The sequence below is a fragment of the Mixophyes fleayi genome, chromosome 5 (assembly GCF_038048845.1).
Source record: "Mixophyes fleayi isolate aMixFle1 chromosome 5, aMixFle1.hap1, whole genome shotgun sequence".
NCBI lineage: Eukaryota > Metazoa > Chordata > Amphibia > Anura > Limnodynastidae > Mixophyes > Mixophyes fleayi.
Window position 1 is genome coordinate 112,604,912 of NC_134406.1, and position 72,089 is coordinate 112,677,000.

The 72,089-nt window shown below is 39.6% G+C and overlaps 1 protein-coding gene across 1 annotated transcript; it reads right to left on the reverse strand.

Annotated features, from left to right (window-relative positions):
- Positions 1–5,223: 5,223 nt before the first annotated feature.
- Positions 5,224–54,768, reverse strand: ERP44 (endoplasmic reticulum protein 44). The gene is made up of 12 exons (XM_075212706.1): positions 54,586–54,768; positions 29,041–29,113; positions 26,622–26,661; positions 24,486–24,601; positions 21,423–21,607; positions 19,011–19,126; positions 18,819–18,876; positions 14,828–14,944; positions 13,731–13,842; positions 10,015–10,156; positions 7,818–7,920; positions 5,224–5,649 (listed from the first exon to the last, which is right to left on the reverse strand). Exons 1-12 carry the CDS (start codon positions 54,649–54,651, stop codon positions 5,545–5,547), a joined length of 1,233 nt encoding a protein of 410 aa, XP_075068807.1. The 5' UTR covers positions 54,652–54,768; the 3' UTR covers positions 5,224–5,544.
- Positions 54,769–72,089: the final 17,321 nt, after the last annotated feature.

Consider the following 72,089-nt stretch of genomic DNA (forward strand, 5'->3'; position numbering starts at 1 on the left):
AGGCAGAACGGAGTGCGAGGTCGCACTTTTTGTCTGTAGGGTCCCTAAGAGACACCCGATCCTGGATAGGGATGGCTGAGGAAGAGGATAAATGGGCAACAGGGGTGTCAACCCTGTGGACCGCCTCCCATTTAATAGCATCTTCTGCCGGAATGGGATAAAGGGTCTTAAACCTGCCCGATGTAACAAATTGTTTACACGCTTTAAGCCAAGCGTCGGCCACCATCTGCGGAGATGGTGGGAAGGTCGCCACCTGTGCTTTAGTCCTTTTGAACAGGGAGAAACCGGAAGGGGCCGTGGGTTCAGGGTCTGGAAAACCTAAGGTATGTCTGATACCCAAGATAAGACTGTCCACGTTATTGGACGAGACAGACTCTAATGTGCTAACTGGGTCCTCTTCCTGCGTATCCAGCTCAAATTCCCTCTCCTCATCTGAGGAGTGGTCTGATTCTGGGTTGCGACCCTGATAAGCATTCAGAATGGCCCTTTTGGCCCTTTGTGTGACCGAGAGCGGACACTCTTCGCTCTGAGCTAATGGGATCTGGGAGGATGTGCCTGCATCCCCTGTGGCGTTCAGGCCCAGGGCCTCTGTAACTGTGGCCTGCTGTTCTGCTAAATGAGTTATGCTGGCTGCTTGTGTGTATGCCGTAGTGTGTTCACGTACCTCAGTGGCCCGCAACATCACATTAGTGAGCTTCTCCATGGCGGAGGCTAGGGACTTGATCCAGAGCGGCTCTTCCATGGCTGTTGGTTGCTGTGCTGGGGCTGGCTGCTCCTGTGATCCGGCCTCACATGCGGTGCAAAGGGCATTCTTGTCATGCTGTCCAACAGGAGGCTTAGTTGTACACCTGGCACAGGCAAAGTACATCGCAGACACCCCAGAGGATCCCTTACTGTTAGTGGTAGAGGTCTCCTTATTAGACATAATTGCACAGTATTACAGTAGCAAGCAACTGAGAACACAATTCACAAATATACTTGTCTGAATAGTACAGTCTCTAGTCAGCACAGTAAGATTTGTACACCAAGTCTATATACTAGGTTACAAACTTGTAACAGCACTCCAATCTCTATGCAATGTTATATAATCTGCCAGTGAATGCTTGTAATAGGCTTTCAATGCAAAAACAGAAGGACATTTAACATATAGGAACGATACCAGTCGCTAGAGAGGGAGGAGAGAGGAGAGGAGCAGCGTGCAGCTGGACGATGAATGAATCCAATATGGCGATCACCCTGCAGGAAACAGGAAGCAAGTCCCTCCTCCGGATCCGCCCCCTAAATGGCTGCTTCTCTTTGTCCCGATCAGCGCATATTTAATGTATGGCTGTCGGCTATTTCCGTTACACACACTGTATTTACAGTGCCCAGGCAGCGTGTGTGCTGTCCCCCTCGGGTAGCGCTGTCTCCTCGTGGAGAGTGGAGCGCACTATACTCCCGATGCTCGTTGTCTAGGGGGAGGGGGAGCTTGCCATCTGGTCCGTCAGCAGGGGGATATGGATCCCTGCATCTCCCCCGCGCGACATTTAACGCTGTGCCCCGGTCCTATTTAAAAGGACAAATCTATGTGGGGCACCTAAAGCTCTAATGGCAAAATGCTTTAGAGCTATCCTGCCTAAATGCTTGTCTCTAGGGGATGGACCGCTGGCAAGAGGTGGAAGGCAAGTAGGCAGCAGCAGCTCCTTACCTTTCGCAGGGACCCAGAGTGAAGAAAGCCGCCGGGCTGTTCACCCCTCTGGGTCCTAGGATCAATCCCTGCGAGGCACCTTAAGGAAAAAAGTAAAAATGTAAAATAAAAACATGGAATTATCTTAACTAAACTAGGTATAGGCAGGAGCCTATACCCAAGTGACCTAACTGCTAAGGCACTTAAAAAAAAAAAACTGAGTTACCCACAGCAGAGGAGGGGAGTAGAGATCAAAGAAGTTGATAAGTGCCTAAACTCCACACCCACTACTATACCCCATTGTATCGCAGTGTCCCCCAATGGCAGGAAAGAGAAAGGATTAATACATACATACAACTTTTTTTTTGCATAGGACACAAGGTCGACACTTACAGATGGAACAAAATAGATTTAATTTCCAAATAAGAGAGTGGATCTTCACCGTAAAAGTAATGTAAATATGGAAAACACTACCACCAAAAGAAATGGCATAATAAAGCAGACATTTTTCCAGAATACAGACAACTACAGCCATTAAAAACACATATGTGTTTATTGTAGAGGTTGTCCAATTTCCATCGACTCTGGAAGCATTATTTTCCCATTTTAGGACAAACTGGTCTATGCGTTATTAGGTTGTTTTTTTTATTTCTTTGAATAAACGAACGAACGAACGAACGAACAAGATAGATATGTCTTATCAACCTAGCACAATAATTATTACTACAGCATATAATAAATATGCATTTATTCAGATTATTGACAAACTGTTATTGAAAGAATTCCAAGTGAATGGGGTATTTTCGGATTAATGCATCCTAAAAACCCCCAAAACAAAACATTCTGAACTCAACTGCGTACATGGGACCCAGGACACTACGTTTCCAAAGAAGAAAACTGCAGAGGGGCAGCGTGTTTTACTTTGCGAGAATATTTGTCTGCAAGGAGCAGACACTGGTGTACACCCCCATTGAACATTTTGCAGGGTGGTCTATGTTTGGAATGTGCATATCAACAAATTTCACCCCAAAACACTCCCTACTATCAACCCCTCCCTCATTATTAGTTTGTTTGCACCTTCTCTTTTCAATTATTGCTTGCATACACCTTAATTTACATCTTGATTACTAAAAATGAAGGGGATGCGAGTTTCCCTATTGAAATGGGTTTGCCAATGGCCAATTATCAATACATCAGAGTACATATAACAATCAGGTAGTTTTGTAGTTAACAGCATTTGCTAGATATAGTAATCTTGTCCCAGGTATCACAGTGGGTATACATAATAGATACTTTTTGCAGTATAATTTACTTCTATTTATTTCAAAAGCAGATAAAAATGAACCTCCAATACTGAATTTAGAGTTCTTTCAGTTCCTTTCCACGGAACAATCTTAAATAACGAGGCTAATTGCATTCATTTGCAATGTGATACCCTATCCCTTTTTAGGGATTCTTTGAGGGTTTTCCTTTTATTAAGGTATATGTTTTGGTCAAATAGAAAAGTTATATAAAGTTAAACCATGTTAAAAAAGATTAATAATCTGGCTTGTTAAATTCTCAGGGACAGGGCACATCTCAAACTTCATCCTAATATGACTGAGTGATTTGGGAACCACGTATCTTCACAGTTACATTAGACACGGTATTAGAGGAAAAATAGAAGGATGATTTATTCTGCAGAACAGGATTAAATACAGCACGGCCCCTTAACGATAGCAGGTCCAACAAGTGAGGAAATCAGTTCAAATAAAGATAGGTTCCACAGCACATCTCTAGCAGAGCATCACATCTTGGCCAAAGTCAGTCACATACATGTCCAGCTCCAGGGTAGCATCTTTTATCACCTCATAATCCCATCTTGGAAACTGCCTGCCCAGGGGAGTTGCAAAAGGTCTCGATTGGTGGGCTTCTCATATTATCCAGCCCCCTACCTCCCCAGGTGTCTTCCCTCGGGTGACACCTGCTGGGCCTGGCTCCTGGTTGCCTGTAGAGCTCACTAGTGGACAATAGGGAGCAAACAGAAATAACATTGATAGCTTAATTCACTCAACTCCTGAGTGTTCCCTGTGGAGGTGGAATTTAACCACTGAAGTACTTTTCCAAGGAGATGTTATAGTTCCATCACTGATGCTTCCCGATAACAACATGGCTAAAAAGTACAGTTCAGGTATGGAGTAGATTAAGGGGTTGTAACACCATACCCGTTGCTTTACAGTAACAGTTACATGTTTTTTGTTACAAAGATTCTACTTCAGGTACCGAATAAAATGTACAGTATGTCGTATGTTTCGTGGTATCAAGATGAGCAGGGCTCATGGTGCTAGATCTGGTGTAAAACAAGAGACTTGCTGTTTCCCATAAGATGGATGATTACAATTAATGGATAGATTGGAGACTAGAAAAGGAACATTACCATGTCATCTCCCTAAACAGACTCTCTCTTGAAAACACACTTTTTAATTGGAGATCCTAAAGTCATACATTTTTTTCTGAAGATGAAAATAATCCACACTTTAAAATGGGCCTACTGTTAATTTTTATTTTTCTCTATGGGTAGCATGTGGTCAACAAATTGCTAATCCTTATATGGTTATATTCCATATGGATGAAATGAAACAGAAATTTGAATAGCAAGGAAAAAATAGGTTTCCATGCATGAACAAGGAAGGTGTTATTGTTTTCTTTATTACCTAAAGAATTCGGTCCCTGTGCAGAACAAGCTGTGTCACACTATAGCAGGGGGACCCCACGCTGCAGATTTCCCTGTTATAGTGTGACCAGCCCAGCCAGTCATAGCCTGGTTCTAGCTGCAGCTTTTGTGTGGGATCATCACTATAACGTATTTTTACTGCATGGGCAATTACTGTGCACAGAATGTACTCAAAGCAGATCACATTACAATTTTAGCCATTGGAAAAAGTGGAATTACAATATTCAGAGTGTAATTTCTTACAACAAATTGAAGCCCTTCAAGTCATCTGTTTTAGAAGATTTTTATAGTAGCCTCAATTTCTTAAAACAATAAATGCGTACTGGCAATTAGTTTGTCATCAAATTTTTTTTTTTTATTGTTTAACCCTTATAGACTCATTAGAATATCTCTTCCATGATTCATATTTTGTAGATTTCGGTTTAGAACAAAGATGATAGAGGGGACACAAAAAAAAATAAAAAAACAACTTTAGAATTGTCATGTGGACTGTGTATGTAAGTGGAATTAATGACTGAGGCACATGCTGTATTTTTAAAATCTTAATTGATGAAGGATAATATTTAATTTTCTGAGTCCATTAATCTGTAAAAGTAAAAGGTGTTCTTTTAACATTGGTATAGAACATAGACATCACTTTTTAGTAACCCAAACTAAAATTTCTGAAAAATAGCAAACTTTTCCAATAGTTCAGTTTAGTAAATATCTGGAAAGGCAATACTGATGCAGAACTCTCAGTGCAGAAACCAATTTTGTCAATGTATGGAAAAGCATTTGATGACACACATCTGCATTTTGGCTTCTCTTCTATGCTTAATGAAAAGAAAGACATCAACTTCACAGAAAACATCCAAAAAATCCAATTTAATGAGGGAAGTGCAATTTAACAGCTTATGTATATTTCCAGGACACTTTTGTATGAGTTATGAAACAGGACTGTTCGTTTCAGAATTAAATTTTCTTACTTTTCATTTAAAAGTTTGTACAGAAATCACTAAACAGACATATTTACAAACAGTGGGAGCAAATAAAAATAAACCATTCATTACTGTTTGTTAATCCCAAATAAAAAATACAATTATGAAAATATAGGCTAACTTTTTTTTTTACCATACTGAACTTGATCATAGTATGTTGTTAAGGCTTCCAATGCAGTTCTAATTGATTAAAGCTCATCACGATCCCTTTTCAGTATGGTGTACCTATATTCACTCGGGGCTAATTTCTGAAAAGAGCTCTCTGGAGGACTACTTGCCAAATCTTGAGATTGCTGCAGTAAATGATAAAGAGAATGACAGTCACTAAAAAAAGCAATGTTTTAATCATGATTTGCAAGATATTTATTAAACTGATGTTTTTAACTACATTTCAAAAAATCACAAGAAAGTCTAGACCCATGATCATTCCATTGTGACTTCATAGCATCTACAATGTGTGCTCAATAAAAAGGGAAAACAATCCAATGGCTATAGTTAGACTGAAATATGAAGGGAACCTCCCACATCACTGTGTTGGTCTAGCTAGCAGGTGCCCATAACCAGTTTACCCCTTTTGCAGATAGTATTATCATGGACCCCTATCTCTTGATGTCCCACATTCTTGTAATTTAGCAACATGACCGTTTAACACTTGCATGGGTAGAGTTAAAAAAAAAAAAATAATAAAAAAAAAAATAACTATTCAGAGTTATATTTTCTTTGAAGGACAGATATTGCTTTCCTTTTTGCAACATAGTTGGGTAAATCTCTTTAGTTTAGGGGTTAATACAGGAGAAAAGGGGTGACAATTAAAAAAATATATACTTTTCATGATCCTCTTAAACACTATATAACTTTATGGGATGTTTGGTGTATACTTTGGGATATTGTACAATGCACATATAAAATGCATTTGTCTTTCTTTTTACTTTAACTTTTTTTTTTTTGTGAAGGATGTATTAACCTATGAAAACACAATCTTGGATGTCGGACATCCAATCTATGAAACAGACACATATGCTATTACACTAGGGAGCTGTGGCAGATATGTTCCGTTATACTAGATTATCTCATTAATGCAGGAAACACAGATTATAACCGGGGCATGATTGTGACTCATGGGTATACCAATTTATTAGATGAATTTACACGTGAGCTAGATGCCTCCTAATGGCCACTATGGGGGCCGAGTGACATGTAAAGTAGGCTTTACAGCAATGTATGTCCCACACTTAGCAGGTAAGTCAGACAGCAATGAGAAATATTTAATTACACCTATTTAATTAAAGGCTGTGTTACAATTAGGATTTATAGATGAAAAAAATAAATAACCTTACAGATAGGTGGGAATATTTCCCTTTAATCCTTTACGTATGTGTAAACCACGACTGGAGAGTCGTCTTTAAGATTTTGTGCTGGATAATCTAAGCACTTCTTAATTCACCCAAACAAATCTCATATGGTCTTTGGAACATATAGAATTTTCTTTTGGTAGCATATTAAAATAGATCCATTTTTATTTTACAAATATTAAGGAATAACAGACAAAAATCACAAAAAATACACTTCTCCACAAATTTTCCCATAGTTCCTTTTACTTAGTCTGTGAACACCAAGAAAATAAATCTGAAATATATTTGGTAGTTCTTCAGTTTACAAACAAGGTCTGAGGGAGTTGTTCTCCATTTTCTATTTCTCTTATGTATATAGCATTGAATGCATTATATGAAGGTGCTATTCAGCTTATAGAGCTCATCATTTCAATTACTTGTCTTATTCCCATAATCCCTTTATCTTCACACAGATCTCCTATCAGTCTTATTGAGATGAGAATACTCTCACAGTAAAGGATTGGGCACATGACTATATGACAAGGGATATGTGTAATTACATTGGATGAGGTGAATGGCCTCATTTTGGGCCATAAATAACTATAAAAAGTGACAGAACAAGTAAGACAGCAGATGCAGCCCCTTGAGCTTGCTTGCAGCCGTCACATAGGGTAACAAAGCTATTATGTATGGTATGTTTACCTATGCTAGGCAAAATTAAACAAATCATTTCTTTAGGTTACAGTCCCTTTAAACAAGGACCCAGACCTGGCTATCAGAATCCCTAATGATGTCACTATGGACTTCCCATCACAATGTGGAAGGAACCACACCATCAAAGGACTAGGCTGCTTGCACAGGGTACAAACAGGGTTCAGATGTAAGTGTGGTTTGGCTCCTGACGCCACAACCTGTACAAATGGAACAACTGCCACATGTCCAGGAGTGTGATCATTCCCCCTTCCTTCATTATAACATTTCAAATGTCAATATGTGGTGTGTCACTAACATATGACATTTCAAAACATCATGATGTATAAAGGGAGCAGGGTTAAACAGCAATCCTGCCATTTACTGTATTTCAAAGTATTTTGTTTTACTAAAAGTACTATAATATATAACCAAAATACCTGTCCTGGAGCAACATCAGTTGGGTCAGGTCCATGGTGGAATTCTCTATGCAATTTTCCAGAGTGTAAATCTAAAACAAATTGTTTTAGTCTACCCGGAATTCTAATTAAAAAAAAAAAAAAAAGATTAAAAAAAAAGTACAAAAATAGAAATTTAGATTAGTAAACATTGTACTGCGGCAATAACAAACAACAACAAAAAAAAACCAAACACTGGACCCATGGATAGTCAGTCAATGCAAGGGACATATATTAAAAATTACCAGTCCTTATGAATATTTCGTCAGGTAAAGTAAAACTAAAATAGAACATTTGATAAGGAAAAGTGAAAAAAATTCTATGCAAAAATATCCTACAAAAGTAATAGTTAGATTAATTAAGTGAACATTGAATGTACAAATATGATGGAATGCAGTGCGAGTACATGCCCAAACTTGCAAAGAAAAAAAAAGCAACCAAGAGAGACAAATTATGCAGTGTACCACCGTTGCATAGTTGGGGGTGGTGTACAACATTTCATGCAGTCCTGAAGCACATGGCAAGGCTTGGGATTAGCACACGTGTCTCAAAAGATTCTGTGCTGCTGTAAACATTCTAATGCTCAGATTGTTGCATGTCAGACCCACTAACTTAATTATTCACCTCCTGTATGTTTTTAAGCAGATCGATATTAATTCAGTACATGCTTTGACATAGATATAAGTCAGCAGAGAATCTATGCATTAAATGGGAAATTTAAAAAAAGGAATTTAAGCATTTTAAGAATATACATAAGCTTTTAAGGAAATGAAAGCGCAACCTTGTACGAATAGGTCCAATTCAGGAAAACCACATATGATGCATTCTTGTAGCCGAGTATTAAATGGTTGTTAATTTACACTTTTTCAAACAAGTTTTAATATTAAAAAAAAAAGAAAAGAAACTAGAGATATATATTTTGACAATATTTTTTGGAGGTCCTCTCAAGGATGTCTTTTCTAGTTTTGCAGGCTTAGTGCTACAGGCATTATTACTGCATATATATCCCTGAGGGGTATACTTTCACACAATGCTGCCTAATGCTGTTAAGAGTTTCCCTTAGACTATTACTATCCAATTTCTCAGGTAGAGGAACCACAGTTTTTCAGACCTACAAGACGGGAGTGTCGGAGAGCATGATGCAGCACTACACAATAAACCATATGCACGATATGAAAATAATGAAGAGAACTGCAAAGTGGGCATAGCATGGCAAAAAGTAAATGCTGTTCATAAAAATACCAATTTCCACCATAAACAGCCCTATGCCACTACAGCCCCATGCCCTACAGTTCTATGCCCTCAGAATAACAATCTTGTGCCCACCATACACAGCTTAGTGCCACCATAACATTATGCCCCCCAGTCTGATACCTACAGTACACTGAAAACCCCACATTCAACAGCAGTTGAAAAATATAAAAGGGGGAGATTCAATTAGCCGCGATGTTCCTGAGAACATCACGGCTGCACATTTTTACGGTTAGTAAGGTAAAAATATCTGCTCATTTTTGCTTACAGCACAATAGGGCGCGAGGAAAAACAAGTAAATATTTCACACAAAAATATGCACGAGGTGTCCCCACGGCGTTCCGGAGACACACTGTGCATATTTATTTTGTACTTGAATCCCCCCCGTTTTCATTTTGCAGTCAACGTTGCTAAGAATTGTATACATTAGCATACTAGAAAAGCACAAGAGCAAAATATATCTATTCTCTTAAATCACTTCTACATCATTCATTTTCGGTCTCATCATACAGCATTATACTAGACAAATACAAAGTTATACCAGCAATAGAAGATGAGAAAATCTATCGTCATGATGATCATGCATGGTGATCCAAATACGGACATATATAAAAGCTAAAATACATACTAAACTCCACATACATGGACTGAGGCAACAAGCGACTAAATGTTTGGTCAAGCACATTAATGGCCGAATTGGGCAAAGTGGATGGATGACTACTTACATTGGCAGATTCACTGGATGAAATAATTTGCAGCCAGTCTCTATAGGTAATTTATCAGATTGATCCGAATTTCCGATAGCTTATGGTCTATGAACTCAGTGATTTTGTGTGGGTATCTTAATACCAAGTGAAATAGTATTTAATATGGAATGAGCTTGTTTTATAATATAAAATAACAAATAAGAGTAAAAAAATATACTTACGAAATATCTTTAAAATCTGAAAAGACATACATGTGCCTAAAACTATCAATCGCTATAACAGGGCAATCTCCAGGAGTTTTCTGAATGTGCAAGAGAGGATGTCTAAACTTGTCACAGTCCGCATGCAAAAAATTTATTGTTCCTGTATAAAGAAAATATAAAAAAAAAAATTTTGTTTTATTGAGGAATAAAATCTGAGTTACACTGTACATATATAAGAGGACACAAATTTACATTGCTCTGCAATTCTGTTTTTATTTTTAATCTGTTTTAAAATCAAAGAAACAATGGTTTTCAAAGCTTCCAATTTAAGGGTAACTATTATGAACCTTTCTTCTATTAAGCAAAATGTAGTGTAATGTGGCATATTTAGTTTTTTCTTTCTGTTTGTATCTGTCAACATACAGGCTATAGAGCAGGCCTGGACAACCTGTGGCTCTCCAGATGATGAAACTACAAGTCCTAGCATATTGTGCCAGCTATCGGCTGGTAGAGCTTGCTGGGGCTTGTAGTTCACAACACCTGATAGCCACAGGTTGTCCAGTCCTGCTCCAAGGTGTCTGGCGATAGTTGCAGGTGTTCTCTATATAATACAATATTTTAATAGGAATTGAAAAAACCTAACAGACAAAAACAAAAATATAAGACTCAGTAAACAAAAACAAAACAAATGAACAGTGCAATAATTCTAAAAACAAAAAATAGTCTAAGGCTCTCCATATGATATTACAAACAAGGTACCTGGGCATTACTTAAAATTTTCTTTGTCCATGTAGTTAAAAAACAAAACAAACTAACAGATAAATAAAAACCAACTGCTGTGCAGAACAAGGGGCAGCACAAATAGCATCATTTGGTCTAGTGTAAAGTCATATGTACTTATAATGCTCTGCACAAATACAGATGTACTAATGTGCACAAGTTACTACAGTCAACGCTTGTAATCCAGTGGATTCCAAACTTTTTCAGTTCAAAAGCACCCTTAGGGTCTCCCAAAAATTTTCAAGCCACCACTAAGCCTAAATAAGTACCAAGTAGTCCCCCGATTTGCTTACCACTGGCCCTGGCCGAGGCACCCCTGTGAGATCTCCTAGGCGCACAGTTTGGGAACCACTGCTTGTAATCTTATCTTTTAGTGGAATACAAATTCTTGAGAACAACTAAAGCAGGCAATTTACATGAAAGAATGTCAAGAAGTTAGCAGGATATTCCTAATTATCAGGTCTCAGTGAACCTAAGACATTTGCAACCTCCAGATAATTTTTCCTTTCCTCTCCCTCATCTTCACAAATTTCTTGTATTAGTCCATTCATTGAAAACCATATATGATACTACATGGTAAATATATCAATTGGTGGTTATTTAAAACTGTTGTTTTTGGAGATTTGCTGGGGTTATTTAAAAAAAGCAATGTTATCAAAAGGCAAAAGCACTGTGGGTTAGTCCTTAATAGAACTGCCGTTTTTAATTACCGATGACAAATCGCCGATTTTAGATTACCGCTGATTGATACATTTACCCTTTTGTGTTATTCTCAGGAATTAAATGTAGTTATTCTCAGCAATTGAATGAATTCTCCTTCTGGCAACAGAAGCCGAATATATACAAGATATTCAAAATGCTACAGATATTATTATTATTATTATTAATTTTTATTTATAGGGCGCCACTAGGTGTCTGTAGCGCCGTACAGGGACAAACGAGATTACAATACGAGGTGAGACAGCACAGTACAGTAAACAATAATCACAGTAACTCAGTGATTATTGATAACAGTGATAACAGATATGTACTGAATTATCTAATTTATTGGTTCTCTATATCTTACGTGGACCAATTTAGTATTGATGACAGCCTTGAATAGATAAGGCTGTATCTAATACATAACCCCCCAGTCCTAATAGTCACATGAAACAGCTATATGTCTCCCCTATTTATATAGTACTTTGAACACTGTACAGCAAATGTGAAGCCAGCAACCAAACTCAACAGTTCTTGGCTCCCTCATTAGAACACAATGCTGTTGAAGACATCCAGGATCCACAGATAGCTCTGTTGATTGGAGTGAGTGGCCACCATTTTAAACCCCTTAATGCTATATAACATTTATTAACATTCAATAGAAAAGGAAATCCCACTCTACACCACATCCATCTCCAGACCTAGCGGTCAATGACAGATAGGTTCAGAAGTTGAATTTTTGTTTTGGCTGCTGGCCCTGTAATCTTTTACAAATGTTTTTTTTTAGTATAGAATAGAGGCAAAAAAGTGTCCAGAAGACTTTGAGTAAAGTGCATTTATTTATATCCCTATAAAAAGAAAACTTCACTTGAGTAAACAAAAAATATTTTCCCAGAACAGATGTTTACACTAAGCCAGTGGGTTCCCAAAGTGTGCGCCGCGGCTCCTAGGGGTCCCACTGCCAGGGGACAAAAGACAAAAACAAAAAAAACTTACCAATCCGGTGGTGCCCGGGACCCAGCATCCTCCGCGCTTCTCTCTGAATGTCAGGCGTGACATCATCACGCCCGACATATTCAGTGAGAAGCGGCAGGAGACAGAAGGATGCTGGGTCCCGGGTGCCGCATTGGTAAGAAGATAGAAGAGAAGACATAAAAAATAGAAGAAAGAAGGCCAAGTATGGCAAGTAAAGAAACGGAGGGAAAGGTGAAAGGAAACCGCAATGGAGGGGCAAAAGAATGAAGAGGGGCAGAGCGTGTGTGTGGATGAAGAGGGGCAGAGCGTGTGTGTGGATGAAGAGGGGCAGAGCGTGTGTGTGGATGAAGGGGCACAGTGTGATGATTTTTGTACATGTTATTTTATTGTGTGATCTTATTCCTCTTAATATTAGCTGTAAATAATTCTTGGACAGAAATATAATTGAAAAAAAAATATATAAAAATATTCTTTCCCCTTGGATTTATGTGTATTATTTTTGCAAACAACTTACTAAGTATTTCTGTTCTGACCTAAATACTGAATACGTTATTTTGACTCAAATACTTAAAAAACGGGACTGCCTGGTAATTATTTTGGAAGGGTGCCTTGAAAAAAAATTATGGAGACACTAAGGGTGGCGCAAACTGAAAAAGTTTGGGAACCACTGCACTAAGCCAAGAAAATAGGATAAAGGATTTAATAGTCATCCAGAAACTTCCAATAAGGGATTTCAGTCTCCAGTTAAGTGCTTTTTATAATGCCACTTAATATAATAATAATATGAAAAAGAAAAGAAAGGAAACAAACAATGTTTTCAGGATTTCCTTAATCAATCATTCACATAATTAGCTTGTCCACTAATTATTCTACTAAAGGAAAAACCCTTCACTTATTAATTGTCATTCACCTCAATATTACCATAGCAGCAGCGTGGCTTTAATACTGCGAGACTGATTAAACATTCTAATATTTCAATATTTAAGAATTTAGGATAAAAACAAAACAAACAAAAACAAAACTTTAATTTAAGCCTGTGAATCGGAGATATCTGTGTAAGATAAGGTATTAGCCAAAACAAACATGGGAGTTTTTTTCAATAGCAGTTTTAATGTGGTTTCATGGATATTCCAATAAGGCTGGATTTAAGTTATTTAATGTAAGGACATCTTATTTATTAGGTTTATTGGCTTTAGAGTTTATGTATTATAAATGGATACTGGAAACACATTAAAATAAAATAGAACTTTAAGTAAACATTATGGGGGAAAAAAACATACCCTTTTCAGTAATTAGCTGTCGAGCAACTTCTTGTTGGAATCTCTCTAAGCTTTCAGAATCATCTTTCATATGGAAAAGAATAAGAAATGGAAGGCCTTCTTCGGTCAACTCCTGAAAATGAAAGAAAGTGTATATAAATAAAAGAACAATAAAAAACAAAAAGAAACAAAAAAACAAAAACAATAAAAACCCATATCCTAGAAACAAATTGTCACATACACCACAGATTCAGATGAATTATATAGTAACACAGTTTATAATCCACTACTCCTGACAAACAGATAAATAAATAATAATCTCTGGATTCAGCAGGCAGACACTAAAAGGAAACAAGCAAATAAATAAATAAATAAATAAATAAATAAATCTTTGGATTGCATTGTAGTCCTTTTATAACAGCCTAAATGTCCAGTTTAATACTTATGGCAAAAATATACAGAAATTGTAGTATTACTCAATATCTAAAATGACCACAATTACAGTCTTGAAAGTTCTAGTCACCGCTGTAAGTGAACACTAACTTCATAACATTTCCTGTGGACAGACAGGTTATGTCACACCAAAAGAATCAAATAAAGAAAGGAGATAGAACAACTGTATAAAACACCCCGATTGACCCCAAATTGTATAAATGATCATTTTTTTCAGTTTTCATTTTTACATCACTGAACCGCATATTGAAAATAGACAAAGTTGTATCTTATGTTTCTTTCCGACCCATATAAAAAGGAGACCGTGCAAAATACATTTATTAGGAGGAGTTATAGTGTAGACAAGAGGTAATTTGCTATGTTTCTTGCCATAGAGGTTATTTGGATGCAGTATAGGAATGATGATATTCTACTAGATTTTATAATAAGGGCCAGGATATACAAGTTGTCTAGGGAACAGAGGGACACAAATTGTCTATTTACACTGACACCAGCCATTTTTTCTTTCTTGAAGCAAAATAAACTATAAAATGTTGCAAGAGCACTAGAATATGTGTCAAAGTGTATGGCATGAAACATGTAGAAAAAGGAGTGAGGGGAGGAGAAAGAGGATTACAACTCAGTACAATACAAAAAGACAACACACAAAGCTGGGAACTTCGTACCTCTCCATTTTCAAATGTTATTTCTCGTACAAGAGGCACACATTTATCTTGTGTCCAAGCATAGGCCAGATCAAAGTTGGTTAGCGAACCCAAATACACCATATCTGGAGCGTGTTCCTGCAAACAAATTCATTAGTTCACCTGAATTTTACATCCTTATATACCAAAAGTTGTACTACTTGACAAAAGTACCCTAACAACTGAGAGATAGGAAAATTCTTGACGTATATTTGTCATAACTATCCAATACATTTCTAAGTTATATTTTAATTATTAATGCGAGGATGTATTATCTCCCCTTTAAAATTTCCATGGTGGTGGAGCGAATGTTGGGTGGACTGTGGGTGGTTGCCAGGGTATGATTGGTGGGTCAGTGATAAGTCATAACCCCAAGTGTCCTTTCCCATGGTGACTGGGGACTGTTGACTCCCTGTAAAGAAGGTGCCTAGGAGTCTAGTGAGCCTGATAATTGTTATCCCTGGATTAAACAGGACAGATTTGATAGCATTAAACACGCATACACCAATGGTTTAACCCTTATGTAACCATGTTTCTAATAACATAAATATGCACGGCATACAATAACAAACGCACAAATAAAATACTAATAAACTATAAGGCAGTGAGAAATTTCAAAGTATACAGATAAAGCAATGGATCACGTGTCCCTCTGTTATATTCACTCAAGTCTAAAATATCGCATTGCGTGGTTTCACAAATGGTAAGAATGGGTGCACAAGAAAGTAATGCTGGAAAAATCAACGGTTGCTATGGGTTACAGTGCCTCATTTCTGGGCACCAGCCATCATTCAATATGTTGTTGTTTTTTTATTGTAACCACTCAGAAACAGACACATTTACATTTACTGAAATTATATATATTCATTTACAGTCATGGCCAAAAGTTGAGAATGACACAAATATTTTTCACAAAGACTGCTGCCTCAGTTTTATGATAGCAAGTTACATATACTCCAGAATGTCGTGAAAAGTGCTCAGATGAATTGCAATTATTTTCAAATTCCCTCTTTTCCATGACAATGAAATTTATCCCAAAAACAACATTTACACTGCATTTCAGTCCTGCCACAAGAGAACCAGCTGACAACAGGTCAGTGATTCTCTTGTTAACACAGGTGAGAGTGTTAACGAGGACAAGGCTGGAGATCATTCTGTCATGCTGATTGTGTTAGAACAACAGACTGGAAGCTTTAAAAGGAGGGTGGTGCTTGAAATCGTTGTTCTTCCTCTGTTAACTGCAAGGAAACACGTGCAGTCCTCATTGCTTTGCACAAAAAAGGCTTCATAGGCAAGGATATTGTTGCTAGTAAGATTGCATCCAAATCAACCATTTATCAGATCATCAATAACTTCAAGGAGAGAGGTTCAATAGTTGTGAAGGTGGCTTCAGGGCGCCCAAGAATGTCCAGCAAGCACCATGACAGTCTCCTAAAGTTGATTCAGCTGCAGGATCGGGGCACCACCAGTGCAGAGCTTGCTCAGGAATGGCAGCAGGCAGGTGTGAGTGCATCTACATGCACAGTGAGGAAAAGACTTTTGGAGGATGGCCTAGTGTCAAGAAGGCCAGAAAACCATCAGGGACAGACTGATATTCTGAAAAAGGAGCAGGGATTGGACTGCTGAGGACTGGGGTAAAGTCATTTTCTCTGATGAATCCACCTTCAGATTGTTTGGGGCATCTGGAAAATCGCATAGCTGTAGAAGGAAATGTGATCGCTACCATCAGTCCTGTGTCATGACAACAGTAAAGCATCCTGTCACCATTCATGTGTGGGGTTGCTTCTCAGCCAAGGGAGTGGGCTCACTCACAATTTTGCCTAAGAACACAGCCATGAATTAAGAATTGTACCACAATATCCTCCAAGAGCAACTTCTCCCAACCATCCAAAAACAGTTTGGTGACGAACAATGCCTTTACCAGCATGATGGAGCACCTTGCCATAAGGCAATAGTGATAACTATGTGGCTTAGGTATCAAAACATCAAAATTTTGGGTCCACGAAACTCCCCAGACCTTAATCCCATTGAGAATTTGTGGTCAATCCTCAAAAGGTGGGTGGACAAACAATAACCCACACATTCTGACAAACTCCAAGCAAGTCAGTATGTGGCCCAGAAGTTGATTGACAGTATCCCAGGGCGAATTGCAGAGGTTTTCAAAAAGAAGGGTCAATACTGCAAATATTGACTCATTGCATAAACTTGATATAATTATCAATAAAAGTCTTTGACACTTATGAAATGCTTGTAATTTTACTTCAGTATACCATAGCAACATCTGTCTAAAAACACTGAAGCAGCAAGCTTTGTGAAAACAAATATTTGTGTCATTCTCAAAACTTTTGCCCATGACTGTAGAGAAAGACTTTGAAAGGATCTTACAAAACAATTTGCCAATTAACATTGGCTTCTTCATTTCTTATAGGGAAAAGGACACACAGCCAACTTATTTGCAGTGCCATGCACACTAAATATTTACTTTGTTGCAGAGTTGTGTGTGTAAATACAACCATGGTATTGCAGGGTGCTAATATTTAGACAGCTTTAGGATTTAGACAAATATTAGAAATGACAGCAATTTAGACCGACACCATTTTACATGCTACACTAAAAACAGTCCATTTCATATGGTTCTTACACTAAAAATGTTTTAAATTACACACACACACTGCATGTTTTTATGTTCTTATCAGTTGCTATTGTTCACAGTCAGCTACTGTGCAACCATTAAGAATTTGGTAAGGTAGTTTAGGACCAAATGTCCTTTGCATCAAATAAATAAAACCTTCAGTTAAAAGAAAATAAAATAAAGGATTTTGATACTATTGTCTATATTTCCTTAAATAAGGAAAAAAAAATTATTTTATTTTTGGTTTTGTGAGGTATTGTTTTAGCAGAAATATAGCAGTGGTCTCTTTAAAACAGAAGGTATTTATGCAACTAACAGCTATAGGGACTTGCACACACAGATAGATCTTCAATTGTTTTTAAACTCTATGATCAGTTGGTTTTGTGTTTGCAGTGTTTAGGAGGATGAAAAATGACACCACTTTCACACATTTTTCTTTTAAAGTTCGGTGAAGCGTAAGGTTTAGATGCTGTTTAGTTGCATCGAAGTATATAAATGTCTTTACAACACTTGAGAAAAAACAAACAAACCAAAGACACCTGTGTGGACAAGCACAATTATAGTGAGCACAATTAATTGAAAAGTTACTCTTAGCACAGGCCACTCAATATATTGTGTATATGAATGTGATGTGCTTATATTGGCTTGAAGTGTCATTGTGCACGGTTTTGTTTGACACAAAAAAATGGGATTCACTTATATAATATAATATAAACAAAAACTGTACTAGTAATGGCTTTGAGCATTTTTTTTAAGTCACAATTGGCTTCAGGTTAATTAAAGAATGGTTTGGGAAACAGCCATGTTCAGCCATCACACATTGTGATTTAAGCAAGCATGATACATAACAGCAATAGTTGGTGCTATGCTAAATACTAAAAAGCTATGTTTATTCATTACCTGAGTGTTCCTTTAAGGAGAAGCTACATTACAGTGATAATGGAATAGCTCTCATTTACATTTTAGTTTGGCTGCAGAGCCTGTAATGCTGTTGTAAGAAGACCCCCCCGCCTTAAACACATATGTCAACAGCTGTCATCTTTTGACCTATATTTTCCAACATATTCATCAATGGACATCACACCCTTTTTCAGTCCACAATCGGTGGATATTGCACAAGCTGCCAAATATTGTATGGTACGTTTACAGCCTAGTGAAAATATCTAGACAAAATGAGTATCATAACTAGGGAGACCAGGCTTCTTGTCATGCCAAGATAAAGGTTTTATGGTTTCCCTTAACCAAGTTAAAACTAAATGAAGTCACACTTGGTTTGCTATGTATTTTATAAGTTATGTAAGCAACTATAGTTAAGTGTGTAATAAAACAAAACACACTTACCCCAATGGGCCTGTAGATTACATTATCTCCACTATATCTCTCAGGTTTTGAACTGTCCCTAAAGAAGAGAAGTATAAAAAAGAAAGAAGAAAAACAAAAGAGAAAAAAAGGAAAAAAAACAAAAACACATTATGCATAAGTGTAAATAAATTTAATATAAAAATCAACAAAATTATACCAAATGGCGCTTACCCAACAGCAGTAAGAAAAACACAATCGTCATGCAAAATATTTGCTACTTTCTCAAATGTTCTGTAGTTGTCAGAATCTTTAGTTTCAAAAAAGCCAATTATTGTTCTTTTGCTGCGCTGCAAGGAAGAAAAAAAAAACCAGAAATAAATATTTTAGTTGCCTGTTATTGTTTTCCTGGTTTTTGTTAATTTCTTTGTAAAATTATTAAATTTGATCTTTCGAAAAACTTCACAAAACACAACAAAATGACTACAAACTGCAAAATTCATTTTTACATTTAAATTCACTGTTAATGACAAATGAGATGGATCAATTTTAGATCAATTCTGTGCCTTACTCATAATCATCTAATATATACATATACACACATACTTTTTAGTGCAGAGGAGTATCATCACACCAAGGACAGGGCTGTTTTGAACATCTACTGAATATTAGCTCAGCTGCTGGATCCGCAAGTTCCACTGGCATTGCTGTTGACATCTCCACTTTCCCTTGGTGATCTCCACTGCCTCCTTGGTGACAGATGCTGCCATCAAAAATGATGGGGCCCAGTACAAATGAAACAAGCAGGGCCCCACCACTTCTTGAACATCCCCTTCCTCCTATAAGTTCCCAACCCACACCCTTTCACCATAGAAAAATGTCTACCAGCTCATAGGCAAACCCAGGGGCATTTCCTAGTGCCTGGAACCCTTCCCCCCCACTCCCAGCCTGGGGCACTGTATGCTTGAGGTGGCTGAACCCAGCCCCCAAGACCAGTCACTTTGCAGCTTGTGTGCAAATTGTTTGTCTGCACTATTCACAGCCATCAGTCCCCTGCTGTGTGTCCCCACCCCTCTCTCCCCTGCTGTGTGTTCCCGCCACTTTCTCTCCCACTGCCTGCATGTCTTATGTGTGCAGCAGGAGGACACAAGACACAGCACTAGATGAAGTGAGTAGATGTGTGTGTGTGTGTGTGTGTGTGTGTGTGTGTGTGTGTGTGTAGGGGGGGGGGTCACATGTGCTTTTAATGTAAGTGGGGGGATTTACTGTATACGTACAATAGTTCCTTTGTAAACAGAGGCTTGGAGGGACTTTTAATATAAGTGTGGTGGAGGGGGAAAAAGGGGGTTTAATGTAAGTGTAGGGGGGTATTTTCATGTGATATGGATGTGGTGTGAAATATTAATTTCATGGTAAGTTGAGTGTGGGAGCTTTTAATTTATTGGTCGGTGAAGGTTGGGGATATTTAATTTAATAGTGGGGTTACGGTGGACCTATTAAGGGTGGAATGATAGGACTATTCATGTAATGCTGGGATGGTTTGGGTGCTATGTGTGGCTGAGTGTGGGGAGAATGAGAGCTATTCCTTAAAATTTAATGCTAATTAAGTCTTGTTTTGGAGGAAAATGGTTTATTTATTAAATGTAAATACTATTAATTTAATGTTGGGGTGGTTGTTGGGGGGGGGGTGGATCTTTTTATTAAAGGTGAATGACATTAATATACTGTCCGGGTTGGTTAATGGGCGGCCTAATTATTAAACGTGGCTGCTTTGGGGGTGAGAGTCCTACTGTGTTCACTTATACCTGTCCTATTTCCAAACAGGGACCCAACATTCCAGGATCCAAACAAGCAGCAACTGAGCTTAGGACACGAGCACCAGCAACAAGTATTGAAAGCAGCAAGAACAGGTAGAAGAGAGCAGGACACTCTGCCAACTGTTCTGACACTCTCAGTCAGGACTTTATACTGACTGTAGGGACAGTTGGGAGGCATGTTGCGCTTCACATGGCTTTGCTCCAAAAGGGAGAGCTGCGTGCACCTAACAGTAGTGTACGCAGCATTGCCCGTGTATTTGATAGTGATAGGAAGAGTTGGGAGATCAACCAAGCATGGTGTAAAATTATAGACACGCCCCCATGCATGCTTGTCACGACACTGGCAGCATGGCATGGAAGCCCCCCTCTACAAATCCTGCATTTGCCCCTGCAGCTACAAGAACGACACCACACCAGATCAGAACTTCAAGGACAACTGGTCTGTTCTACATTACACACAGACTAGATACACACTACAAGGATAAGTTACACCTACATAAGAATGATATCTATGTACCTATCGATATCTATGCCAACAGTACCAGACCATATACAGTCAGTTTGTGCAATTAGTGTCCTGCAGTAAAAACACATATAACAATATCCTTTAAAATATACCCTTTAAAATGGATTAACTATTAATCATATTATGGAATTAATTTGGACAATCAAATATATTTTTATTATAATATCATTAAAATTATAGAGTGAGAGTATAATTACAAACTGAAAAAAGCAAGAGTTCAAGAACAATTACAGCCCTCCCAATTCTTTATCGAATACAATAGACGTAAATGTAGGCTATTAAATGCTACTACAAAATACTCACATCAATAGTTTTTAGTTCCTCCAGGTTTTCAACTGCCCGGATTGGATCGCTTTTTTGCTGTCTGATATAGTCTGCAATAGCAGTTACTGAACGTTGACCTCTATACTCTCTCTTCATCATCATTCCATTTCTAAACAGTTTTAATGTGGGATACTTGCTTATCCTATATCTTTGAGCAATATCCGCTGAAAGGAGAGAACATTTTAGGAACATGATACTTAATGTATTGTTGGCTAATAAAAAAAATCAAATATGTTTTTTATTATATAGGCTTTAGAGTAGTCACCATAACAACCTGTAAAGGCTACCAGCTTCACCTTATATAATCTTTTCATTGCTTGGGATAATTTATAATTTTTGCAACCACACCACATTTCACAGATTTGCTATGCAACCGTTAACAGAGCTCTCTCTTTTTTCTATTAAATCGCTATATATATGTATCGTATTAAATTAACACCTGGGATGGGCGAGGAGGGAAGTTTCGTAATCAATAAATTTTGCATTGCTTCTACAGCTACTTTAACATAAATAGTTTTTATTACATTATTACTAGTAGTAAAGGGGGGAGGGGTACAGAAAAAAAGGGAGTAAGGGAAGGGTATAGAGTGGGAAGCAGACATTACAAAGTATACTTGACAACATAATATTCAGTAATGCACATCATAAAAGGATCTCTAGATAGTCAAATGGTCAGATGTTAGTGTAACAGGTAAATCTTGGTTGGCATCTAGGAGTGTAATGGATGTAGTGGAGTTTAGAGAGTTGGACGAATCACTAGGGTGGATAAGTCTAGAGCCCTCACTCTCTGTTGAAAATACATGCCAGGACTTGCACTTAACAATGGGGGAAGACGGAGACATAGAATATTGAGCATCCAAAGTCTCCATACAGAAGCTAAAATGAATTTTCGCAATTATTTTATGGAGTGTAGGAGGAGATAATTTTTTCCAAAATTGAGCTATCGCCGACCTTGTAGCTATTAAAATACGTCACCATACATATCTATAATGTTTAGGCAGCTGATAGGGATATAGGTGTAAAAGGGCCATGGTAAGTGTTGGAGTTAATGTAATGGATGAGACTTTCCGGGCTAAGTCAAATACCTCATGCCAAAAGGGTTGGATAACAGGCATAACCAGAACACATGCAAAAGGTCGCCACAATTACGCCAGCAAAATTTAGAGTGATTAGGCCAGATTTTCTGGAGACGGGCAGGGGAGAGATAAGTTCGGTATAGTAATTTAACTAGCATTTCAACATGATTGGTACATTTTGAGACAAGTTACTGTATATAATACCCCACTGCTTGGGGGAGAGGGAGATGTTAGGATCAGTCTCCCACTTGGTTTGAGAAACATGTTTGGGGACATCTGACAATCCAGTAAGATACTGGCACCAAAAAATAATCCCACCCTTATTGTTACCCTTAGTTAGTTCAGTGTATAAAATGGGCAGGGGTGGGAAAATCAGGTAGCTTTGTTGGCGAAGGTCCTCAATCCAGTATTTAAGGAATCTCTAGGTGCACTTCTGCGTCACATCACTAGGGTCATGAGTTCTCCGTGTTTGCCTGTTTTTTCTCCCAGTGCTCCGCTTTCCTCCCGCACTCCAAATACATACTGGTAGGTTAATTGGCTGCTATTAAATTACCCTTAGACTCTCTCGGTCTGTGTGTGTGTGTATATGTTAGGGGATTTAGATTGTAAGGAGAGAGAGAGAGAGAAAGAGAGAGAGAGAAAGAGAGAGAGAGAGAGAAAGAGAGAGAGAGAGAGAAAGAGAGAGAGAGAGAGAAAGAGAGAGAGAGAGAGAAAGAGAGAGAGAGAGAGAAAGAGAGAGAGAGAGAGAAAGAGAGAGAGATTGAAAGAGAGAGAGATTGAGAGAGAGAGAGATTGAGAGAGAGAGAGATTGAGAGAGAGAGAGAGAGAGATTGAGAGAGAGAGAGAGAGATTGAGAGAGAGAGAGAGATTGAGAGAGAGAGAGAGATTGAGAGAGAAAGAGAGATTGAGAGAGAAAGAGAGAGATTAGAAGGGTCAGAAAATATATAAGGATATTATGCCTCCTCTCAACAAGCATGCAAGTTCTTCTAAGCAACTGACTGAGAACTTCAAAACAACGATAACTCAGAGTTACAAGGCAGAGAAAAGCTATACAAATATAGCGAAATGCTTCCAGTTAGGAATTTACCCTGTCAGAACCATCATTAAGAAGTAGAAGAGGTACTGGTGCTGTTTAAATCAAGGCAAAACCTGGAGACCCAGAAGATGTGATCGAACGGCTTGTAAATCCACATATTGCTGCAATGTTATTAGAGTTTAGAAGATACCAAAGCAGTGCTCCACAATACAGTGTTGCTTAAACAAAAAATTATATCTACAGAACAACCTCATCTGAAAAGTCTTTAGCAGGCAAAATAATACCAAGATAAGCTAGAAAACTTTTGGAACAAAGTGCTGTATGCATATGAAACATTGTCTACAACCAGAAGAGACACAGGGGAAGCATTTGAAGAAAAGAACACCTTGTTATCTATTAAGCATGGGGGGTTAATCTATTATGCTTTGTGGGAGCGTGGCAGCCAGACACAGGAAATATTATCCACGTGGAAGAATGGATTTAAAAGAAGAAGAAAACAATAGGGAGAGAGAAGCTAATTTATCAGAGTCCATGAAGAAACCAATGCCTAACAGATTGGATATTTGGTTTCCATGAAGAAAATAAAACCATTGTAGGAAGATCGTTAAAAAAAAAAAAATACATTGGGTAATAGAAGATCGAAGTATATTTCCTGAGTTAGAAGAGTGAGAAACAATTTCTAAAGCAAAAAAAAGAGAATCTACACTGCTTATAAGAAACATTTGCTGTGATTGGATGGAGTTAAGGAGAAGTGAAATCCTATGCACATACTAAAATCCCTACTACTTTGTTGTAGCAAGGACTTTATATGTAATAAAAGGATTATATTCAGCTAATACACAAACTATGGCATTGATAATGTAAAATTTCTTCGAGACAAAACAACCAAAGAGATCCATGATAGTTTTGAATGAAACAGTTAGAACTTACAATGCTGATCACAATCAACTCTGGCAAAAACAATTTTATTTTTATCAGGATATTCTTCTTTAATTATATTGGAAGCTTCCTCAAATATAGGGTGCAGCATTTGACTGAATCTGCACCTACATGAAAAAAAAAAATTATATTAGATTGACCAACATATACAAAGTTTAAAGCAAACAATATATGTTTTAATGGAGTTACATTTTCACAAAAATAACTAAATGTGTCACGTTTTCAGATGCATAATCAAAAATTTACACTTCCATTTAATAATTTTGCTGCACAATGTACAGTCATGGCCAAAGTTTTGAGAATGACAGAAGTATTGGTTTTCACAATGTTTGCTGCTTCAGTGTTTTTAGACCTTTTTGTCAGATGTTGCTATGGTATACTGAAGTAAAATTACAAGCATTTCATAAGAGTCAAAGGCTTTTGTAGACAACTATATTAAGTTTATGCAAAGAGTCAATATTTGCAGTGTTGACCCTTCTTTTTGAAGACCTCTGCAATTCGTCCTGGCATGCTGTGAATCAACTTCTGGGCCACATACTGACTGCTGGGAGTTTGTCAGAATGTGTGTCTTTTTGTTTGTCCACCCGCCTCTTGAGGATTGACCACAAGTTCTCAATAGGATTAAGGTCTGGGGAGTTTCCTGGCCATGGACCCAACATTTTGATGTTTTGATCCCCGAGCCACTTAGTTATCACTTTTCCCTTACTGCAAGGTGCTCCATCAAGCTGGAAAAGGCATTGTTCGTCACCAAACTGTTCTTGGATGGTTGGGAAAAGTTGCTCTTAGAGGATGGTACCGTTCTTTATTCATGGCTGTATACTTAGGCAAAATTGTGTGTGAGCCCACTCCCTTGGCTGAGAAGCAAACCCACACGTGAATGGTGTCAGGATGCTTTACTATTGGCATGACACAGGACTGATGGTAGCACTCGCCTTTCTTTATTCGGAGAAGCGTTTTTCCAGATGCCCCAAACAAATTTAAAAGGGATTCATCAGAGAAAATGACTTTACCCCAGTCCTCAGCAGTCCAATCCCATCACCTTTTGCAGAATATCAGTCTGTTCCTGATGTTTTTCCTGGAGAGAAGTGGCTTCTTTTCTGGCCTTCTTGACACCAGGCCATACTCCAAACCTTTTCACCTCACTGTCCGTGAAGATGCACTCACACCTGCCTGCTGCCATTCCAGAGCAAGCTCTTCACTTTTAGTGCCCCGCTCCCGCAGCTGGTTCAACTTTAGGAGACGGTTCTGGCACTTGCTGGACGTTCTTGGGCGCCCTGAAGCTTTCTTCACAACTATTGAACCCTTCTCCTTCAAGTTCTTGATGATCCGATAAATGGTTGATTCAGGTGCAATCTTACTAGCAGCAATATCCTTGCCTGTGAAGCCCATTTTGTGCAATGATGACTGCACGTGTTTCCTTGCAGTTAACCATGGTTAACGGAGGAAGAACAATGATTTCAAACACCACCCTCCTTTTAAAGCTTTGAGTCTGTTATTCTAACTTAATCAGCATAACAGAGTGATCTCCAGCCTTGTCCTAATCAACACTCTCACCTGTGTTAACGAAAGAATCACTGACTTGATGTCAGCTGGTCCTATTGTAGCATGGCTGAAATGCAGTGGAAATGTTTTTGGGATAAATTTCATCGTCATGAGGAACTTTGAAATTAATTGCAATTCATCTGATCACTCCATGAGATTCTGGAGTATATGCAAATTGCCATTATAAAAACTGAGGCAGCAGACTTTGTGAAACATAATTTGTGTGTCATTCTCAAAACTTTTGGCCATGACTGTAAATGTAAATAGTCCAAGATGATAAAGCTGGTATCACTTATTTTTTTCTATTTAATTTTAACATTTTACCACAAAGTGTCTGCACAGAACCGAATAGGACACTCTCAATACTTGATCAACAGCAAAAGAGCTAATGGTAGTCAGTGTTACAACCTTTTAAATTCCCACATTTAGTTAGCATTATGCTTGAATCATTTAGGCATTTGTACCTGGCACAAATAAGAGTAGCTGTGCCCTTTTTATATCTGTTTATGAATACCACAACTAAAACATGAGGTTCCTAGGTATGGAAACAACATATAAAAAGATAGAAACAATATAGAAACATACCAGTCCGCATAAAAGTTAACTAAAGCGACATCTGCATTACCTGCAGCAAAAAAAAAAAAGGGGGAAAAAAAAACAAGTGTTTTAGAAATACTGGGGAAAATGTTTACAAACTTTTTTAGAATAGTTTGCATTTTTAACAGGAACATATAGGACATTGTGGTTAGGGACAGCAAAAGTTAAACATACAGAAAAACAATGGTTCAACCCCTTTCCATAATGATCATCTATCTGGAATTAGGAAAAACAATAGAAATTAACATGCGAAGAGATATGACAAGGAGAGGTTTTGGAAATTTTCATGGCAATGGATTCAACCAATATTAAAACAGTCGTTTTTAGGATGGACTGCACAGTGAGTGGTACAAAATGGCGAGATAACAATTATCCACTTTACAATGTTTCCCATTTCTATTGCCAAGAGGTGGAAAAGGGGAAACGAATGGTCCAATGCAAAGTTAGGTATAGGGCCTGTTGAAACAAATGAACTGAAGGAAATTCAAAAGGTACAGTGAACTTGGAACAATAAATGAATAAGGGACTATGGAAAACCGTACTCTAATTGAATATAGGATATGAAGTAGGGAATTAGGCTGGGTACACACTAGTATTTTCAGCCGATTATAGGGCCAATCACCCGATAAATGAGTGTGCAGCTAGATATCGCATTAGGCTGGGTATACGCTATTGTGCTTTCAGACGATTATGGGGCTAAATCAGACGATAAATGACTGATTGGCCCGATATCACAGTAGTTTGTACCCTGGAATGATGAACGACTATCGTTTCAAAGGACATAAAATTGTTGATCAATATTTTCAATCTGAACTGAAAATCTCGTTTAATGATGGAACAATTCTGCAGTGTGTATGCACTCTGCAGAATTGGAATGACAATTTAATATAAAGTAGGAAGCAGCATAACTTACCTCTCCACCAATATCCATATGGAACTCAATCTGGATACAGGAAGCCCGGAAGGAGCATCTGCTGCGGTTCCTGGGTGAGAGATCAGAGTGCACCCCACAATGCAGAGCTGCCGTGACACCATAGGAGACCCGGTCACACGTGGCAGCTCCACTGGAACAAAGCTGGCACTATGGCCAGGGCTAGCCTCAGAATTAACCCTTGGGAAAGTGGAGAGGTCAGTTGGAGCCTATCTGCCAGGAAATGGAGTGCTGCTGCTTGCTAAAATTCTTTCTGTGACAGGGAACTGACACCGATTGTACCGATACCATAACCCAGGACAGCTGTCACTTGTTGCCAATAGTTATGACAGATGAAGAGCACAGGTCTGAAAGTAATTGTGTACAGTGTGTACACATGAATCTGCATTTTTTTTCCGTCGTTGGTAAATCGCCAATTGTTAGAATTTTCTAGTAGTGTGTACCTAGCCTTAGTGTGTACGCTCTAACGATGAACAAGGATCGTTCCAAAGCACATATCCTTTCATTTGATTTTTAAATTGAACTAAAGATCTTGTTTTTTGTAGGAAATACGACGTTCCAATCTTGCAGTGTGTATGCACTCACAATCAGGATCTCCATAGAGTTTGCAAAGTCATGATCTTTTCAGCCGATGGTTATGACAGATGAAGAGCACATACCTGACAGTAAATCATGTAAAATGTGTATAGTGTGTACACATGAATCAGCATGCTGATCTGGACTTTTATTTTGTTTTCAGTCGTTCGTAAAATCATTATAGATAACACATCAGGAGAAAATTTCTGTAGTGTGTTCCCGGTCTAAGATTAAGAACTATGGAGCAATGGTGCATTCTCAAGAAATTAATGCTTGGGGCAGTAAGGTGTTCAAATCAAATTGAGAGATTAGAATCTTATGAAGGGGCCAAGTACTGAAATAGGAATATGAATTAAATAAAAGGCTAGGAAATGGGTACATATACAATGACTAAGTAGCTTGAATTGATTGAAGGAGTAGGTGATTTGAATAAATTACTCAGAAACAACAAGATTGACTAACTAACTGAGCACTCATACCAATTAAGTTAGGGAGACAGATGGTATAAGAATTAAGGAGCGGTAGTGGATACTCAAAAATGAATATTGAGTTAATGAAGTGCTTGGATAGAATGAAATATGAGGTGTTAATATTGAAAGCAGAGATAGGTGCTGGAATAGTGACAAATTTAACAAAAATCCAGAGAAAAGTTGATTGGGAGAGTCAAGAACCAAGCTATTCAAATCGAGATGAGTTATGACACTTGAATACTGCTCAGCTAATTGACTGTATATATTCTATATATTAGATTATATAGACAGATCCCATCATATTCTCCTTTATAATTCCAGTCGTGGCCTATGTCCTGAGCTGGTAGAGTGAACACTGCATACTTGGAGGAGGGGGTGTGGAGGGTTAGGGGGAAGAAAAATAACATTTAAAAAACAGATAAGTACTTGCCTAAAAGGTCATCTATGTTGCCACTTTCTAGACTTATGATGTCACCTTTTACTGGAGTGCAAGCCCATGCTGCCTGTAAACAATGAAAAAAACCCAAAACAAAACAATCAAAATAGTGCTAAATGCTGCTTGATTTTCTGTATGTGATCAGTTTAATAATATATGGTCTTTATATTATTTCTTATTTTCATACATCTATACATATAATTATTACTTATCTCCTCTGTACACTCAACAAATAACCTTTTATTGTTTTGCTTTTAAGAAGAAACAGCAAGTAGTAGTTTATAAACAATAAACCTGCAAAACCTGGGCCTACAAATCCTGCAGTCAAAATGGAAAGCAGAGATTGCAGCAAATATGCAAAAATGGATGATTTTTTAAAATATTTCTCAGTGTTCTCAGTGGGTACCTCACTATTTCTGCATACTTTTTTTTTTTTTTTTTTAAATAAACAAACATATCCATTAAAGCATGTAACCTTTTAAGATTTAGATGTCCACATATACTGAATAAAATACACTCAGAATCATATGTGAGATAGAGCAAGAGAAGTTGGTTATAATTCAAGATAGTTATACAACATATTGAAACCACTCCTGGAAACAAACTGACAGACAGAGACACACATCCAAAACAGGAGGCCCACATAGGCTGGATACAAAGCTTGGCAATGCATTGTCATTACATTTGACATTGTTCAAACAAACATACACCCCCTTGCCCCCAGGGCTATTAGAAATTCCAATTGTGTCGAGACCCCAAAACGAACCCCCAAGTGTGATCATTGACAATTTGGCTTCACAATGGGGAAAAATGTAATTCCTTCCTGAGCCAAATATGGCAAAGAGGGAAATTACCTGACTCAACTCCCATAACTTCCACTACTAATTAAAGCTAGAGATACTTTTCGTGTTAGAAAGGCATCAAATACAGATTACATTCTGCCAATGAATTTGCCATCACAACCTCTTGGGTCAAGGAATTTCACAGTTTAACCGTCTTCATAATAAAGAACACCTTTGTAAGTATTAATCACATATCTAATGATTTGATATTGGGATTAACTGAAAAACAAAGATTTTTTTTGAACAAATTGGAGTGAGGAGTTGTAAAACAAAAACATGTTGACCTGGATTCTCACAGAATAAAGTATCCTTGGTAACTGTTGCTCTCATAGTCTCTATTAAATATTCCCACCTGCGCAAGGCAGAATTTACTATAATGCATGTAAAAATAAATTATGAGCATGCATGATACAAAGTATTAAGCTAGAAAAATGTTGATTACACGCCGGCTTTCTACATGATATTAGATTAAAAATTTAAACACAAATATCATTAGTATACCTTTTAGCCTGCCTGCAGGGACAGTATTTAGGGGTGGAACCCATATACAGACAGGTATAAATCTGTTAACCCTGGGACAGCCGTAGTACTAGCGCTATCAGTACTGAAGGGGAAAATTAAGAAATCTACATGGAGGACGCCCCGTATACTTACCAGGGTCTGGGGTGGTTGTAGCCACAAAAGGACTCCTAAAGATAGTCTTAATCTGTAGTGGTACAGCTGTAGTTTATCAGATAACACCTAGCTGTGTGACTCTATAGAGTGATAATCTGAAGGCAATGGTACTATTAATACGATACCTAAGTTTTATCTTAGTGTGTCAGAGGACGATTAAGGGTCCCGCTACCAATACATTAACAGCAGTGACTGCTAGTCCTTCTTTTGATGGCTTTATCATCCTATAGTAATCTATAGTACATCTTAACCACATAATTCGCTAACCCCGGACAAGCTGTTGTACACGGATACAATCAGTATTAAGGGGGAAGTTAAAGAATCCATACGTAAGACGCTCTACATACTTACCAGAGCTTTGGGCAGTCTTAATTATAATAGGGTCCCTCATATCTATCATATCTGTTGGCAATGGCATGGTTATACTCAATGCGATAACACATAGTAATGTGCTCAAATAGAGTAGATATTTGATTGCATTGGCATTATAAGCAGGATACCATAATCTCACTTTGGCAAATTGAGGGACGGTATAAGGGTCCTGCTAACAGTATATTAAATAGCAGTGATTCCTAGTCCTACTTTCTATGTTGCTATCCCATATTGACTAAAGTATATTCAAATAATAATTGGAGCTGGCAGTGCGCAACAGCAGATTGTATCTGCTAGTTTTAACCGTTAATATTCTGGTTTCTCAGTACTACTATACAATTTTAAATATATTGCTAATTGTTTCTATGTTGACATGAAAACATTCGGACATAAAATATGTTTTTCATGCATATCAATAAGCATATTTAATGCATATCAATAAGTTTTGAATATGTTTTAATATATGGTCCTCGGAATGCACCGATACACATTTCTTTTGGTCTGTCTATAGGATTTATGAATCAAATTGTGTAAGACTGCTTTCTAAATTCTATTATTTACACTTTGAATGAGAAGCTTTTAAAATGTGTGCTTAGTACAAAAAGTTTTACTAGACAAATCTTTGTATTAATCTTGGAATTAAAAAATATAAATTCTGTCATCTCCTAGGTAGATTTTTCACAAAGTATTCAAAACTTAGTTTTTAAATTCATTACAATTTCAACTTTATTAATGCGATTACCTGCTTATGAACCCTCTGGAGTTCTGACATAGCCCAGCTAGTGACTTATGTAATGTAAATCATCTGCCCTGGAGAAGATGGATGGCAGTCTGGAGGAGATTTTAAATTAGGAATTGGGGGGAGGGTGAATACAGCATAAACAACTGTACTCTTTTATTTCAGCCTTTTTATTTATGTAAAAATTTTAATAAATTATTTTTCATCCATGGGAAGTCCATCTTTTCATCCGTTTCTGGTCTACTTCTCTGGCTCAATTCAATTCAAGAACTAAAATCTCCATGTGTTAATCTTCTAGAGCAGTGGTAGCCAACCCACAGCTCTCGAGATGCATGCAGCTGTTTGAACTTTGAAATGTGGCTCCCAACCATGAGCACAACCCCCTCCTGGTGCTCCAGGGACCAGCAGGGGGAGATAGAAACACAACTAGTTGATTCCCTGGTCATGTGACTTCTTCTGCACAATGCAGAAAGGTCACAGTGTCACAGACAAACCAATCAGAGAGGAGGAGGAGAGTGTGCAGCATGCTCTCTCTCCTCACTCTTCAAGGGCTCCAGTGGCTGTGCAAGAGGTAAGTAAGGAGAATGTTGAGATTTGATGGGACATGCTGGAAGGATATTTTTTTTTTTGCTTAGCAGGATGTTGGAAATGTTACACTTTATGTACATTGTCACCAATGTTTGTGTGAATGGTATGTGTGTGTATATATGTATATATATATATATATATATATATATATATATATATATATATATATATATATATATATACACACATACATACACATACATACATACATACATACATGCATATACACATATAAAAAGTAAAGTTGGCTCTTCAGTATCTACAGATATTTATTGGTTCTTAGTTCATAGAGCTTCTAGCTCAGAGGTGGTCAACCAGTCAGAAACTGTCTGTCTTTTTCCAAATCCAATATGACCATACAGTCATTTATTATAAATACATTAGGAAAACATTAAATCACAATTGAAGTTATATACAGAATCCACTTATAGACAGAAATCTTTATAAATTTAAGGTTTATGAGCCTTGAAGGTGATATGGAAACAATGGTTGGTGATGGCGTAGCAAAAGAGATTTGATCTACCTGATCTAACATAATATAAAAAAACAACAAAAAAAAAAACAACAAACAACTGAGAAAGCACAGTGATTTCGACATAAAATTAATAAAACGTGTTTACACATTATCAGGAAGTGTAATAATGCAGGTCACTGTGAAATATTAATGCTATACGACAAAACACCCACTGCAATGCTAGTGAGAAAAAAAATCTGAAGCACTGAAAAAAGATATTTATGGGGTGAATACGTGTGGTTAAATTTGTAAGGGCAGCACACTTTACCAACCCTTGCCTGATTACTGTACTGTGTATATATGTTACCGTGAAAGACCGAAATTGGAGAATGTCGACTTTCACCAGTGAATGTCAACAAACACCAAATACGTTGGTGAAAGATCGAATATTTCATTACATTCTTGTACATTCGGACCCTCACTGGTGTATGTCGACAATCACAGACATGCTCTGGTGAAGGACGAAAAGGGAGGAGCCGACATATAGGCGACAGGTTGTTTCCTGTCAAATCCCGTGTTCTGGTGGAATGAGTGATTCCGATACCCTAATTTATACAGAATGGATACTGGAGTGGATTGTGATCTTTTTCTTGAAAAGTTAAATGCATTAATTGCTACGGAGAAAGAAATATGAATCTCGAACATGTTCAACATTCACCATTAGTGCATGGTGAATGTCGACATTCACCGGTGTAAGTCAGAAATAAGGATATTTAACAAATATTTCGGACATACACCAAGCGACTATGTGAATGTTGACATTCACTGGTGAAAGTCGACATTCTCCAATTTCGGTCTTTCATGGTAACATATACACCACAAGTAATTAAGACATTTCAATAAAAACATTCACAAATTACTATTAAAAAGATCACAAAATGGTATCATGAAAATATCTAATTAGTGCTAGGTTCCATTAGATACATACACAATGTCTACCTTTTCAAAAGACAAATAGCAATAAAAAGATGATCATTATCCTACTTCACAAAAGGAGAACAAAAAAAATGTAAAGCAACATTATGTACCACAATACAAGAGTTACAGATAGAGGTGGATATGCAAAGGACCAGCTGAGTCAAGTTTTTTTTTTTAAAATATCACCACCAATACACTGCATTAATAGCTCCAGTTTCTCTCCTCTGCTACCACACCCAAGAAGTTTTGGAAAGAGAAATGCTACCAAGTCTGGAGAATTTTCTCCAGAAGATAAAAAGTTGACACCATCTCTTTTATAAAAGGAAATATTTTTAGTAGGCAGATAAATTCAAGGTATTATACAAAAAATAGCCAAAAATTGCATGCAGACGCCAGGCTAATCGAATCATGTTCAACATTAGACTTGCACCATTGCTCACACAGTATATCAACTCCAATGTCCCCACAACGTACAGACAACTGCTGCCACAGTATACCATTATCCACATAGTGCCACAGCAGCATGCCACTGTCCTTACAGTGATACCAGATTCTACATACCAGTCTTTACCCTTCAAAGTAGATCAGCACCAGTGACTACATATATCAGCTGAGTTTTGCACTACTATGGAAATTCAAGATTTAATTTTGTATAATATGTAACAGTATTATTTAGACAGAAAGGGCACATTTCCATGACAGTTCCTTGCTTTGCTCTTAAAAGAGCTGTTTACACAACACCATAAAATAACGATGATACACAGGCAGACACAGAGAGAATACACCAACCTATTCTCTTTATGTAAAGAGCCAAAAGCCATTTTCACACCTGTCAAATTCAAATAAGCACTTGTAATACTGGACTAATCCTACTGTGAGATGTGATCAGGGTGGCCCAATCTGGGAGTGGGGGTAGACTGCACCATCCAATCAGGACTATATTCAACTGACAAAATGCAGTTCATTTGTACCCTGGTTAGTCATGAGCACAGACCTCTTATTCTGAAAACAAGAACTTGACAAACATAACGATATTACATATTAATGGTTGTCATCAGGGTGTAGTCATGTGTACAGGGAACAATGGAAAAAAAATAGGGGGGACAAATGCACTGTTCTTGATGTACTGCAGCTCTAAATAGGTATTATTAGCAAAAAGTTTAAAGTTAAAGCAAACCTTTATGGTGCCTGGCTTCTACGGTGGATCGGTTATATACGGTGTCAGATTATGTATACTTTTAAAAAGATGCCATTCTAGTACATATCGCTATGCTCTTTAAGTTAATCATCTATACAAATGCAGTAACACACAATGAGACATGCCAGTTGTTATAGCCCTTCTGGGGAGAGGGTTTGGAGGTACTGGATCAGAAACACCAATTGTGACAGGACGGGCCGCATATGCCACCCTGTCTGTTGCTGCTGGGAACCGGCTGGGTTTACTTTGCCATCGTTCCCTATCGTTATCCCAAATGCGCCCTCTTGCAGCAATGGGAGGGGCTTACAAATGCTGCCACCACTGAACTCAATACCAGCATCCAGTACTGGGTTTCTTCTGGGTAACTGACGCTGTGAGTGTACCCCGTTACTGGTGTACCTGGGCTAGTACTCCTGACCTCTTACTATGGATCAGAGTGGCTGTGGATGGATCCCCCCTGGCCTATCACACTGACCAGAGCTGCAGGGTAGCAGGCAGAGCGGTGGTACCGGAAATGCTGGGTCCAAACAGCCGGGAACGGATTAGATTTTGGGTCTAATATGTAGGTCACAGAATTTTCAGCATGGAATGATATTTTCAAGCAGGTGAAGCAAGTGATGTTTATTTGCAGTCACACTGATTGGAGGTACCAGTGCCAAGGTCAGATGAAATCAGAAGAACAATTTTTAATACAAAACAGTGCTGTTTTTATACACATTTGAGCGTAGCCTCACTGGATAAGCAAGCCCCCTTGAGGTCAGAGTTATTTTTAGAATCAGGATGCAATTTGTTTAACCAAACATGGATTTAAATGCAATTCAAAGCCAACAATATTTACACTCATCTGTGATATCCTATAACTTAATGTGGTTTCCTGCATCACATGCCGTTTACAATGTTCAGAAAGGTTTGAACACTCTGGACAAAAGGCCACACAGTAACGACCTTGTGCTGGGCCTTTGGCCAGAACAGGCATTTAACACTTCATCAAAAAACTTAGGCTGGGTACGCACTACAGGGTTTTTGTCCAATAATCGGTTCAACCAGCCGACATACGACCGCTCATTCGAAATTTGGGTCAGTGTGTGCAGTGACACGATGGTCGAAAGTCTGCCCAAATGGACGATTGTCGCCTCATTTGGTTGGGCGTACCATTCAATATTTTCGTGCCAATCTCCTTTCTGTTGTGTAGCGTATATAAATTTCCGACCGATCCATGACAATCCTCCGATACTTCCTCAACCTGGGGGGGGGCATGTGTATGTAAATTTGTGACGCCTGTACCAGTCCCACATGGTGCGGTATCTGCACATCACTGACTTGTGTTTTGTATAGATGTGTATTGCACCTGTCTGGTTGCAGACCATTACACTTGTGTAAAGCACGTGTGTTATTACCCTTTGCATCTATATTGGGAACCTATTCATATTTATCCTTTATAAACTTATACCTTTATAAACTATATAAAATCATATTAACCTTTATTAACTAATATTTGTAAATACCCAGAATAAACCACAGAGTGTTAATGCAACAGTTTTATTGCAGGAAAAAGTACAAAATTTTTTATTGTAGAATATTACAAATTAAAAAAAATAGTATTACACTTTAAAGGTGCTACTGGTTTGTGGCAGAACAGTTCCAAACAGCATTTACATTTCAACAAAAGTATTCAAGGTTTTTAATTTTTTTTTCTTGATGTCTGTTATATCTTTAGTACGTTTTATTCTCACTCAGAACTTTCATCGGACATGACGATGGTATCTAGGAAACAAGAAAATAAAAAATGTTTACCATTAAACTTCTATATCTGTAATAAAGTTAATAAAAGTCTTAATCAAACACCAGAACTAGTCTCATTTGCTCACCTTGCACACTGCTCGAGATCAGTTTGTGTTGTGGTCCCTCTGGAACAATCGCAACAACAGCGGGCTTAACCTCTATAGATTCTGGAAAACAGGCGCCATTTTGGTTATTATAACGGTACAAATATGTGTCCAAAGCATTTAGTGGTCTACACATGTTCATTGAAATACCTTTGTGTATAACTTCTTTCATATCTTGGTATTCAACATAAATTTTTCTTGTTTGGTAACAGGTGTTACAGTGGTATCTAAACAGGTCTTCTCACCGTTAATTCTTCGTTCTGACAAAAAGAAATCTATGTTACAAATCAGGCATTTGCATTGCTTCATGTGAAACTAGAATGAAATAAAGTCCTTCAAACAGGTACACTACACGTGCTACTCACTTTTTTTTTTTTTTTTAAATGTTTCTACGAATTCGATCCAGTCTTCTTTCTGCTTTATTTTTAAGGTCCGACCACCTCTTCTGGACTTGGAATTTATTTCTTTTCTTTCCAAGTTTTTTCTTCAGTAATCGCAGTAGTTTTTGCATCATCAGTTCCTTTCTATTATTAACTTTTCTGTACTTTGGCTTTTGACAGTCGCAGTTGTACTGGTCCAGTACTTTTACCATCATCTCCACCTCTCTTGGGCGCATTGGCTTTGCTCCTTTAACTGCAGCAAATTTTATTTCTTCGTCTTGAACATCTCCATGCCCCACCTTAACTTTTTCAACATTTCTTGGCCCTTCCAGCCCCATCTCTGACTGGGTCTCCATAGCTGCAACCCCCACTGACAGCTTCTCCTCACCCGCCATCTTCTCACGTTTGTCGACACCAGACAGGCTCTTCTGCAAATTTATACACTCGGACATGGGCGTTCGTTTCTGCTGTGGAACAATCAGTGAATGGCACATTCTGGGTGATGCCCATTCCTGTATAATAACCTTGTGTAAGTTCTTTCTGATAGGTGCATACATGTGTACTTGCATTGCTTTATTGTATATCAGATGTAAAATATGTTTATTTTTATTGTAACCAAACAGAACACAATGGCTTACAAAACAAATGCTGGCCTAATGAAGGATTTTATTGAAACCTACAGGGCTCATCCATGTTGGTGGAAAATCAAATCCAAAGATTATGCAAACAGAATAATGCGCAACGTGGCGATACAAGAACTGGTAAAAAGCATGTCTGCTACATCACCCTGAAGCAACTGTGGAATGGGCAAAAAGCAAAATGCAGAACCTTAGGACTGTGTATAAAAAATAATTAAAGTTGATGTCGCCAAAAAAATCAGGAGCTGCAGCTGAAGACGTTTATGTGCCAAAGCTATGGTACTTTGAGCTTTTACACTTTGTGAGGGACCAAGAAACACCACGTACGTCCACTAGCAGTATGCCCACAGACAGCAGTTCATCCACAGAGGTAGAGCAAGCATATGATATACCTGCAAGCTGCAGAATAAATACAGTACATTATGATGTTGTCATGTAACAGGTTTATTCATGTTAAAAGAATCAACAAAACATTGAAAATATATAACATGTATATAAAAACACTTGTCAAAAGCAATCATTCTGCCACGGCACGACACCATCCCCGTTGAAATACGTAAGGTAGGCCTCCCGATTTAATTAAGCCAATGTACTACTATTTCTAGAGTGTCCACACTCTAATGGTATCAAGTCCACTACCTCCATGTCCTTGGCATTAGTGTCCACATAGGCCTAAGTGGTACGTCCACTGTTGCTTTTACGCCGTAGAAAGTTATGCAGAACACAACAGGCCATCACTACTTTATCAACTTTGTCCAAACGCAGGTTTATGGCAGAATGAAAAACTCGGAACCTGTTACTCAGAATCCCAAAAGACATTTTCAACTACACGCCGAGCATGCGACAGTCTAATTAAATATACGGCTATCAATGCTCAGATTTCTTTGTGGGTACAGTTTTAATACATTGTTGTGCAACAAACACAAAGTTTAGCCCATATTTTGTGCTTCTCTGAAATGGAATATTAAGGGCATTGCTTTGTAGTTTGTTATGGAAGGTAGTATGCTCCAATGCACCTCCATCTGAGACTCTTCCATTTTTTCCCAATGTCCACAAATAAGAATTCATAGTTTGCATCCAATATGGCCATTAAAATGATGCTAAAAAATCCTTTATAATTGAAGTAGAAAGATCCAATGTTTGATGGTGGCATAATTCTGACATGTTTGCCATCAATGGCACCACCGCAATTTGGAAAATTCCATAGTCTCTCAAAGTCTTCAGCTAGCACTTTCCAGTCTTCCTCTGTTTCAGTTTCTATCGACAAAGACTTGTAAATAGGTTAGATTTGAGCATGCATGCAATTGCATACCCTTATTTTAATTTTGCTATTTTTCAGCCTGCACTCCTGTCTGAAGGCCTCTTGCTGGATGCTGCAGGCCAGGAAGATACAACAAGTAATAGCACTGCACATGAAAGCCAACATACTGCCGATAGCCAGGACGTGACCAAAGCTGGTACACTAGCGAAAAACATTTAGAAGCAAAAGACGTAGAATAAGGGAAATACAAAAAAGTGATGCACTGACAGAAAAGATGCTTGATTGCGCTAACACTTTGATGACAAAAAGAAAGGAACGGGACACATTTGATTTCCTGGGAGCAACAATAGCTACCAAAATGAGAAGTAGTAGCAAGAGCATACAAGATGAAATGGAGTGGCTGCTGTGCGACCTCATGTGTAGGGCTAGCGCTGAAGATTTGTGGTCGGACACAGTTATTTCCCCATCTAACCACAGACACAAACAATTATACACATTTCACACAGCACAGCTGCAGCATGCTACCATGAGCGGACAAAGCGTAATGTCTCAACCGTGTAAGACATCCACACCAATAACATCAGGAAGGATGCCACATTACACAGGGGACACATCTGGGATGGACACAAGCGAAATTTTGCACTACCAACAATTATAAACTGTTGCTCTGGTACAGATAATTATTGCATTGCACTTTACAAGTTAAATGCATTTTTTTTAATTTTATGTATGGTAATAAACCTCTATTTTTTTTTTTTATAATGAATACTATTTATTTTTATCAACCTTCATATACTGATCAGAGAACTTCGATGATAGCATAACAGGTGTCAGGTATTATCATACAAAGAGCTTGAGGTGAAATAGCTGTGCTGTATTTCAGATTTGCCAGTTTCTTCACTGTTGCCAAAAATCTTAGCGTTGCCACCAGTCTTTGCTCTGGCGGTATGGATCTCTTTAAATGGGTGTTTTCCCTCTGGATGATAGGGGTTACTAGTTGGAGCAGTTCCTGAAAAGTGGCATCATTCATACGAAGGAAATTCATCAGTCATCAGGGTTATCATCTCCTGTACCAGGGGCATATGAGAGAATGTGTCTCTCCTCTTGAACCAATCTTTGCTCCAACAAGATCTATTATTTCTCCTTATTTCTCTTTGGTTCCGTACCTGTAGTCTTCTTGCCACAGGAAGCAGGAAAAGTGCAGTTGCTTTTTCTTCTTCTACTGTATCCATTGTAGGCTAAAAATAGGAATGAATAAAGAGACAGCATTGCCTTCTCTTTTTATGCGGTTTTGGGTGTTAACTATAGTGAAAGCTCTGCCCCTTTACACTAATGTCCTTGGTATATCGTTACATGCCCCGCAAATGTTGCTTCAGTGTGTACAAAATTAAAATCATTGCTCACAACAACATGGCTGTAAAAAGTCGCTAACGGGATGGCCGCTCTTCCCTTTATCGTCTAAAACAAGCCTAGTGTGTATGTAGTCCATGGACCGAGTGATCAGACCATTGATCGGATGTAAAGTCGATTGGCATAAAAAGTTGGTGGAAAACTCTGTAGTGTGTACCCAGCTTTAGCTAGCATTTCCTGCTATCAGACTCCCTCCCCACATGTGCCTAATTGGAGGTTTCCTCTAGCAACCTTACAAACCCAAACAATGACACTTCCATACAAAACACATCCCCAATGTAACACGATAAGTGCATTTCAAATTATACATTGGTGCCTGCACCTCTGATTGAAATACATTTCTACAATAAATTATTTCCACATGATCCAGCCACAAATAAGTTATTTATCAGTGATCTAGTCACACCAATTTTGGCAGTATGGAACGATATGGCATTGCAAGTAAATTCTTACCTTAAATGCTGTCCTTATTTTGTCCGATGGTGCTTCTCCTCGGATACCGGAATTCAGAGAAACGGTTGTCAGCACCTTCTTCAGGTACTTTGTGAAATGTACAGGGAAGTATGGGTTGTCTAAAATTGGGAAACCCCCAAGAGCATTCAATCAAAAGAATGTAGGGGTTAAAGGTGATTTCCCTACCTAGGCTCTGATGAAATGCTCAATTAATATGCAATGTCCTGTGTCACAAAAATCACAGGGGCAACCTGCCTCAGAATTGTCAACATTTGACATATTAAAGTTATTTCTTCCTATGATTGTGTAGGGGAAAGTGAATTCATCCACAGTTGTCTATTATATTTTACCAAGCAATGAGCTCATAAATTATTATTCGCAATAACCTGAATACAATACCAAGCAATGACCAGTACAACACAGCACTAAATATGTACCACAAAAATGTATAATCTACATGATTATAATTCTTCAAACAGAACTATATAACTTAAATAAAACAAAAACAGAACAAACAAACACATTCACAACCATTTGGTATGAAAACAAGTCAAACTTAAAAAAAGAGAATGCTGTTAAGTGAACACTCGGAAAACAAGGCTGGTGCTTTCCAACAGAAACCTTAAAAAAATACCTTAATTACAACTTAATAACAATATAAAACAATTTACAAATATTCCTGAATAAAGACAGAACAAATATAAAAAGGACAGTACGTTTGCACTATTCCAATGTATTAATAAATATAGGCAGGCGGTAAATGCTTATAATATAAGAACAGGTGGTAACCAGTAATTAAATTCATATAAGTTATTTAGATACCATTCACTCTTAGGGAAATAATGTACAGGAGCAGCAGCCAAAAATCTTATGAAAATTCTTTATGGACAGGTCTTTTTTTTATCCAGCCTATGTATGAATCAAATCTAGATGTAAAAAAAAAAAAAAGTTGTGTCATTACATAGGTCACTACTATTTAAAAGTTCTATTTAAACCCAGTAATATTTCTTCAATTTCAGCAGTATACACTGAAAAAAACATGCATAGTTCAACCTTCAAGTTTTTTTTTTGTGTATGAACTTTTCAAATCCCTTACAGAAAGTCAGAACCCTTGGCATAATTCTTGCAAATATGCAGGCATCGGCCTGTGTGAATCCCTTAATTAGGGACATAAAGTGAATCTGCATTGCTCCAGGCTTACACAAGAGTCAATTTATCAATACGAAGGTTAAGATGTAAGGTTAAGAAATGTAATTTAATCATATTTTAAGGAAACTTTTTAAAAGGTTTAACAAAAATTCCAAAACAAAATCTATATAATGTAACCATAGGGCTAGACAGGACCCATACTCACGCATGATAAACACCATTGTCTACCCCTGCTAGCAAAGACATGTGCAAGTTGTGCACGCACAGTCGTGACCATACAACAAATTTGTTTGCACAGTGTACCATCAATTATAAATCCAAAAAAGCAAGTCCAACAGATAGGCAGACCAGATACCCATCTTGTAAAGAGGATCATAAGAATAAAGTACAAAAGATGGCAACAACTCTAATAATGGTTCACTTTTTTTTTTTTTCACAAAAAGGTATTTGCCAAGGTGTTTTGCCTAGCCTCCATTCCTTGAAATGATAGGACACTTAGGAGGATTTATTTTATTTTTGTGAACCTTAGGCAAAATATACCTTTGTAGGTCTACATACATATGCCTTACAAGCAAAACTAGCTCAAAGCAAAATACTATTCAATAACTGAACCATAGCTTCTATTGGCCAAGAGTCAAATAACAATCCTTATTAGTCAAATGTCTTAATTTCATTAACATAATAGTCAAAAGTAATTTATAAAAAAAAATAATATATACTACTAGACTGCTGACAGGGTTAAACCCCCTATGGGTAATTCTTCTAGCGCACACACACACACAGATGTACCATATGGGTATAGCAATTGGTTTGCTGTGATTTGTTTGTAGTGCTTCGGTGGAGGATAAAAACACTTTTTGCATTTGTGGGCAGGATCACCAATGCCAGTTAGTTGCCAGCTTGTAGTGAGAGCACTGTTTAATCAGACCTATAGGGTTGTGGTAGAATTGTGATGCTTTACTGAAAATGTCTGCTGTAACCATTGCTGAAACTGTTTAAGCCATCCTGACAACTGCCAATAAACAGTGAAATGGTTCAGCCAAGCTGTGTGAGACTCCAGTGAATGCCGTGCTTTATCACAATACACATACACTGATATACATACACACAGCAATTGTCTTCATTTAAAAAATCGTCCAAGTGCCTTAGAGTTACCATAATATAATTCCATCAACTCAGGAGTTGAAATACTGATATTTTTTGTTAGTATAATTTTAAGAGGATGTTTCGAATTAATAAATTATCAGTTTAGAAATCTTTTACACCACATACTAGAGAAAAACTCAAGCCCTTTCTGAGCACAGATAACGAGAACTTTTTAAGACAATAGAAAATTGCATTTTCATTTGGCTTACATTACCAAGAGCATTGATGTCCTCATTAAAAGAAAAATAACTGATTACATCTCTGTTATGCTCATATAGCAAATCCACATAAATCCAAAATATAAACAGAGGATTTGTATAAGCGAGCAAATAAGTGCACAATTTTTTGTTTCTGCTAAACAGCAGAGAACACAATTTAACTATTAAGTCATTTATGAATTGTAAAACATTAATAGTAATTTATGAAGCAGTATGCTCATGTGATAAATCCCACACATGGAAGACAATGTTAACTGGGGATTTATATAATTGAGCATACTAATGACATTCGTATTGTGTCTAGTCCTTTTGCTCAACATTCCACCAGAGTTCCTATAAAGGGTGAACATACTAGGGTATTTAATAATGCTTTTAGAGACAGACAAGGTAGATAGGGATACATATCTTTATTAAAAAGAATATGTGAATAGATACCCTTGAGATCTTGCAGACAACTTATTTGAATAACTTAATACATTTTTTAATAAAAGAAAATCAAACCACATTTTTAGCACATTGCAAGCTGTGTCCTAAAATAATTTGCCTACTGGAATGCATGGCATCTTCACAGCTCATATGAACTTATTAGCTGGCTGCCATCTGCCTTTACAATATAGGCATTTATGCATTTTAGCCGCTTGCCCTTATTAAAACATTGCACTAATTCACTTTACTACTTGGACAGTTTTTATTCAGGGATATTGATTAATTGTTGCATTATATTAGTAACTTGTTATGAATGGTTACATGACGACGCTATGAATTCATTAATTGTAAGTGTTTATCTAATCTGCTGGCGTTTGGAAGGACCTTATTTCTGGCTGACTGGTCACTTTTTACCTGTCTGCATCCAAATGTGTCCATCTGATGTTTATGTAAATTTGTTTGATTAATAATAATGATACATTTTCTAATGTAGAGTACTGTATTTTCAGCCCTTTTTATTTAATTTCTTATTATAATTTAAATTTTAGGGCGGCACCTCACATTAACATTATTTCACATTTTCATATCAGTATTGAGCGGGGGTTTTTCTCAATGACCAGTGCATAACCACTGCTTTTTAATGTCAGACATATCATATTCCCTTAAATGTCCAAAAGTGGACCAAAAGAATATATACCAAACAGTGAATTATTGACATTGACTTGCAATATACAAAAGCTTAGCGAGGACCCTGCTCATGAGAGAGCTTAAAATCTAATGGCAGAAGGGCACTGCTGAGACAAAAGAGAGTGAGGTTTAGAGTGGAGATTGGGACAGTTGTGAGTAGTATAGGTGGGACTAGAGAAAGCTCTAATAAATATATGTTTATTCAGCGAGTATTTAAAGATTTGAAGGTTGTGGGAGACTCTGATCGAGCATGGTAGAGTTGCAATAAATCAATAAATGGTTAGCAACACAGGAGAAGTCTTACAAGTGTGAGTGGGGATTATCAGTGACGAGGCAAGACAGCAGTGAATCACTTCTTTAAATAACCAGCAATGCCCAGCATATTACTGTGCATAGCAACATTTGTCAAGAATATCATTTACCAAGCACTTTAAATAGCCAGCAATACAAGAGCATTGTGTATCAATCAGTGCCCTAAATATTACGCCACAAAGGCATTAAATCCCCAGTAAAGCACAACAATTAAACAGTATCCAGCTGTGAACAGGCACAACTTATACAAAGCATTGAACACAGACATACCATGGAGTTTCATTTATGATTCTGCTGCTGGAACTGGTTTTGAGAGGGCACTTGCTTGTAGCCACTCCCAGCACTTGACAGACGCCAATGTGTCTCAACATGAGACATGGTGCAGCATTAGTCAACATGAGACTAGTTGGTGCAGACTAGCTGGTGGCAGCAGTAATATGTGAATACCAAATACTTTGTGTTAGGACCACTGCCACAATTTTAGGTACTATAGCAGCGTTAGCTAACCTGTGAAACTCCAGGTGTTGTGAAACTACAAGTCCCAGCATGATTTGCCAATATATAGCAGCTTATTGCTGGAAGGGTATCCTGGGACTTGTAGTTTCACAACACCTGGAGTGTCACAGGTTAGCCAACACTGTACTATAGTGACCAATGTTTGTCAAGCCCTGAGTGTGGTTTACAATCTAGTGGCAAAAAAACAACAAACGTAAACAAGCTATGCAATTTCACATATGCAGACATATAGAGAGTTATTCTAGGTAAAAATAATTTACAGAGAAAATATGAAAATTGGTTTAAAAGTATTGGGCGATACACACCTGGGCATATATCAATCAACGTATCTAAAACTGACAATTTTTGTCGATTTGCCGGCGTTATTTAAAAATGCAATTTTATTAAAAGGTAAAACCTGGTGGAATCACTTTGGTGGGATTGGACAGGAGAACAGCATTACCCATTCACTTTCATGATAAACTGGACAGAGCTTGTCATTGCTTTAGGAAGCAGTGGATTCCTGGTCAAAAAATGTGGCGTTTTAAAGAGTCCATTTGTCACTGCTCTTGGCCAGAAGAAGAAAATATATATATATTATTGCGGTGTCTGTATAATTAAACAGTAATATATTCCAAGCTAATATGTCTCACACCTACTTAACTACAAAGAAATAAAACAAAAACAAGACAGTTTTTTCAACTGTAGAGCCAAGATCAAATTTTCTTCACAGCTATCCCCCTCTCAATTTTCCTTTTAGCATGTAATGTTGACAATAACTGGAAACATTTATTTTAAGGAAACAAACTTTCCAAGTGGGATGTATGCAATAATTCATACATTTGCTTTGTTTTTAAATTTTGCAGCATTCTTTTTATTTCTTCAACACAGCTTTTTTTTAGTCATTTGAATCAGGCCTTTTCTCCCAAACCCCTCATTAACCATGGGAACTTCTCAGGATTACCACATTGCTAGAACTGGTAGATTCAGTATAACCTGAACGTAACTGCAGCTGACATGCCAGTTTCTCTTAGGGGTATATTTACTAAATTGCAGGTTTGAAAAGTGGAGACGTTGCCTAGAGCAACCAATCAGATTCTAGTTATCAATTATTTAGTATATTCTAGAGTATGACAGCTAGAATCTGATTGGTTGCTATAGGCAACATCTCCACATTTTCAAACCCGCTGTTTAGTAAATATACCTCTTAGATTCAGAATACATTGTTTTGCCTGGCATCTCCCCTGTAGCTCTCTAGCTTTACTCACACCAAGCTAAATAACCAATGTCACTGAACACCATCTACAGTGGCCGTTTGTTTTCAGTAATGAGTCCAGTTCCTGACCCAGAGACTGTCAACTATGGAGAAAAAACCTGTGGTAAACAAACGGGTTACTAGAAATGCATAACCATCCATTTAACATGAGACTCCCCATTGTGGACACTTCTAAATGGCCATTTGACAAAGGGGGTTAATGTTAACATTTTGCAACGACTTTCAAGTAACTTTCAAAAAAAATAAGCAGACTATTTTACCCTTCGGAAATATTACCACTAATTACAATCTAATCAGTTATGCAACTTGTTCTAATATATGTGGAAAATTCAATTCAGGCTCACATTCACCACTTCCCTTAGCATGAACTTTGCCAGCAGCAAACTTCACCTAACTTTCATAAGGAAATTATTTTTATGCCTAACAAACATATTTAGCTTTTTCTCTAATCCAGATTGACATTATCTCTTTCACCTGAGGCTTAAACCCTATGGGATTCAGGGTTCGCTTTCATCCCCTGGGTATTCTAGATATTTTCCACATTTCTAATCTGTCAATAGTACATGATTGCCAAAAGGTTAGCAGTCTACAGGAAGCATACATTAATAGTCTTTAGTCCACAAGGCTAAATATGTAATTGTATGCAGTCCCAGAAGACAGATACAGAAACTCATGAGATGTACCCATAAAGAGCAAGTAAAACCACTATTTGATATTAATATACACTGATCAGCCACAACATTAAAACCACTGACAATGGAAGTGAACAACATTGATTATCTAATTACAATGGCATTTGTTAAGGGGTGGGATAATTTAGGCAGCAACTGGTCAGTTCTTGAAGTCGATGAGTTGAAAGCAGGAACAACTGGCAAGTGTAAATATCTGGGAGACTGACAGGGGCCAAATTATGAGAGCATCTGTAACACAGCAGGTCTTGTTGGATGTTCCCAGTATGCAGTGGTTAGTAACTACCAAAAGATGGAACGACCGGTGAACCGGCGACATGGTCATGGGAGCCCAAGGCTCATTGATGTACGCGGGAAATAAAGGCTAGCTCGTCTGGCCCAATCCCACAGAAGAGCTACTGTAGCACAAATTGCTGAAAAAGTTAATGTTGGCTATGATAGAAAGGTGTAAAAACACACAGTGCATTGCAGCTTGCCGAGAATGGGGCTGTGTAGAAACAGACCTCGCGGAGTATCTGTGCTGACTCCTACCCCCTGCTGAGTACTAGAACTGGACCATGGAGCAATGAAAGAAGATTGCCTGGTGTGATGAATCATGTTTTCTTTTACTTTACGTGCTTCCTGGTGCCATCTCTTTCCCAGCCATTTACCTGGGGAAGAGATAGCACCAGGAAGCACAATAGAAAAAAATGCAGGCTGGCAGAGGCAGTGTGATGCTCTGGGCAATGTTCTGCTGGGAAACCTTGGGTCCTGTCATTTATGTGGATGTTATTTTGACATATACCACCTACCTAAACATTGTTGCAGACAAAGTACACCCCTTCATGACAACGGTATTCCCTGATGGCAGTGGCCTCTTTCAGCAGCAGTGTTCTCCCCATCATCTATTTCCCAGGTGCTCCACCGGGCTGTTTTTACTTGCCACCCGGCTCTTGGAGCCCAACATAGTCCTACTATAATAGAATAAACCATTGTTTCTCCTATTAGAACAGGCACTATGTGAGCACTACAGCCATTAGTGCGTGTTAGACCACTGACCACCAGTCTGCCCAGTCCTGGCAGACGTACAGGGCAAAGTACTACACCGCCCCAACCCGGCTACTTCTTAATGCCACCCGGCTGACAACATTTTTTGGGCAGAATACGGAGCAGGATTTTGCGCCTTGTCACATTGCAAACTTGTACAGGAATGGTGTAAGGAACAGGACAAAGAGTTGTTGACTTGGCCTTCAAATTCCCCAGATCTAAATCTGACCGAAGGCCCCACCTTATCAACTTACAGGACTTAAAGGATCTGCTGCTAGCGTCTTGGTGCCAGAAGCCACAGGACACCTTTAGAGGTCTTGTGGAGTTCATGCCTCGATGGGGCAAAGCTATATTTGCAGCACGAGTAGGTACTACATAATATTAGGCGGGTGTTTTTAATGTTGTGGCTGTTGAGTGTATAATCAAAGTCTATGTATTACGAAGCTGAATACTATATATGAAATAACTGAATTGTTTCTATTCCAGTAAATACGTCCATGACGCTTTATTTTATCCCTCTGTAACAGGTCAACATGTTAGATGGTGCTTCTCCAACTAAAAATAGACAATGACTGACAAGCAAATTTGCAGTACAGAAATGCCGTTTATGTTCCCCAGCTCACCAGAGTACAAACAGTGTCTACACTGTAGCTCATTGCAAACATGCATATTGTATATTGTAATGAATCAGTTATTCAATGTTCTTAAAGTGAAGCCAGGTGGGTTATGGGTAAGGATCAAGTTCCAAGACACAGAAGGGGGGCTGACTCTTTACCTATATCTGGAGGTGGGGAAGGCCAATTAGTATCTGTTGTCCTCCACAGGACTAGTCCAGACATTTTGTCTGCAACCCAGCAGGGGAGATTCTGTGAAAGCACAGCTCATCTCCAACTCCCTGATCCAGCACCCACCAATGTTTAAGAGGGAAAGAGCCAGGGGTTTGCCCAGGGAGTGGAAAGCACTGTGGAAATTTGACCCTGGATTAAAGGAGCCACTCCAGGGAGGTGAGGGTTGTTCATTCTGAGGACTCTTCTCTACTAGTGGACTACATTTGCAAATCCATGGGACTTCAAGTCAGGACAACCAGATGACTAACTCCTTAAGCTAGTGGGGTAATGGACAGATGATGTGGTAAACCTGCCTGACATTTATTTACTGTGTGTATATAGTATTCTAGCAATTGTTTTTATTTCAATAAATGTATTGTTTTACTTTCTAAGTGCATTTGCCTGAGTGACTATAGGAACCTTAGAAGGTACTGGGTAAGATTCCCTGGCATAGTAAGGCACCCCTGGGGCCAGCCAGCATGAGTTGGGCCACAAAACCCGGTATTAAGATTATAAGAGGGTGGTTGAAGAATATTATAAGCTTGTCTGAAGAAGTGGGCTTTCAGAGAATACTTGAAGGTTTGAAAACAAAGTGAAAGTCTTTTTATGTGAGGGAGTGAATTCCACAAAGTTGGTGCAGCCTGAAAGAAGTCCTATAGCTGAGAATGGGAGTAAGTGATGAGATTGGAAGAAAGACGCAGATCTTGAGCAGAACAGAGGTGTCGAGTTGGCAGATATTTTGAGACAAGTGAGATGTATCTTGGTGCAATTTTGTTCATGGCCTTGTATGCTAGTAGAAGAATTTTATATTGGATTCGTGAGAAAAACAGGCAACCAATGTAGAGCAGAGGAAGAACGAATTGCAAGGACAAATCAATCTAGCTGCTGCATGCTGTTAGGAACCCCTCTAGCCACTACAGCACAACCCGGAGTCTGCTCTGCAAGTCAGGTTTTCACTGGAGCCCCTAGTGTGGGGGACAGACTTGGCCACAGACCAGCAGAGGGTTGTGAAGTTCGTATCAGCTAGGGAGAACCCAGGAAAGCGTAGTGAAGTCCAGGCAATGGTCGAGGGCCGGCAGCAGACAGGGAATCCAATAAACAAGCCGAGGTCCTGGGTCACGAGCAAACAGGAAGGTCGGTAAACATGCCAGAGGTCGGGGTCACAAGAAACACAGGCAGGGTCCAAATCCAGGCAAGGGGTCATACACGGGCAATCCAACAGAATATCCAAAGGACAGCAACAAGGAGCAGAGCAGGTCAGCAGACTGGTAACAGAAGCTATAACCGGCAGTGAGGCTGCAAACCTCACTGCCTTGAATGTACAGGTGGGCCAATCAGAGCCTAGCTCTACAACTACTCCCAGGAGATGACTGATTAAACAATTAGAGCCTAATAGCCACCAGGCCATTGAGTACCTCTGCCCCCTGTTGCCGGGACGCGGCGCTATACTGCAGGGCATCCGGCCGTTGCCTCGGCAATGGTCGGGAGTTGGGAGGAAGTGACGTCCCGGTGACGGCCGGGACGACAGGAAGCGAGCCGCGGCGGCTGTGAGTACCGCCACGGCTCGTGGCACATGCACAATAGATTGCAGGGGCTCAAGTCTGATTTTGGGAAGACCAGTAAGAAGGGAATTGCAATAGTCAATGCAGGAGATGAGTGCATGAATTAAAGTTTTTGCAGTGTCTTGTGTGGGATATGTACGTATTCTGGAAATGTTTTTTTTAGATGTATGCAGCATGATGTAAATATAGAGTTGATTTGGGGAACAAAGAATAGTTGTGAGTCAAAGATTACACCTAGGCAGCGAGCTTGTGGGGTGGGATTTATGGTCATATTGTCAACAGAAATAGAAAAGTCAGGCAGAAAGCTTCTATTGGTGGTGGGAATATATTTTAATTCTGTTTTTATAAGATTGAGTTTGAGTTGGCGAGAGGACATCCAAGATTAAAGGGCAGAAAGACAGTCAGTAACACGAGACAACGCAGATGGTGAAAGATCAGGAGAGGATAGATAAATTTGTGTATCATCTGCATAGAGATGATACAGAAATCCAAAAGGAGCTTTTTAGTTATCCAAGAAATGCATGTAAACATCTTCCAACCACACTAACGATTACCTTACTGCAAGTAATGTCTGTTTATGTCTTCCGGCACATGCACCAAGCAGCAGCATCACTTCTGCTTCGCCAGCTTTACATATATACTTGAATGTTATTAGTAGCACTTTCATAAAAGTTGACTTGTTCTAGTAGTCATTGAAGAGATAAATACGGTTTGGACAAGTTGAAATTAGCAGAAAACACATGTGAACCCACTGAAAAATTCTTAGATGTGAGTCGCCTGCAATATTTTCCAGCGCATTATCTACCAAGGAATTGAAAAAAATATATATAAACCCCCCTGTAATTAGTGTTTAGCTGCACTGTATTAGAAGTTCTACTGCTAGTAATACCAATAATCTGAAGTTGCAAAACCTATTCTCAAAATATTTTTTCATATTTATAATCACTTAAGTGTCATACTTTCCTAATAATATACACCTGTTTCCCATCACCTCTACTTTAAATCAGGAACTAGCTGTGCTACTAGACAAGCTATTCTGCCACAACTTGTATTTCTTGTTCACTTTCTCTCTAAGGTTGCAAGCTATCCATAAAGGAACCTACAAATCAGTCAGGCTATATCTGTAAGTGACTCAGCACATACCATTTTCAATATACTGTAGAAAGCATTTATGCTACAGCTTGAGAGGAAGGGGTGATGGGTCATGTAAAGGGTCAAGCTAAGGAGCTTGGTTGTATGCCCTCCGCCAAACACAAAGTCTACATCTGCCACGATTTCATTATATTTTGTTGACAAAAATAATTCACCTTTATGTTTTATAACCGATCAAGGCCTGTTCTGCTGAGGTGAACATGGGGGGGGGGTAGATATGGGTAAGCAAACATACAGCATTGAATTTGCAGATGGGTGATGCTTTTTTACAATATATGCAACTGGTTTGAAAAAAAAAAAAAGAAAAGAAAGAAAAGAAAAGGAAAGCTGAGGTGGAGGGCGTTTGTAACAATTTAGCTTATTATGGCACAAGTTATAAATCTAAATTAGAAACTACTGATGAGATATGAGGCTGCATGTGACACAGTGGTCAGCACTGCTGCCTCACAGCTCTGGGGTCATAGGTTCAATTCCAATCAGGGACTATCTGTGTGGACTTTGCATATTATCCTGGTGTTTGTCTGGGTTTCCTCCTGGTGCTCGGGTTTCCTCCCACAGTCCAAACACATATGGGTTGGTTTATAGGCTGCTGAAAAAATGGGTCCTATTATGTGTGTGGTATAGAATTATAACGTAAACTCCAGTGGGTCAGGGACTGTGGTGAATGATTACACATTCTCTGTACAAAGCTGCATAATGATTGGTGCTATATAAATAAACAATAATAACGCAACTACTAATGTCCATAATAATATACAATAGGGATGTCTTAAAACAAACAAGGTTTTTAAAATTAACAAAAATAGTGATCAGAATTCACCAAGCATAAGCAGTCACATCAAAACTTACACACATATTTTAGCATCACAAAACAATGATGCCTCAAGCAAGGCTTTAGACAACAAATGAACAACCCGTTGCCAATTGGCCATATATATCACACAAGGTAATTTTTCTAGCCAGCTTGAAGTTTGACATTTTTCTTGTCGTGCCACTGGCACTATACTGCAGATGAGCCTCTTCTTCAACACACAGAGTGCGTCACTATACAGACCCAGTGCACTTCTAAGGAGGCTGGCATCCTGGATGTGCCACCTTTGGATTTCAGGCTGGAAGTAAAGTGGCTAAAATTCAAAATGCAGGAGCACGTCATGCTCCTTCCCATGCTAGGTTTAGCTTTGGGAAAGAATGAATAACAACATCTTGTGGAAACCACTGCAGAGGGCATCAGAGCTATGTAGATGATGATAATGCAGAAACAGAGCATTAAAAAGTCAAAAACAGAACACATTCAGTAGTAAGATTATCCAATCAATCGTACATTTGACAACTACTGTTAGGCAAAACGTTCAAAAACTGGTGAGGAATATACAGCTTCAAATATCATAATTTATTATTAATATTTACCTGTAGAAATAAGGGAGCTGACTATCATATACTAGCAGGGAAGCAGGAAAAGTATGTGCTTGAAACAGTGGGGATGTAGGCCCAGCTTCACTTTGCTTTGGAATGCAGAATGTGCATCTTTGTCAGGAAGTTTTCAAGGTGGGTATTAGGTGGTGCCAAAACCATGCCCCCTATATTTTGCATGCACTTCTATACCCAGAGGCACTTCTCAAATGTTGAGAGGTACAACTGCAAAAAGATTCCCCTTTTCTATAATTTTATAGTATACATTTTTAAGCAATTGTACAGTAGTAGTTCAGTATCTTAAAATGTGTACAAAAGCAAAATGTTGTACCTCCCAGCTCTAGACAAACATAGAGAAACAAAATAGTATATAAATAAGCAATTCACTTGCAGTACATTGTGCATAGTTATTTACAAAATACTGTTCACTTTAAAAAGAAATAAAAATACATTGTTAATATAAGCCCATAATTATCAGCAACAAGAGAATTAAATTAGTAAGTAAATTATACATGTTATGTAGCTCCACATAAACCTATATTACTAAAAAAAACTTGTTAAAACTTAAATTTATGAAGGGAACTGTGAGTGTATTGTAATGTATAATATATTATAAACAATTTGAGGTCTAACCAAACAAGGAGATCAACTCGTAACAATAAAACAATTAGAAGAGATCACTGGCAAGCATTTTATTTATGGTCCACGCCTTTCTCTGTACACATTGACAACACCTCCCTAAAACTCCCAAGTGTAGAACCGGTGCAGCAGCCCTAAGTTCCGGGTCCTCAGCCAATCACATGGAGACACAACACAGGACAAGAGAGAGCCGGAAAGTGGTTGGAGATTGGGCGAATGACTAATGCGAGACCGGTGACCGGGCGGTACATTAGTAGACACTGGCCCTTTTGACAGGCCTGAAAAATATGCATATTTAATTATAAAATTGCCTGATATATGGCTACTTCCAATGTATTCTGCATCGAGAGCTTAATACGGTAATACAGATATTAATACAGAAAGACAGCTCTCAGGACGTAAGGTGCTGGGGTAGTGGAGGTAACGCAAACTAATTTGCGGTGAACATGAGAAAGTCAGTGCGCAATAAAGTAAAGTCATTATGAAATTCAATGAAGAAAGACAGAGTGTCACATTATAATGTTTAAAATAGCTGCAGAGTGGTGTCCAGGAAACAATTATGATCACAACCTAACAAAGCAATGGTTTCACTTGTGCTCCGGCCAGCAGACTATTCGCAGAATACAGGTCAGGTTACTAGCACACACTTACTAGCAGTACTAGGACGCAGGCCGGATCGCTCAGGGGAAGGAAGATGGCGTGTTTCCTAGTCAGCATGCCTGGTGAAGCTACGGGTACTCTGGAATTGTCACAGTTCAGACCATAGGTTCCCTCCGGATGGTAGAAGGTAGAACTATCGAGGAGAAGGATCTTGATGACATCACAGTCACATGACAAAGCTCATTAGTGACACCTCTATACCATGTGACCTCCCATGTTACATAGTTAGTGGGAGCGGGAGAATTAAAGCCAGAAGGGATTTTTAGTAGAGCTATCTGTTCAAACATCAAGTTTTTTTAAGCTTTATTCGGGGAACTGTGTATTTACATATGAAAAATATATTCATATATAAAACTTAAAATGTTGGCCAGTCAATTCCAGGTCACCCAGATTTTACAATTCAACCAGACTCAGAGTCTCCCCAAATCTTGTACATTTTTTGAGACTGGAGGTTACTTTCTTCCATTGGTACTCACTAGTGCCTACAGAGAGGCTGCCCCCTCTCACCCATGGTCTAACAATTGATTTATTACCTTTATGCACTTTTAAAAATAGTTGCTGCCTGCTTCTGCATGGACAGCAGAAGATAAAGATAAGATTTTAGAACACAAAAAGGCATCAGATCAGGTTTGAAGAGTCAAATATCATTTTATATTTTGTTCTACCAGTAGGGATGAGGATAAAGCATTTTTGTGTTTTGTTTTTTAAAACAAATTTCAACCTTTTTTTTTCCAATGCCAGTTTGAGTTGTGTGCATATTGCTGTACGGTACATCAGTTTGATGGTGAGATTTGTTCTAGCAAAGCACAGCTCTTGTTTCTATATGCTAATAGTTTGTTTCATTATTAAAATTATCCTTTATTTATAAAGTGCCAGCTTATTACATAGCGCTGTACATTGAGATCATAATACAAATAAATATGCAATAATATGGATTATAATTGTAACTGGTGGTGGAGAAAGAACGTGGCTACTGTAAAGCAGCATCATTATCATAAATAATGACAATAATAAAGCATCCATTGCCAATTGCTATTTCTGTGCAGCTACCAGCTACTGATAATTTAGTTTTGCAAGAAATATTGAATAAATTAATTTCCAGTATTCATAGCTTAGGAAAAATCCATGCTGCCTGGTTCAAAACTGGCACCCTTATTTGTGTGTATATATGTATATTTTGGCATTTAAGTGATGAACATAGTGGACTGTCTGATATATAATGGGATGCTATATGTAACTTCCTTTGAGCTAGGTACCCCATTAGGGTTAACTAGGAGAATCTCGTCTTGGGAGGTGGTCAGGAGTCAGTGGTGGGATGGGAGGATGGAAATAGGCCCCAGCCAATCCAGTAGATAAAGAAAACATTTATGCTGCAACATTAGAGAGGTCCGAACTCAAATAGTTCAACTACCCATCCTTAAATTAAGGATCATTCCACATCAGATCACCCAAAAAAGCATGAAATGTCTACCACCCGTCTCAGATTTTTGGGAAAATGTTTTAGTTAAGAGAGGAGGTCAAAACAACTATTTCTGCCAAATATCTCGACTGTCTGACAATTAGTTCATTAAATATTGATTTTTCAATTTATTAAATAATTTACTAATTGCAGATTCTTTATCCAGTTTATTTGAAGTACCGCCGGTGTTTATTAAGGAATCACCACAAAATTTTGACCCTTAAGGTAACTCTTCTTCCCGAATCCAAAAATCCAAACCAAATTACTTTATCTGCCTCATGTTTTGCGTTACGGCAAAAACGCACGTTGTTCGCATAGAGTTAAAACGCTAGGTTCAATTGACATTAGGGATCCCATTTTTGGGGGGCTGTTTAAAAATGTATACATTAATACCACAAAAATCAGCTGGGTACTCTGTTTCATAGTGGAGAAAAAAAAATAATGAAGTTGATATTCGATTACTGTTGTACCACATACATAATTTACACAAGAAACCATGAAATTTAAAACCTTTAACATAACTTAAGTCCTTAACTGAAGTTGAGTCAACAATCTCATTATTTTTCCCTTGTTTGGAACTTGTTGTAATGGTCTGTCATTTTTCTTAAACCGTCAGCAGAAAGTGTATACTGCCTTCCAGTACTTCCTTGGATAGTAGGCACTTCCGTTACACAGAGGGCATGAATAAAAGGAACAAAACACTTATCTCTTGAAGGCCAGGACAGCACATTTGTTGATTGGTTTAGTTTTTGTGTGTATTAGCACATCTTGTTCCTCCTCATTACATTGAATGATATACCCAATGTACCAGATGTTATCATACACTGCTGCTATGTATGTTACAGGTTGCAGATCACTTTTGTCCACATTTTTTGCGACTATGGTCATAGTGACACTAACTTTCGTTGCTCCTGTCTTTATGTTGTCAGATGACAATCGATATATGTGTAGCTCATCATTACTAATAGGCCGAAATCTGTGATGAGAACGTGTTCCTGCCACAGTGTTTGCTGTTTCTAGGCGGCTATGCAGCTTGGTTTTGCAGTCTTGTATTTCGTTATGTGACACGTAAAAAAACTTCATGCCATGTACATTTTCATTTGCCCAGGTTCAAAGATGTCAAGATGTGATGGGCTTCCACTGCTTGCAGACTGGTGCGTGTGGCTAGACGTTTAACTGTCCCACCAATGCTATCACATGGACTCTTACCATGAGATGTGGCAAAACATTTTATTCTGCTTGAATGTTGAAGTCATCCTTATGGAAGCATAAGTTAAAAACGTTTTTGCAGTTCTTGTATTGTGCACTAGCACCATCACTAAAGTAGTAAATATACTCCAATAGTTTCGCTAAGTGTTTCATAACTACCGTATTGAAGGCATGCACAGGTATAGCTACATGTTCATGGGTATCGCTAATAACGCACAGGCTATCACAGCTTGAAGTGTCACAATCATCTTGCCTAAAATATACAACAAGCTGACAGTCGCCATGATCTTTGGTCCACTTCAGTGACATAACTTTTAAGCTTTTTCTGGCTCCTTTTTTGTGAGACAAGAAAGGATTACAGCATGTTTTCTGAAGTTCTTCATATCTTAGCAGCAGGAGCTTTTAATGATGGTAGCAAACTGAGGTTTCAGGATCATTGGTTACTGCATTTGAAACTTCAGTTCTAACAATCAAAAGTTCTTTTTCTTCATCTGTAAAGTGGTCCCAGCTATGTACTTCAATGGTTTTTGAGTATATAGTAATATGGCAGTCTGTATTTAAAAGACTACCAAATGAGCAGCTGACATGATTGACTCTTTCTGTGTCTCCCTCTTTCTCTGGAAAGTTTCAGTTTTTGTCTCTCTAGAGGGAATCCCCTTCCCATTAGTTTCTGTTTGTTTCATTTCCTGTATGAGAGCTTTATCCCATTGCCTCAGTTTAGTTTACTTTTTGGTATGGTTTTTAACAATGTGTAAATTATGTATGCAGTACAACACTAATCGAACATCAACTTCATAATTTTTTTTCTCCACTATGAAACAGAGTACCCAGCTGATTTTTTTTGTGGTAGTAATGTATACCTTTTTTAAACACCCCCCAAAAAATGGGATCCCTAATGTTAATTGAACCTAGCGTTTTTAATTATATTATAAAAACGTGCGTTTTTGCCGTAAAGCAAAACATGAGGCAGATAAAGTAATTTGGTTTGGATTTTTGGATTCAGCAGGAAGAGTTACCTTAGGGGTCCAAATTTTGTGGTGATTCCTTAATAAACACCTGCAGTACTTCAAATAAACTGGATAAAGAAGCCGCGATTTGTAAATTATTTAATAAATTGAAAAAGCAATGTTTAATCAACTAATCGTCAGACAGCCGAGATATTTGGCAGAAATAGTTGTTTTTACATCCTCTCTTAACTAAAAAAAATTCGTAAAAATCTGAGATGGGTGGTGGACAACCCTGGTTGAACTAACATGGAATGACCCTTAAGCTTTTGATGTAGCCTTGACCTTACTTAGTAGCTGACAGGAATTGTGAGTAGAGAGCCAATTCTCCCATCTGGGTATCTGTCAAGTGACACGCTAAGCAGAGTTCCGAGTGGGAGACTAGCGGGAACCAAGCAGGGCCGCAGGCACAGTCGGTTTGCTTCAGGTCTGGGTGTACACCTGTTTGCATAGAGTATCTTGCATTATTTTGCACTGCGCATGCATAGACACCAAACTTATGCACCTGCACACAATTCAATGGAATTCATATCTGCATACATCTGATATGATTCCTTATGGCTTGAGAGGTGGAATGAGGGAGGGAAGGGCTGGACTAACAAATGCTATGTACAGTAAGTGTATATTCTCACAGATGCAGCTAATTCAAATCCTGTGTTTAGCATAAGTACGGATGTTTTCAGACATATCATTTGCACTTGCTACAGGGCAGGTCTAAATGCCGGATGATAGTGATGACCAACACGACATTGTCTTTGTTTACTACCTTCATGCTTGAGTAGCTAGCACAGAATAACTATGCATTGATGATTTATTTGCAATAGGCATTGTATGCACTGTACGCAATAAAAATGTAATTAGATTTCTATGTGCATTCTGATGTGAATTCATTGTAAATACACATGTAGTAAACAAAAGTGCAATTGCTCATAAAAAATACTTCTAGGCTTATGGAAAGTATGTCCTGTTTATACAGAACCTATTTCCACCTTTATTCAAATCATAATGTATCTTGAGAATTTTTTTCACTTTTTCTTATATTCTCATAAGAGGAGTTTCTCATACTCTCATATAAGCACCAGGTGTTTCTCATACTCTCATATCAGCACCAGGTATCTCTTCGGTATTGTCTTAAGAAATGTTTGGATTTGAATACGGGCAGAACTGTGCAAAAGTTGTGTACTCTTTTTAAATACAGAAAATACACCCATTTAGTATTCCGAGTTGAATCAGGCCCAGTGATTGCATTTATGGCATAGCAATAGCGTGCCTATCCCAAAATTGCTGAATTGACCGAAGCTGTCATTAGAGTCTCATGGCAGAGACCATATGTCAACATGAGTGTGATACCCATGCCCAGGGATACAAGGGACCTACAGTGAAGGATATGTGACCTTATATTGTGGGGTTCAGGAAGGAAAGCATCTACAGTGGATAGTACACTGGGTGAGAGTGAGAGTAATTGTCATCATGGAGTGAAGTGTCAAGTCTTGGGTAACAACACTGGTGTACTGCTATATTTTATTCCAACTGACATGCTTGTGCAGGTGGTGCTTAATAAACTCTGAATTTTATAGAGATATAGGGCTAGAGTTACAAAACTACGAGTTTGAAAAAGTGGAGGTGTTGCCTATAGCAACCAATCACATTCTAGTTATTAATGTGACAGGATGGACCGCCTATGCCACCCTTTCTGTTGTTGCTGGGAACCGTCTGGGCTTACTTTGCCTTCGCCTCCCTTTCGTTGTTCCGAATACGCCCCTCCTGCCGCAGTAGGAGGAGCCTGCTGCCACCACTAGACTACTTTATTGCGTCCAGAACCATGTTCCATCTGGGTATCTGTCGCTGCTAGTGTGCTCCCGTGCTGGTACACTTGGGCTGGTACCCCTGACCGCTTACTATGGTTCAGGGTGCTGTGGATGGACCCCCCCTGGCCCATCACACTCGCCAGAGCTGCTGGGTAGCGGCAGAGCGGTGGTAATACCTGTCAGCCGCAGATCTGTCCACGCTACTTTGTATCGTACCTGTAATCTGGACAAGTCTCTACTCCACGCCAGTGGTAATACCTGTCAGCCGCAGACCTCTCCACCATCTTGTATTGTACTTGTAATCTGGACAAGTCTCTACTGCACGCCAGTGGTAATACCTGTCAGCCGCAGACCTCTCCACGCTACCTTGTATCGTACCTGCGCTCTGGACAAGACTCTACTCCACGCCAGTGGTAAAACCTGTCAGCCGCAGACCACTCCACCACCTTGTATTGCATCTGCAGTCTGAACAAGTCTTTACTCCACGCTAGTGGTATATCTATCTGCCACATTTCACCCGTATACTACTTACCCTTGAACTGTCCATCTCCATAAACTACTTGTCATTGCATTCAGTATCTGCTGTTACAGTACAGCTCCTACTCTCCAGAGACTTTCCTATTCTTTTAGTGTTCCTCCTACTACCCAGCTCAGGGAGGCTCCTGATCCCATTGTGTATAGCTGTAATCCGTCAGTTTACCATACTCTCCAGAGGGCCGCGACCTGCACAGTGGAAGCCACTAAAACCCATACTTCCTTGCGGGAGTTCCTGGAGAAGACCAGCCGCTGTGTTAGATTCCGCGCCTCTGGTGAGTAGAAGTCAACTATTGGTAAATTCTGGATCAAAACTCCTAGTGACCGTGACAGTAAGAACAGGCCATGACGGACACAGGTTCGGAACCTATAGCTATAGATCTACTACAACATTTGGTTTCTCGGGTGGAAGAACAAAATGCCATTCAGCGACAACTACTTCAATGTTTCCAGTCTCTAGTCTCTCGGGTAGACTCCTTGCAAACTGAAACCCTGTCTCCCATTCTGAATCCTCCGCTAACTTCTCATCTCCCTGAGCCACCCCAGGTGTCTACAGCTCCTGTGTTACACCTGCCTACTCCTTCCAAATTCGATGGAGATCCAAAAACTTGCAGGGGCTTTCTCAATCAATGCTCCATTCACTTTGAACTCCAGCCTCAAAATTTTCCTACTCATCACTCTAAAGTGGCATACATGATGTCCAAGTCAGCAAATTGAATAAGGTAATTTCAATTAATATCAAGCAAACTTGATTGTCTTTGTCTGAAATTATGCGTAGAGCACGCTACGGCGTGAAAGGGCGTATCCAGCCGCAAGACGTGGCAATAAACAGTTTCTACACTTTTACACACATTCGCACAAACATAAACATTTGTAAATAATACACATTAATTGTAGTTGCAACACATAGTCATTTATGTTGAAATATAGTTGAATTCATGTTTAATAAAGAAGGTATATGCATACTAGTGAAACCTATGGTTCAGGTTACGGGAAATGTGTCATGTTTGATATCATATTAATTCCCTTTACATCAGCAGCTGTCCGGTGCATTCGGCGAAGAGATCGCACATTGCATACTCTAGTTATTGATGTTAGGGAATAAACCTTTAATATGATTCTGACTGTAAAATGCTAATGACTGGTTGTAATTGGAGTTATGGCGGGAAGAACAGAGCTCATCCCCTGGAGAGATGACCCCCACCTTTGGATTCCTTAGATTAAACCAGCCTATGATCTACAACCCCCTGGACCTTCCTTAAACCTGGACCAATAGAAGCAAGCCACATCATCTGCATTCTTTCACTGTATTTCTGTTTGCATATAAGCATGAGCCTCACATCCAGTGAACAGACTTTTGTCCACAGACTTCAGGATTGAATGACTGTTCGCTGCATCCAGAGCGCCTGCGATAAGTATTGGCTGTACTTATTATTATTTTGCTTGAATATATTCTGCTACCTTTTGAGAATAAATATTTGTGCGTTGGAAACACAAATCAAGATTCGACAATCGTTATTGGATAGCGACAAAACGCTCTTAACAATGATTTCTTTATTTTCTGGACAGGCTCTGGCATGGGCCTCCCCTCTTTGGGAAAGAGATGACCCTCTTCTAAAGGATAGTGCCGCCTTCAACGCTACATTTCGATGAATCTTTGACGAGCTCGGACGTGTCATTTCTGCTGCATCTAGTATCCTCCGTTTGCGACAAGGGTCTCGTTCTGTAGCACAGTATGTGATTCAGTTCCATACGTTTGCTTCTGAACTCCAGTGGAATAATGAGGTATTAATAGCTGCCTTCTGGCAAAGCCTTTCTGATAAAATTAAAGATGTGCTGGCATCGCAAGAATTACCCTCCTCCTTGGATGCTTTGATATCTTTGTGCAACTGAGTGGACATGAGATTTCGGGAAAGAACCTCTGAAAAGGAGTCCCCGTCTAAGACACCGGTCCGCTTGGCATCCCGATTCCGTCACCCCTCTCCACCGGTAGAACCCATGGAGTTGGGACGTTTCAGATTAACCTCGGAAGAGAGGGAGCGACGGTTAAAGAATAAACTTTGTATCTATTGTGCTGACCCAAATCATGTTCTGAATTCATGCCCCAAAAAATAGGGAAACGCAAGGCGCTAACCTGTTCTGGAGAGTTAAGGTTGGGGTCTCTGGAATCCTCTCCATTTCATATGGATTCTAAAACTTGCTCTTTCTCGGTTACTATTTCTACTTCTACCAGTTCTTTTACATCTCAGGCACTCCTGGATTCCGGAGCAGCAGGGAATTTCATCTCAAACTCTCTAGTACTTAAGTGGTCTTTACCAGTGATTCCTTTAGAAAAAGCCATTGTCATCACGGCCATTGATGGGTCACAAATTGCCAATGGAATCATCACTAAGCGAACCATCCCTCTATCTCTTCAAGTTGTGGTCTTACATCAAGAACAGATCTCCCTGCTGGTCCTTCCGGCTACCACTAGCCCTCTCGTCCTGGGCCTTCCATGGCTTCAACTTCATTCCCCGCAAATTGTTTGGAATTCACCGCAAGTTGTATCCTGGGGACCTGCTTGTCATCATAGATGCCTTACTCAATTCCTTCCAGTGAAACTGTCTAAATCCTCCTTGGATCCTCCTCTGTCTGGCCTTCCCCCACAGTATGCTCCTTTCGCTGACGTATTTGACAAAACACAGTTGTAACGTCTTCCGCCTCACCGGGCCTGGGATTGTCCGATAGATCTACAACCTGGTAAAATCCCCCCAAGGGGTCGAGTATATCCCCTCTCGTTACCTGAGACCCAGGCAATGTCAGATTACATTAAGGAGAATCTCCATCTATGATTCATTCGACCATCTACTTCTCCCGCAGGAGCGGGCTTCTTTTTTGTTTAAAAAAGACGGTTCTTTAAGACCTTATATAGATTATCGATGTCTTAAAGCAATAACTATCAAAAACCGTTACCCAATTCCCTTGATCACTGAACTCTTTGACCGCATCAAAGGAGCTCGGATATTCATCAAGCTAGACCTCCGCGGTGCCTACAACTTGATCCGGGTCAAGGCCGGAGACGAATGGAAGACAGCTTTCAACACCAGGGATGGACACTATGAATATCTTTTCATGCCATTTGGTTTATGGAACGCCCCGGCTGTCTTCCAAGTATTTGTGAATGAGATCTTCTGGAACCTGCTGTACGTGTGTGTCATTGTTTATCTAGATGACATACTGATTTTCTCCCAGAATCTTTCTTCTCACCGACAACACGTCGCTGAAGTTCTCTCAAGACTCCGTAAAAACCAATTATTTTGTAAATTGGAGAAATGTTCCTTTGAATTATCCCAAATACCCTTCTTGGGGTACATTGTGTCTGGTGTGGGCTTGAAGATGGACCCCGAAAAAGTGAAGGCAGTTCTACACTGGCCTCTGCCAATGACTCTCAAAGCCATCCAACGCTTCTTGGGCTTTGCTAACTATTATCGGCATTTTATTCAAGGATTCTCCTTCATTGTCTCTGATAGTTGCCCTTACCTGCAAGGGTGTCAACACCAAACAATGGCCTCCTGAGGCTCTCCAGGCATTCCACTTTCTCAAAAACGCCTTCTCTACTGCCCCCATTCTTTAACAACCCGATGTAACTCTTCCTTTCTTCCTCAAAGTTGATGCCTCTAATGTTAGATTAGGGTCCATTTTGTCTCAAAAGTCGGTGCAAAAGAAATTCCATCCTTGTGCCTTTTACTCTCGAAGTCTACTGCTTGCAGAGAAGAATTACACTATCGGGGACAAAGAACTATTGGCTATCAAAGTGGCCTTAGAGGAGTGGAGATACCTATTGGAGGGGGCTCGTCATCCCTTAACTATATTCACCGACCACAAAAATTTTCTCTATCTACAGTAAGCTCAATGTATGAACCCACGACAAGCCAGATGGTCACTCTTTTTCTCCCGCTTTGATCTTATTATTACCTTCAAACCAGCCTCCAAGTACAAAAAGGCAGATGCATTATCTCGGGCGGTTGCTGCTTCTGATACTTGTTCTCAATTCAAATCTTCCCATAAGGCACCGGCTGGGCTACTTCAACCTTTACCGATACCTTCCAAAGCATGGACCCATATAAGTATGGATTTTATTACTGACCTTCCTCCCAGTAAAAGATTTATTAATACCATTTGGGTGATCGTGGACAGGTTCTCTAAGATGGCCAATTTTCTCCCATTGGTGGGTTTGCCTTCATCCACCACATTGACAGACCACTTTATCAAAGAAATATTTCAAATTCATGGGTGTCCGTCTGAGATCGTGTCGGATAGAGGAGTACAATTTGTTTCCAGATTTTGGCATGCCCTTTGCAAGACCTTGGGTATCCGTCTGTCTCTGTCTTCTTCATACCATCCCCAGTCGAATGGACAGACCGAGAGAGTCAATCAAGACCTAGAAACTTTCTTGAGAATTTTTTCTTTGGCCAATCAGGACAATTGGGCAGACCTACTCCCATGGGCTGAGTTTGCCCATAACAACACGTATCGTGAATCATCATCTAATACACCATTCTTTGTGGTATACGGTCATCATCCGTCTCTCCCAAAATTTCCTTCCCTCCCTCCCACCCAGGTTCCTGAAGTTAACGCCTTACGTCAGAGATTCACTTCAATTTGGTCCCATGTCCGGTCCTCTCTGAAAAAGGCATCTTCTAGATATACATTTTTTGCCGATAAAAAGAGGCGAGAATTTCCTGCATTTAAAGTTGGAGATCGTGTATGGCTTTCCACCAGGAATATCCGCCTGAGAGTTCCTTCTATGAAATTTGCATCACTTTTCATTGGGCCATACAAGATTACCCATGTGATAAATCCTGTCTGCTTCAAGCTATTACTGCCCAAGAACCTTCGCATCTCCAACTCATTCCATGCCTCCTTACTCAAGCCTCTTATCATTAACCTATTTTCGGTTCCTTCATCGACACCTCGTCCAATCCAACTTCAACAGGAGGAGGAATTCAAGATCGCTCACATTCTCGATTCCAAATTTTCCAGAGGGGCCCTTCGCTATTTGGTTCAATGGAAAGGTTTTGGTCCGGAGGAGCGCTCTTGGATCTGCGCTGCTGACCCTAATGCTCCTGCCCTCCTGAAGAAATTCTATACCAAATTTCCTGGGAAGCCCGGTTCTAAGTGTTCTGGGCCCACCTTTAAAGGGGGGGTACTGTCACTCACCGGATCGCTGGTTCCTCTGGCTCAAGATCTAGGGCTCTCTCTGCTCTGCCGGCGCCCGTGTTACGCCATGGCCGTCCACCATCTTAGCTATGTGCCTGTGCATGTGCAGACCTGAGGACTGGTAAAATCTTCTCCCTCTCCTCATTAGTTGATTAATTGCCTCTCATTATTTAAGACACCCTCTGCCTTTCTACCTTTGACTGTACTTGGTCCTCATTCCTCTGGGGTAACCAAGGAGTCCATTGCTCCTGGATCGTGTTACCTGCCTGCCTTGGAATCCCTCCTGTGCTTTAGGGGTAATACCTGTCAACCGCAGACCTCTCCACGCTACCTTGTATCGTACCTGCACTCTGGACAAGTCTCTACTCCACGCCAGTGGTAATACCTGTCAGCCGCAGACCTCTCCACGCTACTTTGTATCGTATCTGCACTCTGGACAAGTCTCTACTCCACACCAGTGGTATATCTATCTGCCACAGTTCACCCGTATACTACTTACCCTTGAGCTGTCCATCTCCATAAACTACTTGTCATTGCGTTCAGTATCCGCTATTACAGTACAGCTCCTACTCTCCAGAGACTTTCCTATTCTTTTAGTGTTCCTCCTACTACCCAGCTCAGGGAGGCTCCTGATCCCATCGTGTATAGCTGTAATCCGTCAGTTTACCATACTCTCCAGAGGCCCGCGACCTGCACAGTGGAAGCCGCTAAAACCCATACTTCCTTGCGGGAGTTCTTGGAGAAGACCAGCCGCTGTGTTAGATTCCGCGCCTCTGGTGAGTAGAAGTCAACTATTGGTAAATTCTGGGTCGAGACTCCTAGTGACCGCGACAGGAGGGATATTGGTGAGGAGAGGTTGCTTGATAAAATGGCAGCCAAACCTGCATTAAGTCCAATCTGCTTTGAGTACAAAGAGCTTGGACACTTGAGGGCTAAGTGCCCAACTGTCACGATTTGAATAGTTTTTTATCGATCCCTTGCCTCTGTCTGTATCGATCTTACTCAGGAGTGACAGAGTATAGTGGAGGCAACACACAGACTGAATAACAGTAGCAATAAGACACTGGAGATGATAATAAAATTTAAGAATATATTGCTTGATGATACAATAGATATATAGGCTGATGGTATAATAGCAATGGAAGAATATGTACAACATAGATAAAGCACACACGGCAATGGAATACAGGCAGAATGCAATTCACGATATATACTTTAATTGTTAGTAACTCTTAGCAACTGTATGGGATGTGCAAGTAATAGTCCAGACATAAAGATGGCAACTAGAAAATACGTGAATCCAGAAATGTAACACACGGCAGATGCAGGTGGATTACTGATGTCAATAACAGTCCCGAAAGAATGATAATATATTCCACATAGCAGGTGGTTACAGGTATCACGATAATTCTCAGCACAATATACTGGTATCAATCCCAATTGATTAAATAGAGCAGAGAGCACATCAAACAGTCCGTTACTTAGAAGCAATAGGAAAGCTAAGTATCCAAGCCGCGTGCCGCCCCGTAAGGCTAATATATTCCAGCAATCATCCAATAAAAGAGATATCTTTAAATGCAAAAGTAGTTCACAAGAAGAAGTTCAACAGTAGTAAACTTTAAGGCAAGCTCACTATGGACCGCAGCCACAGCAGTACAGCAAGCAAAGTCACAGGAAAGTCTTTAACAGGAGCCAGCATGAACATACAAGGACAGGTGCACAGAATCAACCCGAGTATGCAGCAATCACCTAACGAAAGATGTTTCAATCCGTAGACTTGACAGCAGCAAAGTTCAGCGGACCATCGTAGGACTACAGGTACCAGATGCATAGATGTAATAGGAGATCAGTCAGCAGGTAACCACAGTGGTAGATTCAGCATACAGCGTAGAACTACAGGTACCAGATGCAATGATGTAATTAGCAGGAATGCAGCCAGCAGGTAACAGCAGCAGTAGATTCAGCATACAGCGTAGAACTACAGATACCAAGTGCAATGATGAATTAGAAAAGTTCAGCCAGCAGGTAACAGCAGCAGTAGACTCAGGAGGCCCAAGCAAAGGAACAGGTAATGGTAACCAGGACCAAGACAAGCTGAGTAACACGAAGAACAGGCAATGAGCCAAAGATCATGGGTAGTTTAAATAATACTCCAGAGCCAATGAGAATCGGGGTGGAGGTCCAGATCAGGCATCCAAGAACACCTGTGTAAAAGTAGTGTCTCTGAATGGGAACAAGTCCAACTGCAGTTCATAGAGAAAAGTCACAATGCCGGCACCTATCTAAGGGACCGGTGCGTGACACCAACGTTAGTAGAGCCTATGGATTGTTCACTAGCGCCCACTAGCCAACCTATCCGAGCTGCTGTACAATGAGTCCGGTTACCGGGAAGTCCTGCTTTTTCCATGTGACTGTGTTTGTGAATCACCATCTGGTGCTGGCTCTGGTAGATTCAGGTAGTGAACTGTCCTTGGTTTCCAGCTCCATATTAATATTACCAGAGAAACTGACGCATAAACTGCCCAAGGTGAAGGTACTCTGTGTCCATGGGACTGCCGAGGAATATGACAGGACTCTTTTGCCTGTTACTGTGAATGGACAGACAGTAACAGTGGTAGCGGCCGTTGCCCCAAAATTGCCATACCCTTTAATCCTGGGCAGAGACTTTCTGCTGTTCAAGCAGATCCTCCAGGAGCTAATGCAGCCGACAGGTCGGCAATTGAAGCCCCGGCCGAAAGTCCAGCCTTGATGGAGAAGCTTGAGGGAACAGAGAATAGAAAGTGCCAGGATCTACTACGAAACCTGAACCAGGCAATTCAGGAAAATACACCTAAGAAGAGGGAGCATAGACAAAGGAGAGCTGCACAAGAGCCAACGCAGAACCGGGCCCTGACATCGTTCGTTGGCGAGACCTCGAGTGAAGGGGCTACGCCTCCCAATGAGGACTCAGACTGGGCAGGATTGTCTAACTTGTTCCCAAGAGACTTTGGCCGATACCAACTTGGAGATGTCGCCTTAACTAATGTCTATAAGAATGTAGTGATGATTAATGGGGTAGAGAAGACTAACAAGCCTGCAGAAGGTATTGCCTATTATATGGTAAAGAATGATCTGTTGTACAGAGTTGCTAATGTACAGGGTAGAACTGTAAAGCAATTGTTGGTGCCACAAATCCATACATCACTTGTTCTGAAAGCTGCACATACACATCTGTGTGGGGGGCACTTCAGGTAAGATAAAACACGGGAGCGGATATTGCTCAGGTTCTATTGGCTGGGAGTGTACGAGGCAATAAAAAGGTTTTGCTGGACGTGTCCAGTATGTCAGAGAACATGTCCGAAGCCAGACTATCGGGCCCCGCTAGTCCCCATCCCTGTGGAGCAGACCCCGTTTGAGCGTATTGGTATGGATTTGGTAGGCCCATTAGAGAAGTTGGCCCGCGGCCATCAGTATGTATTGGTCATAGTGGACTATGCCACCAGGTATCCCAAGGCTATACATTTGCGCAATATAAAGTCCAGAACAGTAGCAAAAGCACTCCTTCTGTATTGTACCAGGTTGGGTATTCCCAAATAAATCTTGACTAATTACGGTACTCCCTTTATGTCCCGTCTAATGAAAGAGCTATGCCGGTTGTTAAAAGTAGAAAAGTTACACACATCAGTATATCACCCGCAGACTGACAGGTTAGTGGAACGTTTTAATAGGACACTCAATTATATGGTAAGGAAGACAGTGGCGCAGGAAAAATGGGACTGGGATGAGCTATTACCCTATTTAATGTTCGCAGTGAGGGAGGTGCCTCAAGCATCTACCGGGTCCAGCCCCTTCGAATTGTTGTATGGCAGGCAGCCAATGGGCATTTTGGATTTTCTCAAAGAGGGCTGGGAGCAACAGAGTCCAAAAGAACCCAATGTGATCCAGTTTGTGTCCCAGTTGTATGACAGGTTGGGGAAGATCACCCCTTTGGTACAATAACATATGCATGAGGCACAGGAGAGACAAAAAGAAACTACGATAAGTCAGCTGTAGTAAGGGCTTTCCAACCAGGCGACAAAGTTCTGGTCTTGGTACCCACACAAGAGAGTAAGCTCTCCACCCATTGGCAGGGGCCATATGAGGTGATTCAGGCTATGGGGCCTGTTAATTATAAAGTCAGGCAGGAAGGCAGGAGAAAATGTATTCAGACATATCATGTCAACTTGTTGAAACCTTGGCATGATAGGTAGGAGCCACAAGCCACATTGGTAAACGCGGTTGTGCATGAAAACAAAGTTCCCATGAAGAACGGTCTGTCCCCAGGGCAGTGACAACAGAATGAGGAAATGGTTCAGAGGAACCTTGATGTGTTTTCTGAGGTGCCAGGCCATACCACGCTCATAGAACACGGCATAGTTACACCTCCAGGGGTGGTGGCGAGAGTAAGACCATACTGTATTCCTGAAGCTAGACGTGTGGTTGTGAAACAGGAGATTAGAAAAATATTGGACCTTGATGTCATAGAGGAATCCAATAGCAACTGGAATAGCCTCATTGTGTTAGTGGCCAAGCCAAACGGGAGTATTTGTTTTTGCAACGACTTTAGGAAGTTAAACGAAGGCTCCCATTTTGACACATATCTGATGCCTCGCATTGATGAATAAGTGGAAACCTTAGCCAATAGTCGGTACCTCACAACATTATATCTAACCAAAGGCTACTGGAAAATTCCCCTAACACCATCTGCAAAGACTAAGACAGCCTTTTCAACCCGGATGGGTTATTCCAATACTAGGTTCTACCTTTCTGGCTACATGGGGCTCCCACCACCTTCCAAAGAGCCATGAATCGTGTCTTAAAACCACACCAGGAGTATGCAGCTGCATACTTAGACGATATAGTAATCCACTCCCAGACACATCTACCCAAAGTGGAGGCAGTATTATCCTCACTTAGGGAGGCGGGTCTAATCGCCAATCTGGAAAAATGCACATTGGCTATGCGTGAGGCCAAATACTTGGGGTATGTGGTGGGACAAGGCCAGGTCAAACCCCAAGGTAAAAGCTGTCAGAGATTGGCCCAAGCCTGTGCGGCAGATCCAGTTGAGAACCTTTCTGGGCCTAGTGGGCTGCTATCGCCGGTTTATGGCTAATTTTGCACTAGGGCTGCTCCTCTTACGGAACTCCTAAAAAAAAAGTTTGTCCAGACAAGTTGGTCTGGTCAGAAGCAGCGGAGGCGGCCTGGTGGGATCTTGGGGTGGCTCAGTATTCTGCACTAATACTCCAAGCGCCGGATTTCAGCAGGAGGTTGTATCTCCAAACGGATGCCTGGAGTAGGTTTGGGTGCCGTGCAGTCGCAGAGATTTGATGGGACACAGAAACCCAACCTTTATCTAAGCCCCAAACTTCTGCCAAGGTAGAAGAAATACTCCACGGTGGAACAGGAGTGCCTAGCCATCAAATGGGCTATCGAGGCTCTCAGGTACTACCTTCTGGGCAGGGAATTCACCTTGGTCACTGACCAAGCACCACTGAAGTGGATGCACAGGAACAAGGAGGTGAATGCCCAGGTAAGAAGGTGGTTCCTGGCGCTGCAGCCCTACCACTTCACAGTGGAGCGTAGGCCAGGGGGTCTGCACACAAATGCAGATGCCCTTTCCCGCCAGGATGCGCTCTCTGCAATGTCAGCATCACCAAGGTTGGCGACGCTAAGGGGAGGGGTATGTGGCAAATATGCCTCTTTGCTACAGTTCCCCCATAAGGGAACTGATAAAAACACAGCTAGTCTGCAGCAGCAGGCTGCAGACAGGATTAAAGGTTCCCTAGGATCCTCGTTTAGCACACACACAGGTGTTCTACATGGGTGTGATTTGTTGTAGTGCTTGGGGTGGAGGATAAAAACACTGTATGTGTGTTACGAGCCGCAGCGGTGCCCAGCCGCCGCGACTCTCTTACCTGCGTCCCGGCCATCGCTATGACGACCGGGACATCATTTCCGGGCATCGTCCCGGACGCTGTTTCAGATAACGCCGCGTCCTGGCATTAGCTCCAGCCGGGCGCGTGCGTAATGTGGCCACCTGCTTTTTTCTAATACAGCCACCTGTGGCTGATGGCTGCCCGGCTATCATTGGCTAATACTGGTATTTAAGGCTGGGAGGGCTTAGCCTCCCTGTCGGTTATAATTCTGTCTGCCAGTCTGTAGCTTGCTCCTGTACTGTTTGGTGAAGAACCTTGGATATTGACTACCTGTGTATGACCCCTTGCCTGTTCTTGGAATTTGAGCCTTTGCCTGTGACCCTTGAGC

What these genes read in the sequence shown, in the direction of transcription:
- ERP44 (XM_075212706.1), bottom strand. Translation starts at nt 54,651, where the DNA reads ATGCTGACTAGGAAACACGCCATCTTCCTTCCCCTGAGCGATCCGGCC. An exon ending in AGGAACTAAAAACTATTGAT is followed by an intron (nt 19,127 to 21,422) that starts GTGAGTATTTTG and finishes TCTTCCTTGCAG; the next exon opens with CGCAGCAAAAGAACAATAAT. An exon ending in TAATCTACAGGCCCATTGGG is followed by an intron (nt 14,945 to 18,818) that starts GTAAGTGTGTTT and finishes ATTTGTTTGCAG; the next exon opens with GAACACGCTCCAGATATGGT.